Source organism: Cibotium barometz, chromosome 1 (assembly GCF_041138505.1).
Source record: "Cibotium barometz isolate CiBa-2024 chromosome 1, ASM4113850v1, whole genome shotgun sequence".
Taxonomy (NCBI): domain Eukaryota; kingdom Viridiplantae; phylum Streptophyta; class Polypodiopsida; order Cyatheales; family Cibotiaceae; genus Cibotium; species Cibotium barometz.
The window spans coordinates 13150260-13208785 of NC_141046.1; the positions used below are offsets into that span (position 1 = coordinate 13150260).

A 58526-nucleotide genomic window follows, 5' to 3' on the forward strand; every position below is an offset into this window, starting at 1 on the left:
TCCCACATTCAGAGTTAAATTCAATGGGAATTACAATGCATGTGGTAAGTATGGCCATCAATCTAAGGATTGCCTAGTACTTAAGCGTATGTTGGCAAATCAGGCACCACTAGCCTGGTCAAACACACCTCAAGTACCCGCGCTGATGCCAGCACCTCCTGTCGAGCAACCGTCTCACAGCACATAGTTCCAAGGAACCCGAATGTAGTCCAGTCTGTGTCGTTACCACCGCCAGTGCTAGGACCACAACCTCCACATCCAAGGATTACCCCTATAAACTAGATGGGTTGTGAGTCACATAGTGCGTGTGAGGATTATGAAGAGGAGATAGACCCCACTGTTTCATATGGGATTGATACGTTTGAAATGACTCCCCAGTACTACATGGAGGATCATTTTGGGCAAGTCAAGCCTGTATATCAAGCGGCTGCTCTCGCCACAAGAGGGAAAAACCTTAATACCTTGGCAAGGAGACCACCTCTTCAATGCTACGATTGTGGTGGACCGCATCGTGTAGCGGAGTGCCCTAATAGGTTACAGAAGATTGCTACTCAGATGCAACCAAATCAAGGGAGCACATCGGGAATGCCGGTACTTACATGTAATCATGTGGCATAGATCATTTGATTGCTCAATGTCCACATAATCCTAGTGCACCCAAGATTACGCCATTGAATTTGGTTGAGGTCACCAACCAGGCACGAGGAACCACACATGTTGTACCCGCGAATGTAGTTACACGGTCAATGCTTCAAAATCAAAACTACATTCTTGAAGAGAGAGATACTGCATCAATTGCTTGAGCAAAGAAGAAGAAAACGCGACGGAAGAGATCGCTTAATGCCACGAGCTCCAAGCCTAGTTCAAAGACTAACATAGGAACAGGAGACGACCCCGTGTATATGAATGATCCTGAAGATGATTCTGATTCAATAGAAACCATGGGGACCAAAGCCACTACCTTAAGGGAGGAACCCACTCGGGAGCTCAACGAAGGAGAATCAAGCGAATACATGAATCAGGGGAAATAGAAGGAAACTTCCTCGGCCCCACAACCAAGTCAGTTAATGCCCTCTCGGCCACCCAAACTGACTAAGACTCCCCAAGACAAGCCACGTGGGCCAAAAACCCTCAAGAAAAAGATTGGAACTTACCCAAACCCAATTGAGGAGATTGAACAAGTGCAACACTTAAGGGGTTTGGTGGAAGAAACACAAAGAGAACTGGAGTCAGCAGACCCTAGAAGAATCAAAATTCTAGACACACTGTTTCCTACACAAGGTCAGCCTCACAGGAGCCATAAACCGTTAGCTATACCTAGTATCATTCGGGAAGAAAGTGAGGATAGGACATCAGGAAGTGGGCAAACACCCTTCTTACTGGAAAGAATGTTTAGTGAGGGAATGCCTGACCCCATCGAAGAGGAAGTGGGCGATATCTCGAAAAGTACCGTTGAATGTGTCCAAGCTAATGGATTTCATGTCCTCTGAAATCAAAACCACGATCATATCCAAGTTATACGGAGATCCTGAGCTATTCTTAGCTCTTCGGGCATTTCTCAATGGAGAACTGAAGGTGGGGTTACCACAATTTGCAAATATGGATAGACCCGACACGCTTCAAGATGAAGGGGAACATTGGGATCTACAACCCAACCTAGATGAAGACTCGGTCGTTGAAATACCTATTAACAAGTTGGGATAGTACTTTGAAGGGGACGAATCTAATGCAACCCTCCCCATTACTACCAAGGGATTAACTCTAAAGGGAATCCTTGATGGTGGTGCTGGAGTGAGCATTGTGACTAAAAACTGTTGGGAATCTATGGGAAGACCTCACCTCGAAGTCACAAACATAGTGGTTAAGATGGCAAATGGAACTATTGCTAAACCTATTGGGATGTTAAGGGACCTCAAGATCAAGGTTCTGGGATAAAAGGTAAGACATACCTTCATTGTAATGGATTTCTCCAAGCATCCTATGTCATATCAAATGATCTTAGGATGTCCTTTCATCATGAGGGAAGCACAAATGGTGCATGACTGGTCGAAAAACCACGTCTACCTACAATCCCAGGACTCTGTCATTCGAGTTGATCTTGAGAATGGTCGCGCGCATCCTTTAGGAAGCAAGGTTATCATCGATAATCGATCGGATACCACTATTCACTCCGCCCCATTAAGATATTGCTATACATGTAAAAAAGAGACTAATGATGGGAAAGATTCTCCTTATATGGATGTCCTAGCGGGTATGACTGAGTCGGATAACGTGGATTGGGTACACCTAGCAGCAACCATAGACACATGGGAAAATAGAGGCACAAGTTGGGTAACACCTGCTGAGGGGAAAGATATGCCACCGTTAGTGCCAATAAACATGATAAGTGTTATGCACTTGACTCGTGATGGCAATAAAGTGGCAAACTCCACTGACACTGAAAGTAGCAAAGACTCTGACCAATGCAACTCTGAGTCTTCTGAATCTCAAGAAGAAACTGATGGGGGGGGGATGAATCAAATATTCACCCAAGTGTGGAAGCAAGGTGCTCAAGGCCTAGGACGGTGACCTCCTGCAGTTCATCCGAAAGTGGGGGACACAAGTGAAGATCGACCAAGTGAGTCCGAATCTGACAGAAACAAAAATCAAAAACTTGGTAAGAAGAAAACGAGACATAAGCGACAATGCTATCGAGCTAATGTACGAACTGCAATAAACAAAGAGAGATCCACTGCAGAATGGCTTAGTTATATAGGCGCTATTGACGCTCATCGGAAGTTAGCGGATAATTGGGGACAATACCTCCAAAGTGTCATGTGATGTATTCCGCAACCTCATGACGTCGCCCAATTAGAAATCGAAGAGAAACCGAAACTAAGTCATACTGCCAGAAGGCGGCAAAACCAAGAGTTAGCTCAGCAACAAAAGGATGCGGAATTAAAAGAAAAAAACCTGGCACAACAAGAACCGGTAGACTTACACCCCACACCCGAGCATTTCAAACCATTTACCACAGGGGAACATAAAGTGGTCTACACAAACGCCCAACGAACGCCTACCAATGGGAGTAGCGGTGTCTACGATGGCTCGGCAAGGAGAAAGAACTAGCATATCCAGGTGAGGAGTCTAACCCAGTTTTTATTGCTCAAGATCTCACCCAGACGGAGGAAGCTACACTCAAGAAGCTTCTTAAGGAATTCAAAGACATATTTGCTTGGACATATCATGATATGAAGGGTGTTCCACCCTTTGTGGTGCAACACACGATTCCAATGATTAGCTGCTAAACCAGTCCAGCAACGTCCCTACCCAATGAATCCTAAGTACGCAAAGATTGTACAAGAGGAAATTGAAAAACTTGTAAAATGTGGATTCATATACCCTATTGAGCACTCAGAATGGGTTTCTCCGATAGTCATCGTACCAAAGAAGAATGGGAAACTCAGAGTGTGCGTTGATCTCAAAAAGGTTAATGCAGCCACCAGAAGGGATCATTACCCCTTGCCGTATTCTGAACATGTGCTTGAAAGAGTTGCAGGCAAGGAGGCATATAGCTTTTTAGATGGGTACTCGGGTTACAATCAGATCACAATTGCAGTAGAGGACCAAGCTAAAATAGCATTTATCACGGAGTTTGGAGTGTTTGCCTTTCGCGTCATGGCTTTTGGCTTGACCAATGCACCTGCAACATTCCAACGATTGATAAACACAGCCTTTAAGGAATATCTAAGGGACTTTTGTGAAGCCTTCTTAGATGATCTTTGTGTTCATTCCTCTTGGGACGAGCACTTGATGTGTTTACGAAAGATATTTGAAAGGTGTAGATTATATCGCATCTCATTAAATCCTTTCAAATGCCAATTCTCGGTTAAACACGAAGTTATCTTAGGGCATATAGTGTCCAAAAATGGGATTTCCACCGACGAGAGTAAAATCAAGGTCATTCTGGCCCCCACCCACCAACTATAAGGGAGTCCAACGCTTTATGGGCCATGTTGGTTATTATCGAAGGTTTATTCTATTCTTTGCGGAGATAGCTCGACCATTGTATAAGCTTCTCATCGAGTTTATTTGGACCGAAGATTGTGACCGTGCATATGAGCTATTAAAGGTAAGTGCTCCAATCTTGCGAATGCCTAACTTGGATTTAATCTTCCATGTGCATATTGATGCATCAAACTTTGCTATTGGGTGTGTGTTAACTCAACCTGGAGAACACAAACTAGACTACCCCATTAGCTTTGCCAGTCGCGCCAGTTGAACGATGCTGAGATGAACGATGTCACTACGGAGCGAGAAGGGTTGGCAATGATATATGCAGTAAGGAAATTATGTTATTACCTCCTTGCCACCAAGTTTGTTTTCTATGTGGATCATCAAGCATTGTTGTATCTGGTAAACAAACCATGCTCCACAGGAAGAATCACACGATGGCTATTGATTCTTCTTGAGTTTGATTTCACTGTTGTTGTGAGACCTGACAAAAAACATGTCATGGCTGATCATTTGTCTCGCATACCTAATGGTGAGGCTCCTACGGGAGTTGATGATGACTTACCTGACACTTCCCTGTTCATGGTGGAGACAATGCCTGAATGGAGTGAGAAGATTGCTAACTTTTTGGTTAATGGCTTTCCACCCAAGGAGCTTCGTAAAGATCTAGCGCGAAAGCTGATCAAGGAATGCGAACCCTATTGCCTGATAGCCGAGACTCTTTATAAAAGAGGAAAGGATGACGTTCTTAGGCATTGTGCCCGAGAGGATGAGTATCTATACATTTTGCAAGAGGCACATATGGGCGTAGCCGGTGGTCACTTCTCAGGAGACATAACTGTGCGAAAGATCTTACAATCAGGGTATTGGTGGCCCACTATGTTCCAAGATGCATCACTTTTTGTAAAGGGTTGCAATGAATGCCAATGATAGAAGAAACCCCAGCGAAAAGATCAGATGCCCCTACATCCAATCAAAGTAAACCAACCATTTGAAAAGTGGGGTTTAGACTTTGTAGGTCCAATTAGCCCAGCGGCCCGCAACACACAATCTTGCTATATTATTGTGGCCCCACTAACTATATGACCAAATGGGCTGAAGCAAAAGCGACACATAAGGCAGATGCGAGGACAACAGCCAAGTTCCTCTTTGAAAATATAATCACACGCTTCGGTTGTCCTTTTGAACTTGTGAGCGACAATGGTATGCATTTTATAAATGACGTGATTTAGGAGCTCACAACAAATTTCATGATATCCCATCATAAATCTACTCCTTATTATCTACAAGTGAATGACCAAGCCGAGAGTACCAATAAGACTTTAATCTCTATTTTGACAAAAACAGTTGAAGCTCATCGCAGGATTGGGAACTAAAGCTTACGACAACTTTATGGGCCTATCGTACTGTGTACAAAGTGGCTATTAACTGCATACCATTCAAGATGGTATACGGCCAAGAAGTAGTCATGCCGTGGGAATTTATCATTCCTAGTCTTCGTGTTGCTACTCAAGAAGGTTGGGATGGTAATCCCTTAGTAGAGCGTCTGTATATCCTTGAGCGGCTAAACGAAGAAAGACAATTGGCTGTGTGTACAATGCCCTTGTGGAGAAGGATAGAAGGAAAAAATGGTTTGATCGCCACCTGAAAGACAAGGACATCAAGGTTGGGGATAAAGTCCTGATGTATGGAGTGCGTAACGAAAAGAAGAAGCTCAAATATGCTGGTAAGGGACTGTATAGAGTATGTGAAATTACCCCGCAAGGTACCATCCGAGTGGAGACTCTCGACAGAGTTGAAACTATTGGATTCCTTAATGGGAGTAAATTCAAAAGATACTATGACCCCCTGAGCCAAGAGGTGTTACATGCAATCCATCAGAAGAAGGCAGCTAAAGAACAAGCTAAGCTTAAGAAGATACAAGCAAGAATTGAAGCCAGAGAACATCAACAGCATGCTAGGCGCCAACGAGAAGCCAACTTGGGAATTACGCAAGCATTTTTCGAGGAGGCAGAGGAGGATTCACTGGAATTTGACCTGCCTCTAAGATACCCAATTGAGTTACAGAGTCCTTACGGGGAGGTGCTGTATAATGCATTATTGGATACAGGAGCTCAACACAATTTGCTATCATATGGCGTGTGGTGTCAACTTGGAAAACCACCTTTATCCAAGAGTGCTATCCAAGTTAAAGGAATCAACAAGAAGAAAACCCCTGTCTCAGGAATTCTGCACACTCCGGTTGCCTATGACAAGGGGACCGTAATTCAAAGCTTTTTGGTTATGCCTGTTGGTACCATGGAGGGGACTGTAAACTTAGGGCGCAAATGGATGTTAGCCACCAAGTGCAATATTGATTGGGCAACCAGGCGAGTGACAACGCAAGAACCCGCTCTCGGTCTGACCGTTCAAAATTCCGCACCTAAGTCATCAACTCTGGACAAAATGCTAGATAACGAAAAATCACAAAGTCAAGTGGCAAAACCATCTTTGATTGTTTGCCACCCCTCTAACGCTTCAACGCCAAGAGTGGAAACAGGCTGTGTGGTCTCCAAGGCTCTGCTTACTATGCCAAAAAGTACATACAAATGGGTACCAAAAAGTACATACAAATGGGTCCCAAAAGCTTCGTTAACAGCTACCCCCCCTGCTCAATCTCATTCAGATAAGAAGCCTCGTAGAAGGAAAGCAACTCCCCGCCCGAGAAAAGGCAACGTAGCATCACGATGGATTCCGAAAAAATTATTAGTAGCCCAAGGGTACTACGAAGGGAATGACCAGATTTGGGTCCCTAAACATAAGCTGAATCCCTCTACATCACCTGTTGCAAACCAAATGTTGCCACCCCAACGACAATTCAAGACCATGGTAAGGGAAAAGTAACAGAGTGCTCCGCACCACTTCTTCCAGAGTTAATTTGGATTCCCAAATGATATCGATCAATACCACTAGCTCAGGAAGGGGGGAGCCACATGAAGCTTCTAGCTCCTCATGCCAGGCACACGTTGATATAGAAGTTTCTTCATGCTCTACACCTACTCTTGTCAACACCCAACAAGAGACCGATGAGTCTATGTCTCCCTTTGTAAAAGTATCATCGGAAACCATTTCCTCCATTCGTTCATGGGAGCGTACACTACCATCTCTGCAATTTGATGTGGCCCCACGAGGGTCATAAAAAGCTATTTGCCCACATCACCACCTATGACCCGTTGGACAAATTGGTTCCAAGAGGCTGCAACATCATTGCAGAAAATATGATCTACCCAAGGAAAGGGGGAGCATGTACTCACGCTCGACATTCTATTGCTTCCTCCTTAACCTTCTCCCTTGACCATGTAATTGCCAAATTCAAGGGGATGTATATATATATCTTCATACACAAAAAAGAAAAGAAAAGAAAAAAACAAAAAATAGTAAAAAGAGCAAGAGCTATATCTGTATACAATCAGGAACTAGATTGACCTGTCATAAACCTACTGATGCTATATCTGTGTTTGCAGATATGGCAAATGCACGAGCATCACACACTTCATCCACTCCCACCTTTGGTGAGAGGTATCATCTGTACCTTTCTCAGATATTTCACATGTGCTATCCTATAATTAAAACCGAATTGGATCATATAGATGTACTAGCCAAAGAGGAAAATGTTGAGGAATTAGAATGGCTAATACGCCTATTGACCATGACTGACCCCTACTCCGAAGACATATCCCCGATAGCCCAAGACTTTCCTTTTCCACAAGATGACTATCCTCGCATGGTTACATTCTTGATGAGTTTATGTGGATGGAAAAACGAAAACGATATATCTGACGACGATGAATGGATGGATGAAACTCATGGCACTACCGAGGCTGACTTTATTTATTTGGATGATGCGGATAGAGGCTTAGCCTTAGGGCTAGAGCCAGGACTCTACAACATCCTCTTACCATATCCTCAGTAGTAGTGTGGTGACTGGTAGGTAGTAGTGTGGCTGACTTTATTTATTTGAATGATGCGGATAGAGGCTTAGCCTTAGGGCTAGAGCCAAGACTCTACAACATCCTCTTACCATATCCTCAGTAGTAGTGTGGTGACTGGTAGGTAGGTTAGTGTTTTCAAGTTTTTTCTAGTTTGGAGTCCTTAAACGAGTCTTTAATTTTTCACACTGATGTGCCTTTCACGAGGAGTGCTTGTTAGTTGGTTGTACAGGTTGAAACGTTTAAGGTGGGTTCGCTTTCAAGTCCTGAGATAGCCGCAACGTTCATACATAAATATCTAATCAAATTGCGGGCATTTCTCATCGAATCAAGGAGATCTCCAAAATACAAGTGTAATTCTTCCATGCCCATTCTCTTTCATTTTTACTGTTCAATTAATTGCATGAACTATAATGCATGACCACATGGAACTTGTCAAAGCACTATTTAGTTTTTGAAGTTGCCTGATGTGCTGGTGTAAATCATTAATAAGTTTAACCTTATTGGCTATATTCTTGAGAATGCATGAAGTCTTTAGTTAACCTGGAATATGGTTTTCTTAAGTCTAGGGTTATAACCATCTTAATGTTTGAACAACCTGACTGTGTGTGTGTTGACCTCTAGGACATAGCTTTTACCCCTTTGTCGAAAGGATACAAGAACACATTATAGTTCAGGTGCGAAGATCAAAAAAAAAAAAGCCTACAATAAATGGCAATGCAAGTCTATTATGTGCTCTAATGTTGGCCTATCACCTTATTGACACTTGGTAGGCAAGGAGTATTCTACTCCAAACCTATGCCTTGGTTGGTAGGGGGGGATAGCCTTGCCTAAGGTGAACTAATAGATTCCTAGATAATGCTTTGTGAAACATGGTACCAGGATCGATGTTAGTTTTGCCTTAGGGAGGTCGCCATTGTGTGTAAAAATTGTCACGTGCATAAAGAAATAAAGGCAAAAGGCTCCTGTAACTCTGATGTTTCTTGTGTCCCTAGGCTCGTGGTATTAACTTGTTCTTAGAGTAGACACATTGTGGTCATCTGTTTATTTATTAAGCTTGGTTATTTCCTTGACTTAGGCCAGTTATAAACCTTGATTAACCTTTGACACCTTGCTAACTCTTGATTTACTTTCAATAATTTTAAACTCCTATTAATTTGCTACGCTAGCTCATTATTGTGACCCCTTAAACTAAGTTCTCATGGCAATATCCATTGTGGTCTAACATGCTTGACTTTATTACACTCTATATCTTTTGAATTCCAGCATACTTTCACTCTGCTTCCCTGTTTTGCAGACGGGCTCCCACAACAAACCTATCGAGCTTACCATACCATAGATTCCGAGGACGGAATCTACATCAAGAAAGGGGGTATGTTAACCTATGAACGGACATTGAGACGTACTACGTGTTACGTCATGTAATTAATTTAAGTATTCTGAGTCATGGGCCGGGCTTGTCTCGGCACCACATGTAGAGGATAGAGGATTGGGTGATCGCCGATGAGAGGCGCACCTTGAATATCAGCAAGATAAGGGTTAGGATTGGCCGGCCATGTATGGGTGCCTATGTGTGAACGGCTAAGTCATCTATAAGAGTCAAATGTAACCCTAAAACTCTCATTCTCAATGTGTTGAATACAAAGTGTGCTCTTGCCTTATCTTCTCGGTCCCCTTCTCCTGCGTATGTGAGAGAGAGAGAGAGAGAGTGAGAGAGAGAGCGATCGAGCACTGTGTGGCGGCACGACGGCGACGAGGTGGTGGAGCGGCGACGGCGGCTCTTTCTTCACTGCAACGCGAGAATCCTTCACGACGGCGGTTTGAGCGGTGAGTGACACACCTTTGTGCTTTCTGTTTGAGCTTGCTAGTTTCTGGTTGTATGCTTGCAGCCATTCGTGGCTCGCATACAGTATTCTCGGCAAGTCCCCAGCTCCGACTCGTGCGGCATAAGCGCACATCATGCAGCTCCACTCCCGCCGCGAAGATAACTCCTCAATAGGAGTTCATTTGTTGGTGCCTCCCGAAGAGCTTTCAACAAGGGTGCCTCCCGAAGAGCTTTCGACAAGGGTGTAGTAGCCAACACAAAGGGGAAAGAGTAGATGAAGCTCTTACCCTCTTACTGCTTCCTGTGCTTCTCTTGCTTGCCGCTCAGCTCCTTTGCATGAACCAGGCTCTATTACCATGAAAAGATGCAGGGGAGAAGGGATCTTGAGCTCTTGCAAGCACACACACATACTCACACAAACCCTAGAAGAGACCACACAAGATGAGAGGTTGAAAATTCTTCTTCTTCTTCTTTACAACAAAAAGGGTTCTCACCAAAGATAAGAAAAATACAACATAAGTACTAAAGGACTATATACATGTGGTCCATAATGTGAACACACTAAGTTAGTAGTTAGATGTGGACTAGTTGGTGTAGTCCAACTATAGAATCTCTGGCAAAGATATGTTGGTGGTGCCAGCTACCAAACCTGCCAGTAATGTAAATGATGAATGGTCATGCAAGCACCTCGTAAGTGTCAGCTCGTGTTGATCTTGATATCTCAACATTTCCTTCTTCATGTTTCCTCTTCTTTGACTACAACTAACATAACAAAAACCTTACACTAAAGATGCAACACAAAGCCCAATCTCTCTAGTACCACCATAAGATATGGGAACCACCCTACCACTCTAAATAATTACCACCATTCATAATAGCCAATATAATAAAGGTAATCATGGTGCAATAATACCCTACCACTCCAAAAACCTTACCACCAAAGATGCAACACAAATCCCAATCTCTAGTACCACCATGAGAAATGCGAACCATACCCTACCTCTCCAAATAATTACCACCATCAATAATAGCCCATACAATAAAGGTAGTGGTGCAAGAAATCACAAAGCAAATACATAGGCCCCGTCTCCCAGCTTCCTTCTTTTCACAGTCCCACTCTACTTAAGAACATGGAGATGAGACCTTGCATCATTAAACATTTCTCTACCAACACTCCACTACTACATACAACCTCGACAAGATTTCATACATCAAGGGGCGAGTCAAAATGTATCTCCAACACATCCCCCTGAAGTGGAATGATCTCTTACCACCAGCTACATTTGACCATCCACACCTCTAGAACCAACACCTTCACCAACCGTGAGATTAGTGACAAGGGATGTGATCACCATTAGGAAGGAGATATGTTAACCACTCCACCCAACATGGCCTCCCTTGTCCTATGTTCACAAGGTGTTTCTCGCCATCTTACCCACATGTATAACAAAGGCCTACCTTTTTGCAAGCTGGCACTAGAATATATGAAGCAGCCTTACCTTATGCTTAATGCTAATAAATGGGAAGTCATACACCGTGTGTATTCTTGCTTTAAGTTTAAGAAGCAAGTGATTTCAATGCATTACATCCAAATTCATGGCATTGGCATGTTTATTACAAACATTGGATAAAGATTCATATGATTTTGGTGCATTTGGAGATATATTTGTTGTCTTGTAAGACTTGGTAAGAGGCACATGAGATCCTTTGGTGAAAAGGCAAATATTGCTTCAATGGAGATATCTATCTTGTCTTGTAAGCCTTGGTAAGAGGCTTGGAGCCAACGGTGTGGAATGCTATAGCATGAGTCCATGCTAAGTCAAATGTATGAAAAACTTGTAATAAGTGGCCTCCATTTCACTATTGCAAGTCTCTATCAATTGCATTTCAAAATTCTTAGAATCTAGCTTGTTGTAAGGAGTACCCTTAGCAAGAGAAGGAAGAAGGGACAAAGGAAGAGAGTTTTCATGAATTCCCTTACCTCGAGACTACTGTGGTAACCAAGGAGGGGGAGAATTAGGTACCGCACGCATTGTAGCTTGGACAAGGATTACAATGAGAAAATGCCTAGCAATGGAATCAAAGGATCACATGTATGGCTAATGTTTGCCAATGGAATGATGTACATAAGGTTATGCTTATGAGATGTATTTGTGGACAAAGGGATCATATGAAATATATCCGAAGATTCTTTGTCAAGTACTTTTGATAGTCAATGGTATTGAAAACACATGCATTTAAATATTTGGCAAGAAAAGTGGTTCATGCAATATTTTGAGGCTAATTTTGGCCAAATCTATAAGTTGGCCAATATTTTGAGGCTAGTTTTGGCCAAATCTATAAGTTGATTCAATCATAAACATGCAAGTTAATACATTTAAAACTAGAATGCTTGGCTAGCCTTATCCTCTTGATTGCTTGCACACCTACACGTTGTCAACGTACTTTGAAAGAACGTGTGTCCTTCCGTTCACATATAAATATCTTGAAGCGCTTGAATGAAGATGGACACTGCAACCCATACCATTTTCGCAACACGTCCTCTTCGTATGCGTGTCTTTCTCAAGTTTATATGAACAACTTATAGAGCTCGAACAAGCATGAACATCAAGCCTATGTTTGATTATATTCGACGACGTGAGGAATCGATGGACATCGACAAAGATCTGAGAGTACATCGCAAGGTAGATAATTCCAAATTCATTACCACATTTGAATCTAAGTTACACGTCATTCATCAAATCATAGGATTTTTATGAGAGTGAAGTTTTTTTTAAAAAAAACTATACATAAAGTATGGTGGAGAGTTGACACAGTCCTCCCCGAAATTTAATAAACATAGGAGAACATGCCCTTCTCCTGTTTCCCAAATAGCACTTTCGATATCAAAAGTGAACCAAAACACCTTCAGTGTTAAAGGCGGCCATTAGTTCTACGTATTGATTCATGATACAAAACTCATTTTCAAATGTGATAATGAATTTATAATTTTCTAATTTGCGAGGTACTTTTGAATCCCCATCAAACATAAGAATAAGCTTCAAGCTTGTCAATTACGGATGTCAATCTAGCATTGCTTCCAAGTGTGCTTTCAAATTCATGTTCATTCGAGCATTACAAATATGTTCTAAAATACACGAAATATGCTACCCAAGCATTCATAAAATAATTTAAAAAAAACAACATTATTTTGCAAGGTTCAAAGCAGGGAGTGCACCTGGTTTTGACAATGATGTGTGTGCGTGCGTGCGTGCGCGCGCGCACGCGAGCGCGCGAGAGAGAGCTTCAAAGAGTATATGCACATAGACAACATAGTCATCATTAATCTCTTCAACGCAACAACATGAATAGGAGACATACACTCTTTATGCTCGAAACAGAGTCGTGAACTGGGCTTTTTTTTAGACAGAGTGCAGAGTGCACAGCAACAAAAGCTATTAAAAACGCGAGTAAAAAAAACCAAGTCAAATCAACCAATCTTAGAACTCCAAGTGGATCAATGTAGGTGTTTGCTTTTCTCCGGGCCCTATTACGCTACCCAAGTATTAACACCCAACCAAACTATTTTTTTAGTGTGCCACGTGAGATGCCCTTGATGCTTGCTTTCACGCAAGCATCTTGGGCTACCCAAGGTAACAACATCAAATCAATTAATTTTAATGGAAGCCATTGTACTTGCTTGTGATACCAAGAAATCAACCTCCAAGCTCACAAAATAGAAACTAACAAGAGCGTAACTTTGAAAGCACTGATTGCAAAAAAACGTACAACCTATATACAATAGACTTGCAACAATTTTGTTTTTACTTGTAGATTTTATTTTCTCAATTTTTTTAAAAAATATTTTAGTTATATTTTAGCTTAAAAGTATTTGCAAACTTTTAGCAAAAACCTTCAAATTTTTAAGGCTCCAAGTTTGCTGATTTGGTGCAAAAAGTGTTTGCTACAGAGAGGTCATAATGCTTTTGGTAATAATCATTTTACTCAATTGGCATAACCTGAAAAAGAGAAAGAAGAAAGAAATGTACAGGTCATTAGGAGACTTATCAATAGCCGCCAACCTCCATATGGTGGAAATCCAAAGACTCAATTACTCCCTTTGGCATTGTACTTCCACTCCAACAAAATTAGAAAAGAATATGAAAGAGGGAAAGAGAAGCAATTACGCGAAACCTCTCAAGAGATAGACCCAATCCTTACTCACATACACATGAACAAGAAGCAAGCACAAGAGGACTCAAGACTCAATTAAGTGGCTTACATACATAGCCTCATAGTTTACATTTGGCTATCCACCGGAAGTCCGAGGTGCATTATTCCAAATCTAATACTTCTAGACTATATAGATTACAAGATAATTATTTCTAGGCCAATGAGGTGATAGCTCAAGTGGTGAACGTGTTTGCCTGGGACCAAGAGGTCTTGGGTTCAAAACCCCCCTTGGTGCTTCCTTGGCAGCATCGCCTATGGGCAGATTATTAAGCGCCGAACGGGCGGTGACAAATTGGTAACTACAAAAGGATCCCGAACGGGCGGTGACAAATTGGTAACTACAAAAGGATCTTGGGCCTAAGGCTAGTCACGAAAAAAAAAAAAAGATACTTCCAGAATATATACATTACAACATAATTGTCCGCTTTGTTGGAGATTATAAGCTCATGTATGTTCTCCAGTCAACTACTTCAAGCTGATGATGCTTGCTTTTACTCACAAATACTATAAGGCTGAACCTCAAAGCTTCTCCCACCTTGTTCACACCTGCTGCCTAGCCTACCTGTTCATACACACCCATGGGCGCACGCTTCAAACACGTCCTAACTGCCCACTACTAGAGGACCGCGTCCCTACCTGTGTCCTTGTGTGAAATCTCTAACGGGAGCTGAGAACTGGGCTATACTTATGCATTGCAAGCAACAATGCGGTTTCTCAAAACCATCAAAGGAGCCCACAGAGCGTTGACCTGCCAGTAAGGGATCTGGACTCCGAGGCACACAGCATGGTTGTATCCCTTCCAATCCAAAAAGATCATAAGAAAGCCATGGGGGCACAATGTAAAATAGCGTGATGTAAATAGAAGGTTGTGATACTGTGATGAAGAACATCCATACCACCACTCAAAAGAAACACACGTCCAAGAAGGATGGCTGGTAAAGTTTGCCTAGTGATTTGAGCAGCAGCAAGGATTTTTTAAAATGGAACCAAATTGCAGTCACGAGGGCTGCTGGTTATATGCATTTTCTTCTATAAATGCCTTGGATAATCCATGTTAAATGATTTAGTTTACATGCTCACAACATGCATGTAAGGTCTTTATTTGGGCAGCCCAAGAACTATTATTGAAAGCAAGGAAAATTGAGCACTTCGGTGCTCAAATCTACTGAAAAGGTCTTTATTTGGGCAGCCCAAGAACTATTATTGAAAGCAAGGAAAATTGAGCACTTTGGTGCTCAAATCTACTGAAATCACAGACATTCAACATTCAAGCTGTCCTCCACTGCAATCAGCTGAATACTAACTCCAATTCTTAAGCCTCCATCCGCCCCCCTTTGTGTGCTTTTAGATCATGGCTGAAGAAGCTTTAGCCGTTCTATTGCTTCAAGGATGTCCTCCCTATGTCCGAATGTACTGATCCTCAAGAACCCATCGCCTGAAGGCCCAAATAAGGCTCCTGGAGAAGTAAGAATGTGGGCCTTCTCTAGCCATTCATTGAAGACCTCATCAGAGCTCTGTCCCGGAAACTCCACCCAGAGATAAGGAGAATTCCGGCCTCCACATACTTTGAGGCCAAGTGAAGCAAAAGCCTCCATAAGGATCCTTGCGTTCTCTTTATAAAACTCAATTCTCTTCATTGCTTCCTGTAAAAAGACAAGGCACAAAACAACTTTGGCTTTGTATCAATTTGCTTTTGCCAAGATCCTTGTAAACGCTCTACTTCTGCATCATGCATACACTTTTTATGACATTAAACAACCTGAAATCACTTGCATGCGTGCAAAAATGCAAGCACACAAGTTTATAATTGTCACTATCAAATATCTCACCTTTAGACCTTCATCAGTCAGACAAGAAAGACCACCCGCCTGCGCAATGTTTGAGGCGCCGGCCGTGTACGTGAGCAATGCAACTTGGTGAAAGTCCTTTATAACGGGGTGCCCGTTAGCAAAGAGAAGTGATTCAGGAACAATAGCCCATCCCAAACGAACCCCTGTGAAACCCGCTAACTTGGAAAAGGAACCAACCTCTATGGCCACCTGAATCATGACAATAACACCCTTAAAGAGTTCAAATAGTCTCATTTCAAAGCACACGCACACACACGCACACACACACACGCGCGCGCACACATACACGTGTACATGCAAAGTGATATACATTGACACACACCTCTCTTGCTCCAGGGATTTCATAGATTGATCTGGGACAGTCATCTGTTATAAAAGCAGAATAAACCGCATCATAGAGTATTATAGACCCATTTGTTTTTGCAAAAGCAACCAGATCCTCCAATTGTTGCCTTGTGGCTGCTACTCCTGTTGGGTTGTTTGGGGAGCAGATATACATCAAATCTGTGCGTGGCATGGATGATAAATCTGGAAAGAAATTCCTCTCAGGATCACTCTTCATGTAAACGACTCTACCATCATTTTGTGAGAATGAGCCAAATAGATTGCACATCTGGGCTATAACCTGAAACAAAAGTCAATGTAGACACATAGGCATAAGTAGCAGATCAGAATAAAATCTCCTTATAGTCATAATCAAGCTGTAGGAACTTACTGGATACGATGGATCCTGTACTGCCACAGTTACTTCTGGACCGAATAACATCTGCAAACCAATGAGACTTGTCAAGGCACCAAATAAAACATCACCAATGTGACCGACCCTTGCTGGCAACTTTCCACCTTTAATATCATTCTGCTTTTTAATAACATACCTGTATCTAAGTAGAAGGCTTGCTTATTTGAATTTCCAAAGGATAAACGTCTCCCAATATTCATCTCCTCATGGATGAGAAGAGCAATCAATTCTTAAAAATCAGGAAAATTCTCTCGAACTCCAATGGAGGTCTGAAACTGGCTGTATTCTTTGCCAAGACCATTCAAGGTCACGGACACCATATCATCATCATCTACTGGTGATCCAATAGAAGCAAGGGCATCTGCAAGCTCTTTAACCTTCACTGAATAATCATTTATACTCGGTTTTCCTCTGGTGACATTTTGCAACTCCTTTAACTGCATCTTCCAAGCTTGGGTATTTGTATTGTACATCTTCACCAACGTGTCCCAAGCCTCCTCAGGCATTTGTGCATCCTCTATACGCACAATCATAGAATCTGTCACTCTGACAAGCAACCAATACAGCACCTTTCGGCTTTTTCATGCCATGCTTTATATGCCTACACTTGCTAAGTCGTCGAATTTTCTTCAGCAATCTCTAGCTCCTTTTCATCACCTGTGATGAACTCCCAATATCCTTTTCTCATAAAGAAATTGACCATCATGAACTTCCATGCTTGGAAGTTATTCTTATCTAGCTTCTTACTCACAATCTATGATAGACTGTTACACATCTTTACTTGCAAAGCAACTTTACAAACAGTGCTTGCAAAAAGCTTATGCAATCGCAGCAAATCTACAACCTTCTACATCGGTACTGTAAACTTGTTATAATGCCGTTGTATGTGAACCAGTCACAAAAACATACATCCGCAAACACCTGCAATACTTAGATTCTCTACACAGACTGTCCTACAACCAATTTTTTGCTGCAACTTTGAACCAAACCAGAAATTGGACATATACACTCAAAATCGACGCTTCACAAAGTGTCTACAGAAAACTTGCAGAGCTAAAACGGGACCTGAAACGCACCTGAATCGTGCCGAAACACGCAAAAAATTCAGTTATCTATACTAACTGCACACAATATGGTCTTCTTCCTTCACCCAAGAGAATGTCTCAATTTAGGACAATGACTTTCCTATCGGCTTGTAGCTCTCACAGCTACCTAAGGTGTTGCTCCAAAATCAAGAGGAAAGAGATAGAAATATCCTTACTCGTGTTGTACCGCTTCCTTGCTTGCCTTGTTCTTGCCTCTTAGAAAAGAGATGGAAATATCCTTACTCATGGTGTACCACTTCCTTGCTTACCTTGTTCTTGCCTCTTGCTTGCCTCCTTAGCTCTCACACAAACCGGAGTCCAATACCACAAAGAAATGCGAGGAAGAGAGAGAGCTTGAGTTCCTTGAAACACACACACAAGAGATAGCAAGACACAAGAGAGAGATGGTTGGCTGAATTTTCTTCTATCTTCTTCTCTTCTTTACAACCATTAACATAAAGAGATAAGAGTACATACTATAAGGAAAAGTACTCTCGTACTATAACATACAATGGCATGTCGTCCACTAGTGGCATATCAACCATAATCTCACCAACCATGCCAGTGGTATAAGTGCGGAAACTATCACCCACGTGGGTCATCAATGTCTGCAGCACTAGTTGAGCTCGATATCTCAACACAGCTTACGAGACATGTAAGCAACTCGATAACCATTATGTTGTAAGACAGCTCCAATGGCGACGCTACTCGCATCGGTGATTACCTAAAATGGATCATCCCATAAGGCAAGTGCTAAACAAGGAACCTCTACTAAAGCAACCTTAAAGCCTGGCTAAGAATACAAGTATGTCATCCAAAGAAATGGACACACTTTCTAATCAAATCCCTAAAAATAAGCATCATCATGCACTTCAATGTCGCCAAGGCATTTGTCTGGCCAAAGAGCATGACCACAAACTCGTAGTGGGCCCGTTCAGTGTGGAATGTCGTCTTGGAGATGTCTCCATCGACAACCCGTACCTAATAGTATCCACATCTTAGGTCAAGCTTCAAAAACACCTTGGCTCGATTCAACCTCTCTAACATATAATCAATCCAAGTTATCGGAAACTTACCCTTGACTGTCAGCTTGCTCAAAGCACGATAATCCACACAAAGTCTGGAAGATCAATCCTTCGGTGCTACAAAAGGAGACACTAGAATGCATGAAACTGTCTTGCAACAATTCTTGGAGTTGGCGGTCCAACTCTAATTCCATAGCCTTGCTCAAGCAATACGGAAACTTGCTCACTAGTTCTCCCAGCCTGGAAGGAGATCTATCCTCTAATCCTCCAATCTAGATGGGGAAGCCTGCAAGGGAAATTGTCCCAAAGAAAAATCTTGTGAAACTGATCATGCGGGGCCTGGTACTTCTCGGAAGTGTTGGTAACTGTCTAGGTGGTCTGACCATATATCACCGCACAATGTGCATCTTTTCGCATTTCTTGTTTAGCCTATATGTGGCTTATGAGAGGAAAGTTAGGTATCCCTGGCTCACAATTGATGATTACAAGAGCCTTGGGCACATTCCGGAGAGTCTAAAAAGTGTGCCATTCCCAGTAAATATTTGGGTGGAGCTTGTGAAACCAACAAATCCCTAGGATTATGTCTGCTCCTACAACAGAGAAAACCATGAAATCCCAAATGAATTCTCTGCCTTGAATGACTTATTTAGCACTACGAGCCTCAAACTTGATACCTCTGGTCATACATGTGCTAAATCTCTCTACGTGCTTGTCTACAGGAGTCAATGGGAAATGGACCTTCCGAGCAGCCTGTCCTGTAATCACATCCACTATACTGCCGCTACTGTCAAACAAGACAATGAATCTCTAGACACCTATGTAGCCAAGGTCTTGAGCAACTCATTGCGCTCATGCTCCGGATCATGGATACCCTTCTGCTTATTTTCAAGCTCCCAACTGACAATGGGGCCAACCGTGGAACTAGGAGCTAAATAACTAGAGGCATCCTAGGGGGGGTGTGGGAGTCTCGCTCACCATTGAAGCTGTCAAGGCTAGTGTTGCAGTCTGGGCAGGAGGTTTCTTAGGACATGCCCTAGAAGTATGCCCTATTGTATGACAATAGAAGCATCACTACTCCTTTTCACACTAGGTTTGCTTGTCTTGGTTGAGCTTACCACCGATCTTGCCTACCTCAGATTTTTGGTCTAGATTAAGTTTAGGCGCGTTGGTCGAGTTCTTGGAGCCACGCGCTCGTGTGCTCTGTCATGGGGAAGACACGATTGATTATGGCCCTTGCCACTTGCAGTCGCTGCCTTGTGAAATGCGGGCTGGGAAGTCTCGGCTTTCCACCGACGTACTTCATTTCAGCACATTGCGCAAGCACCAGTATCCGTTCGAAGGTCGGTGATTCAAACATACGCACATCCCATTGCCTCTGCATGTCTAAACCATAAAGGAACTCCCCTCTCTCGTCCTCCTCAGATTTGCTCAAGTGTAAAGCCACGCGAGTGACTTTGTTGACAAAATCGAGAACTAGTTGTGGGTTGTGGGAAAAATCTCCGAACTCCTCCTCAAGCCGCTCAAGGTAATGAGACAGTAACTACTACTCAAGATAATGAGACAGTAAAAACCGCTTCTTGAGGCCAGTGAGACGAACTCGTCCCATTCATAGGAGACAACAACTCTAAAATGGGGATTGGCCTAGGCCCAATGAGTCCACCAAGAAATGGCCTCACCCTTAATGTAGCAACTAGCTAACACTACTTTATCCACATCCGATTTTCTACCCGCAGCAAAATAAGCTTCAAATTGATGAATCCAAGAATACAAAGCAGTGGGGTCGAGTTTACCATTATACTTACTGAAGTTCGCCTTCTCATGAAGTTGAGTTGGCTGCAAGTAGCTCCCGTATCTGCAACTCAAGTGGACAATGAGCATGCTGCATTAATCCCTCAGCGGAGGTAGTAGAGGTACAAATTAGGGAAGGGATCTGGGTGACAACTAGCAAGAGGAGGGAAGCAGAAATGGGGAAGAGGTAATCGCTTCTCTGGATCATAGCTCTCTGCTCAAGCTATTGATCTCCATGTTGCTTCATGTAACATGCATAAGCTTCGTGGTCGAATCGGTAACTTCAATGCTCAAAATTCAGCTATCATTCACGACAAAAATAACGCACAATGCTGAAGTAGATGTGCAAGAGAGAGAGAGAGAGAGAGAGAGAGAGAGAGAGAGAGAGAGAGAGAGAAATGAAATGAAATGATATATTAACGTCTCTAAGAGGCCATAATGGCCTATGAGACCAAAACTGAGAGTACATCTGAAGTTGGTGTCTCATCAAAGAGAACAACTAAATGAGACTAAAAAGTACAATAAACTGATTGTCTTACAGTTATAAAAATAGAATTGTAAGACTCCGAGATGATACTGAGTAGAAAATACTGGAAAATGTATATCAGGTAGATCCATGTATGCTCATCAGTTGAATTGTTGCCCTCTCCTTAGATCAAGTATCTCCACCATGGGGCTGTCTAGAATTGAGAGGTCGTAGAAGCAAGGTAGGCACCTCCGATGCCGAGCAATAATGGCTCTGATCTAGCGATGGTGAGGATGCCGTGGTCGGGATCCTGGTGGGTGTGGCCGACGAGCACGACATAAGATGACTGCTCTATTAGTGGTGACTCCTTGGGAGCGTGGTCGGTGCCCTGATGGCCCAATGGAGAAGGTATCAGGAGGTGTGTGGGCTAGGTTGCTGGTGCTGGTGCCGAAGAAATCTGTCACTGTCCTCTACATCATGGCTCGGTCCTATCTGCCAAGAGGGTCTCTCTGTGTCTCCTGAGCTCAAGTAGGAACAATCCCAGGCATCTCTGATCCTCAAACTCCATGACCCTGCGTAACGGCCCAAAACCCTCTCAAGCTCAAGAGAGGCAGAAGAGGAGACAGTATTGGGTCTCAAATACCCTCTGTAGGACTCCCACCATGAATGGTGTATTTGCTTTATTAGAATGATGCAAATCAGAAAATAAAGACTGAATCTTGACCTGCAATGTTCACCTTGGTTGGAGCACTCCCCTTGGCTGTCCTGGCCCATTGAACGCGGCAACCCTTTGTGAAAACTGAGATAAACTACTGAATTCCCAGTGTTGAGTTTATATGCTCCCTCCTAGTGCTCGTCGGCCAGTTCTGTTTTTTTCCCACGGCCTGTTTTCAGCAAATTATGCTTTTAATAATTCACTTTCACACCATAAAGGCTGGCCGCCTGGCGTTTTGTTGTTTGCTAGGCCCTGGCCGCATTGTGGACTGCCTTGTCTACTGCAGGCAGCCACCGTGGCCTGGCCGGCTGGCTGGCCAAGGCCATCAAACTGATCGACAGGCAGCCCAGGCCCCTAGGCCTGGCCGCCTTGCTGTCAGGCCACCTTGGGGTTGGCCGACAGCCCATTGGCCCTTCCTTGGGCCTCCTAGCCCTCTCTACGGTGGACTCAAAGACCTCCTCATGAAAAATGCAAGGAGTTTTACCTCCTTTTTTGGGGGAGCCAAAAGGGCTTCCCCCTCTTCTATATGCAACCTAAATGCCTCTATAGACGTCTGGCACCCGCTCACAAACCAGATACTCAGATCATCTAACATCATTCCAGAAGGAGACTCACAGTACCAACTGGCATTGTTTCATGTGCAGGACAATGCACATCTCACCTCAGACGCATAGAGTAGAACCTTGGCTACCTCGTCCTAGATTAGGCTCACATGGGACCAATGTCTTGCACCTTGTTCAGATATGTCTACGTGGCATCCAAGGGCGGGGTGCACGTGGCACTTCATGAGATTCACGAAATTATATCATCCGGTCTCCAATGAGAGCAGTGCTCCCTGATGTCGCTGCTATAGAAGTGATAATCTCTTCCTAGATCTGTTATTCTCTCTCATCGTTAGAAGTGTAATTGTAGCATGACTACTATGCGGAAGTGTGCTTAATGATGATTAACGCAAAGAAATAAAGATTAACGCTAATCACATGCTCATGACATAGAGAAGTAGAGAGAAGGAGAAGAGAGACTCTTTACCAAACCTACTCCTACTATGTATTACTGGATGAATGAGTAATTACAATGATTGTCATAGATCCAATGTAGATCTAGACTATGAATATTATGAATGAACTTATGCTTACTGTCCTCCATTGTGCGGGATTTGCATATCTTTGGCAGAGATACATCTGGTGCTTGACATTACTCCTAGTGCTTGGCACCTCTTTTTGTGCTTGGCACATAGGGCGGAAACCCTTGGTGTCAATTCCTTGTTTGATTTGTATTCATACTTGTTGTACTTGGAGAATTAGGTCAGCAGTGATCTTGTACATGGAAGCAGACTCCTTTTGGTAATAAAATACCTGGGAGGGGGAGGGGAGCGATTGGCCTATCATTCCGGCCCCTAGTGTGGTGCACAATTATATTTCAATTATTTGTGGTTGTGCCTAGTGTTCAATCTTGTTTACTGTTAATTGATTCCTTGTTACACGCCCCCCTCGTTACACATTCTATTCCAAATTGTCAATGTCTACACTCATTGCTCCTCATCAAGAGATGGGAGTACGAGTAAGTGAAAGGATCAAATCATAAACTTGCTACATTGGTCTCTCCCAAACATAAAACATGGCAATCACTACACAAGTGAGTAAATCTTTTTCTGTTGGTGTTTCTCACAAGCTAGAATCAACAGTTACAAAGTTAAGTTCATAGTCTATATGGTTGGAAGAGGATGCTAGGAAGTGTTAGAATTTGTACATCTCTGTGCATTTGGGCTTTCCCTGTTTTATGCGATTTTATCTATTTTCTCCTATTTTAGGAAGTCATGAGCAGTCGGTCAGCTCCCTCACTTCACTATAAAAGGGGCTTCTCATATTCACTTGTCAGTCAACCAATCCAAGCACAAGTTCAACACTTTCTTTGCTGGCTATTGCCATTGTAAAGCTTCATGCTATTATAAAAGGTGATCTTGTCCACAAGCTCTCTATCTCCTTTGCTGCTTCCCTCTCTTGTTTTGTCTACCCTTCTGCATGTGCATACTCCAACACGGTATCAGAGCAGTAGCATCAGGGCAGCCCGGGGAGTGAAAACGCAGATGAAGAAGAGCACCAGGAGCAAAAAAACGCATCTATGTTCAAAAAACGCAGCCACTGTTTGGATCTCCAAAAAACATAGCAGCCAGAGGAAAACGCAGACACTAAGTGGTGAGGAAAATGCAGCCGCCTGGAAAATTGCACGAAACGCAGCCGTCTTCTGCATATGCAGCAAAAAACGCAAGGAAACTCGCCGCCGCCACCTTGAAGTGCCGGTCACCTAAGCGACCAATACCATGATAAAGTTACACAATGCAAAAGCATACGCTGCTCGCTGAATCTACGCCTCATCCCTGCCTGCGCGAACTGCACACCAGCGCCCCCCCCCCCCCCCCCCCCCCCCCCCCCCGCCTGTTGTAGTTCCTGCGCCCCTCCCCCTTGTTGCTCTGCCCACCGCCCGTCTCTCCTCCCCCCCTTCGCCTGCTTCGCTGCTGCGCCCCATCCCTCGCTGCTGCGCTCCCTCCTCGCCTTCTCGCCCCCTCCCTCCTCGCCTCCTCGTCTTCTCGCCCCATCCCCTGCTTCGCGCCCATCTCTCCTCTGCTTCGCCCTGACCCCCCTCCGCCAGCATTCTCCTCCCCGCCTCATTCGCGCAGCTATCTCCTCCCCGCCTCATTCGCTCTCCTCCCCGCCTCACTCGCTCTATCTCCTCCCCGCCTCATTCGCTCTCCTCCCCGCCTCCTTCGCGCAGCTGCCGCCCCCCCTCCCTCTCGTGCTGTTTTCCGCCCCCCAGGGGGTTTTGCTTTTCTTTTTTCCTCCGGTCCGCCGCCTCTCTGTGTGCAGCCCGTTTCTTGCAGGATTTCCGCTTTCGCCTCGCCTACGCCTAAGCTTCAGACTCTGATGGAGACTCCTCCCGCCTCGCCTCAGAGGGACTCATCCGCAGCCCCCTCGCCCGCCCCCGAGGACACCCCCATCAGGCTTTCTCTTTCGCCGGAAGAGGAAGCGAGCCTCACCGCAGAGGTGGAACGCCTTCAGGCCCATTCCACCATCTGCCGTATAGTCGGCACTCGCCCCAGCAGAGGGGAGATCCGGGATCTTCTCCAGGCCCGCCTTCTTGCAGATGTGGGCAAGATCCTGGACGTACAGCTTCTGGGCCGGGGACATTATCAGATCGAGTTCGAGACCGCCCAGAGTGTGGCCAAGGTCCTTGCCATGAGTCCCCTTGACATCAGGGGTGCTCGGGCTTTCTTCAGACCTTGGCAGCATGGCTTTGATCCAGCAGCGGCTGAGCAGGGAGAGCGCCTTTTTCATGTTACAGTTTGCTTCCCTGGACTCCGCCGGGAGTATCTTCCGCTTCTCTCTCGGCTAGGAGCATTGGTGGGCTCGGTACTCGAGACTGGCCCCACAGCAGCTTCAGTGGTGGCCAGAGCAGCTGGGCTACCCTCCGCCAGAGTTCTGGTGTCTGACATCTCCTCCCTTCCTAAGGTCATTCAGCTACCTAGGATAGGGGGGGGATGGATTGATCAGAGAGTGGAGTTCTCGGGGCTCCCGAACCAGTGTTTCATATGCAGGCAGGTCGGCCATCTGGCCAAGGCCTGCCCTCGCAGGAGACCTCGACCCTCACCACAGCAGAGCAGGCCCCTGATGGCCCGCCCACAGATGCGGCACGGCAGGCTGCCTCCGGGACACCTGCCCAGGCCACAGAGACCTCGGAGTGGCAGCCTGGACAGGGGCGCCGCCGAGGGAGACAGTCACAGCAGCACGCACAAAGACCGCTGCAGCAGCAGCCACAGTCTCAGTGTCACCAATTGGCCGACCATTTGGTCCATTCCTAGTTTTTGCGTCTCGTTCACTTGAGGCCAGGCCGGTGTCTCGTGTGAAGAGGCCAGTATTTTGCTGACATGGACGGGAGCCAGACTGGTGCCACCCGTGTGTTAGCAGGATGGTGTCATATGGACGGGAGCCAGACCAGTGCCACCCGTGTATGACCTGGACTGTGTTCGACCCATGGGACTGTCACGCCATGGAAGAGCCAGTATTCGTGCCGTGTTTTACCTATGGGACTGTCACACCTAGGGAAACTCGTGCCTGGAACTGTGTCTTACCTATGGGACTGTCACTCCATAGGAAGACCAGGATTTTATGTTTTTATGTCGTGCCAGTTTTGTGCCGACAGATATTTTGTACATGTTCCATGAACGGGAGATATGTCCATGTTACTATTTGCACATGCACACATGCTTGAAACTGTTTTCGCATGACATGTATTTGTGTGTTTGCCTGCTTGACGTGTTACTTACTGAGCGGGGACGCCTACCAGTGAGTCGTGAAGTCTGCTCTGTATTCTGACGAGTTTCAGTGCATGTGAACAGGTGGTAAGTATATGGTACATGTTGTTTTAATATTTTATTCTAACCCCTTTGTTTTATAAGGTTAGGTGTCCACATTTAATTAAAAGTGGGCACCTCCTTTGGGCACCCACTTAGGGGCCAAGGTGGGGAGCCCCACTTTAAGTGAGTGTGGGGGTGGGCAAGGGCACCTACCCAAACTCCCCCACCTTCATGCAAGCGTGGAGTTAAACTCCACATGAATTTTATTAAAAGAAATCTCTCTCTCAAGCGTGGGGATCCATCGCTTCTATCTGGCGATTTGTTCATCACCCGATTCTCCTTCCACGCGAAGAGAAAGAAAGCGTCACCTACGTTTCTGCTCCTACAGCTACCAGGCGCATGCTTTTCTCCATCTCTGCTGGCTGCGCCTGACTCCCACAGGCGGCTGCTCACTTTCCATCCAAGCGACTGCCTCAACATCTCCACAGGCGGCTGCTTCATCTTCCCTCTGTACTGCTGCGCATACCCTTAGCCAACGGCTGCCACCTGCAATTCAGTCCTGCTACAGCCGGCTGTCTGGCCATATTCCCTTCTGGTCATAGCCAGGCGACTGTATACTGCAGCCAGGCCATTACAACAGCACAGAGGCGATTGTATCTACTCAGTGTGCTGCCTCTGCTCCTACAGGCGACAGAATCACTGCTGGCTGCACTACTTGTTCCTTTTTGCAGGCCATCGTGGGTCACCTCTCCAGCTAGCATCGCATCTTTTCTTCAGCAGGTGGCTGTTCACAAAGTGTGTGTGCTCTCCCGCAAATGATGTGCTACAGGCCGGTGGCTGCAAGCTGCTTTCTCTTCTCCATATAGCCTGGCAACCATACAAGCTGTGTGTCTCTCTTACACAGGAAGCTCCTTCTCAACCTCCTCGTCAGGCTGTTGTGGCTACAACTTGATATCCCACTCAAGTAGCTACACATACGAGTACCTCGGGAATTGGACTACAATCTGCAATCTACAAGTAAGTGATTTTCAGATTTGAGTAAAGTATTATATGTTTAAATCTGATAAGGGATTCATCCCTCTACGGCCACACCCGTTCGGTGCCGGGTTGTCCAAGCTGTATTGGCGAACCTCGGTCCAAAGGTGCTGAGATCGGGAGAGCCAGGCGTTAGTACGAGAGCGCCTGTTTGTGCGTGGTCTCGGAACACCAGTGAGGCGCTCTCTGCGGAGTCCAGTGAAAGCACAGGACCGTAGTGATTGGGCCACACTAGTGGTCGTTCTGCTTCGAGTCTCTACATCGAAATTCGAGCCTATTTGTTTGGTACTGTTTTCATATGTACATGGACATTATCTGGTTCTCAGAACCCATGGAGCATTGTATTCATTAAATACTCCCAATAAATATATCATATATTGAGGGGGGGGTCGGCCCGTTCCGGCCCCAGTGCTGGTGTCCATCTTTCCATTTCTGTTCATTTAAATTTCAAGTTGTTTTAAAGTTGTCCATTTCAAATTTGTGGTTTTAAAGTTGTGCTATTAAGCGTGTGGGTGTCCAACGGAGTCCTTCCCACTTGACGGGATCGGTTTCATTGGTATCAGAGCACGGTTGTTTCCCTCTTCCTAGTGGGGAAACAAACCTGTGTACTGGACATCCCGCTTTTAGCAAACTTTGAACACAATGGACAGCCAAGGCAACCCTTTGGAAGTACCTAATTCGAGGGGTCCCTCTAGTGCCTCTCGTGGGTCTGATGCCCTGCGTGGTAGACACAAGCCCCTTGAAAGGGTTCTGGATAGTGAATCCAAGGGTCAACTGTCTCCAGGGAAGACAGTTATGCTTGAACAAGACCCTGATGTTATGAGGGCTGAAATGGAACATATGAGAAAACTTTTGCAGGCTCAAGAGCAAGAATTAAAGTTTTTACATGAAGATCCCCATCTGCAAAGTGCTGTTGAAGCCAGGAAGGCTGATGCTATCGTTAATGTAACCTTTGAATCAATGGCTCGTGAAGTGGGCAAGAAACCAAGGGAGTTGGCACTTGCCTATCTCCTTCGCAAAGGTGATATCAAAGAGGGGGATGACGGAGAGCTAAAATTCAGAAATCCACCTCGTTTGAAGTATGGAGATCCCGCATCCCAGAGGCTGAAATCTTTTATGCAAAAGGAAGAGGTGACTGTCACCTCTCGTCATGCATCCTCTCCCCAAGGCACTAAGCCTGATAGATTTATGTATGCCAGTGCTCATGGAGGGCATGAGAGTCACATGCATGCCAGACATGTATCTCATGGTGACAGGTCTACTTCCAGAAAAATTTTGCCTTCTGAGTTGTCTCATGGAGAGACCATGCCATATGCAGGTAAGTCACATGCATCTGAGCTTCAAGTTCGTGGAGCACATGCCACCGTGCCCCATAAAGCTTCTATGACGGCCCATGGAGCCCATGCAGACAGGGCTACCCCGTTGGATAAGGGGAAAAGAAAAAGAGAAGATCATGAGCCTCATGCCAGGAAGCTCAAGGAGTTCAAAGCAGGTGATAAATCTGTCAAATTTGATGTCTTTCATGGTGAACATGATGCTTCTAAGGTGTTAGCGTTTGTGGCACAGTTCGACATTGCTTTTAGCGATGAGGACTTTACAGAAAAGTCGAAGGTGCGCCATGCTAGCATGTTTCTGAAAGGGACTGCTGCCCATTGGTGGATCACCGAAAAGATCACCAAGGATCCCATCTCTACTTGGAAGGAATTCAAAGATAGATTTTATGCTCAGTTCTTGCCACCCAATGCAGAGCAAACTCTCACTCAAAAGTGGGATAGGTTGGAGCAAAAAGATAATGAGAGTGTGCAACAGTATGTTAACAAATTTTGGAAAGTGTTGCTGGAAGTGACTCCCTTCATGCTAATCACCGAGGATGAAAGAAAGAGGAAGTTTCGTTCTGGATTGCAACCTGCATATAGATCGGGTATTGAATTGCACCCAAAACATACGTTGCAACAACTCTCAGCTTCTACCCTTGCTACGGAGCAATTGGTGCTCAAGATCAAGCAGGATCAAGGAGGTTCCAAGGCGAAGGACAAGGCTGCCCCAAATCAGCAAAAGGGCGGACAGCCATCTAAAAAGAACTTCCGGGAGTCCTACAAGGGTGGTAAAGCTGAAAATTACGCATCTAAAGAACAGGGCCCAAGAAAGAACAAATTTGGATTAACCCCGGAGCAAAGAGAGCAATATGCTAAGGATGGAAAATGCTTTTCTTGTGGTAGCAAAGACCACATGTTCCGACAATGCCCAGATCGTAAACCAAAGCACGAGGACAAGCACACCAAAGCAAATGTTCATGCAGTTCCTGATGTGCAAGGTAATACAGGTCATGATGCAAAAGAGCGTATGGTTTGCAAGGCTTGGGGGCAAATCAAGGATCAGCCCGCACTATTCATGTTTGATGACTGTGCAACTGACAATTTCATCTCTATGCAAATGGCAGCTGCATTGGGTATTGAGGTTGAAAACATGGGACCTCAGATTGAAGCCGAAGCTGCATTTATTGGTAAAGAGGTGCAGGTTACCCCCTTGATAGGGAAGTTGCATATCCATATACAGGGCTATCTTGATAATGAGCATTTCCTAGTTGCTCCTCTGAATGGATGTGATGTATTGTTGGGCAAGCCATGGCATCATAGGCTTGAGCCCCGCAAAGACTACAAGTCCAATATGATTTCTTTTATGCATAAAGGCCGCATGCATTTTATTGATGCTGGCAAAGAAGGGGATTCTATCCCACTTGTATCACACATCCAAATTAATAAAGCAATGAAAAAGAGTCTTTCAACGTACTTGGTTTTTGTGCGTGATAGTCTTGTGCCAAATCATCAAAATATGGATGCTATGTCTAATGATAGGCTGAATTTTCTTAATGCATTCAAAGACTGTTTTGCTGATTCGTTGCCAGGTGAATTACCTCCCCAAAGGCCCGAAGATCACCGCATAGATCTTGTGCCAGGTAGTTCTCCTCCTAACAAACCCGCATACCGAGTGAGTGCTGCACAGCAAGAAGAAATTATGAAGCAGGTAAACGAGCTTTTAGAGAAAGGTTTGGTTCAGCCCAGTTCCTCACCTTACTGCTCTCCTGTGCTTTTTGTTCAAAAGAAGTACGGATCATTCCGTATGTGTGTAGACTATAGAGCTTTGAACAAGCTTACCATCAAGAACAGATTTCCTATTCCACGTATTGATGATATCTTGGATAAGCTTGATGGTTCAGCTTGCTTTAGCAGACTTGATTTGAAGAGTGGTTATCACCAGATACGCGTGGTGCCACAAGATGTCCATAAGACTGCATTCAGGACAACCTTCGGATTATATGAATTCTTGGTAATGCCTTTTGGTCTCACCAATGCTCCTGCTACTTTTAATCGTATGATGGATAGGATATTCCGATCCCATCGCAAGTTTACAGGAGTCTTCTTTGATGATATCTTGGTTTTCTCCAAGAATGAGCAGGAACACAGAACTCATTTGGTCACAGTGTTCGAAGAGTTGCGGAAGCATAAACTTTTCGTCAATGCCAAGAAAAGTGAGTTTTTCCTTTCAGAGATTCATTATCTGGGACATATTGTATCCAAGGATGGAGTTACAATGGATCCTGCAAAGATAGAAACTATTCGGAATTGGCCTGAATTGCAAAATGTACATCAAGTACGTAGTTTTCTGGGATTATGTTCATATTACAGGCGTTTCATAAGGCATTTCGCCATGATTGCCACTCCTCTACATGATCTCACGAAGAAGAAAACTGCTTTCAAATGGACTTCAAAGGAACAGCATGCTTTCTTGCAGCTCAAGCATGCGATCATATGTGGTCCGGTATTGATTGTTCCTGACTTGCACAAGTCATTCGTGGTTGAATGTGATGCTTGTGGTGATTGCATAGGAGCTGTCCTAAATCAAGAAGGGCATGCAGTTGCATACGAGAGCCGTCGTTTGCATGATGCTGAGCTTCATATGGATATCTATGAGAAAGAGCTCTTAGCTGTAATTCACGCCTTAAAGATTTGGAAACATTATCTTCTTGGGGCTGAATTTGTAGTCAAGACAGATCATCAAAGCTTGAGATACTTTCTATCTTAAACTAAGCTTTCAGAGAAGCAGATGAGAATGGCAAATTTTCTTTCCATGTTTCATTTTCAGATTGTGCATACTCCAGGAAAGAAAAATGTGGTGGCCGATGCACTATCTAGGAGACCTTATATTGCTGCAGTCTCAGTGGCCTCTCATGGAGATCTATCTGCTATGAGAGATTTGTATCATTTGGATGCTGATTTTTGCCATATATGGACTGATTTGATGGCTGGTCATTCACATGCCTCTTATGTTATCAACGAGGGTTATCTCATGAAGGATAATTGCCTATGTGTGGTGAAGGATTTGCGTCCAAAGGTTATGGACGAATGTCACGCTCCACCATATGCTGGTCATCGAGGTATTATGCCTACTACTCGCATGATTCAGAGGTACTTCTTTTGGCCAAGCATGCGTAAAGACATTGAGGCTTATGTGCGTGCATGTATTACTTGCCAAAAGGTGAAATTTGATAGGCAAAAGCCTCCAGGTTTGCTTCAGCCATTGCCTATTCCCTCGCAACCTTGGGAAAGTATCACGATGCATTTTATTATGGATTTGCCTAGATCCCAGCATGGGAATGATGCTATTTGGACTATTGTGGACAGGTTTAGCAAGCAAGCTCACTTCTTGCCCGTCAAGAAAACCATTAAAGCTGATCATATGGTAAAGCTTTTTCTTGCTAATATTTTCAAGCATCATGGTATGCCTAAATCCATTGTTGGGGATAGAGATCCCAGGACTACAAGCCTATTTTGGAGGGCTTTGTTTGATAATATGGGTACTAAGCTTGAGTTTTCATCAGCTTATCATCCCCAAACGGATGGCCAAAGTGAAGCTGCAAATTCAGCAGTGTTGGATTTATTGAAATGTTATGTGGCAGATCAAAAGAGTGCATGGGAGAAGTATCTTCCACTTGTTGAGTTTGCCTACAACAATACAATCCATGCTTCCACAGGAAAGGCTCCGTTTGAGATTATTTATGGCAGAGTGGTCTTGCCACCTATCCTTCGAACAAAGGATGAGATTTTTGCAGCTGATGAATATGTTCGTGACTTGGATGTTGCCTTTGGTCAGGTGCGGACAGCCATTGCAAGATCTCAGGATAAGCATAAAAAGGCTGCTGACAAGCATAGAAGGGACATAGAAGTCAAAGAAGGTGATTGGGTATTGCTGAAATTTGAGAAGGCTAGGCTTCGGAAGAGGCCAGGACGAGAAGGATCATATCCTAAGCTTTCTCCTCGCTATTATGGACCCTTCAAGGTGATTCAGAAGATCAATGAAGTGTCCTACAGGCTTGCTTTACCTAGTCATTGGAAGATTCACAATGCTTTTCATGTGAGTCTATTTCGGAAATATGTGGGGCCAGATCCTGATGAGCCTGTCACAGAAGATCCGCCAGAAATTGAAGAGCTTGAGGAGATCCTCCAGCCAGAACAGATTGTTTTTCACAAGGAGAGAAAGCTACCTGCAGGAAAGCTTTCCAGGAGATACCTTGTGAAGTTTAAGAATTATTTGCCTATTGATGCCAAATGGGTAAATGAGGATTATTTTGCAGATTATCCGCAATTGTTGCAGGCATATCTTGAGGCTTTTAAGTTGAGGTCAACTCTTTAGAAGCCCGGGGGGATGTCACCAATTGGCCGACCATTTGGTCCATTCCTAGTTTTTGCGTCTCGTTCACTTGAGGCCAGGCCGGTGTCTCGTGTGAAGAGGCCAGTATTTTGCTGACATGGACGGGAGCCAGACTGGTGCCACCCGTGTGTTAGCAGGATGGTGTCGTATGGACGGGAGCCAGACCAGTGCCACCCGTGTATGACCTGGACTGTGTTCGACCCATGGGACTGTCACGCCATGGAAGAGCCAGTATTCGTGCCGTGTTTTACCTATGGGACTGTCACACCTAGGGAAACTCGTGCCTGGAACTGTGTCTTACCTATGGGACTGTCACTCCATAGGAAGACCAGGATTTTATGTTTTTATGTCGTGCCAGTTTTGTGCCGACAGATATTTTGTACATGTTCCATGAACGGGAGATATGTCCATGTTACTATTTGCACATGCACACATGATTTGCATGCTTGAAACTGTTTTCGCATGACATGTATTTGTGTGTTTGCCTGCTTGACGTGTTACTTACTGAGCGGGGACGCCTGCCAGTGAGTCGTGAAGTCTGCTCTGTATTCTGACGAGTTTCAGTGCATGTGAACAGGTGGTAAGTATATGGTACATGTTGTTTTAATATTTTATTCTAACCCCTTTGTTTTATAAGGTTAGGTGTCCACATTTAATTAAAAGTGGGCACCTCCTTTGGGCACCCACTTAGGGGCCAAGGTGGGGAGCCCCACTTTAAGTGAGTGTGGGGGTGGGCAAGGGCACCTACCCAAACTCCCCCACCTTCATGCAAGCGTGGAGTTAAACTCCACATGAATTTTATTAAAAGAAATCTCTCTCTCAAGCGTGGGGATCCATCGCTTCTATCTGGCGATTTGTTCATCACCCGATTCTCCTTCCACGCGAAGAGAAAGAAAGCGTCACCTACGTTTCTGCTCCTACAGCTACCAGGCGCATGCTTTTCTCCATCTCTGCTGGCTGCGCCTGACTCCCACAGGCGGCTGCTCACTTTCCATCCAAGCGACTGCCTCAACATCTCCACAGGCGGCTGCTTCATCTTCCCTCTGTACTGCTGCGCATACCCTTAGCCAACGGCTGCCACCTGCAATTCAGTCCTGCTACAGCCGGCTGTCTGGCCATATTCCCTTCTGGTCATAGCCAGGCGACTGTATACTGCAGCCAGGCCATTACAACAGCACAGAGGCGATTGTATCTACTCAGTGTGCTGCCTCTGCTCCTACAGGCGACAGAATCACTGCTGGCTGCACTACTTGTTCCTTTTTGCAGGCCATCGTGGGTCACCTCTCCAGCTAGCATCGCATCTTTTCTTCAGCAGGTGGCTGTTCACAAAGTGTGTGTGCTCTCCCGCAAATGATGTGCTACAGGCCGGTGGCTGCAAGCTGCTTTCTCTTCTCCATATAGCCTGGCAACCATACAAGCTGTGTGTCTCTCTTACACAGGAAGCTCCTTCTCAACCTCCTCGTCAGGCTGTTGTGGCTACAACTTGATATCCCACTCAAGTAGCTACACATACGAGTACCTCGGGAATTGGACTACAATCTGCAATCTACAAGTAAGTGATTTTCAGATTTGAGTAAAGTATTATATGTTTAAATCTGATAAGGGATTCATCCCTCTACGGCCACACCCGTTCGGTGCCGGGTTGTCCAAGCTGTATTGGCGAACCTCGGTCCAAAGGTGCTGAGATCGGGAGAGCCAGGCGTTAGTACGAGAGCGCCTGTTTGTGCGTGGTCTCGGAACACCAGTGAGGCGCTCTCTGCGGAGTCCAGTGAAAGCACAGGACCGTAGTGATTGGGCCACACTAGTGGTCGTTCTGCTTCGAGTCTCTACATCGAAATTCGAGCCTATTTGTTTGGTACTGTTTTCATATGTACATGGACATTATTTGGTTCTCAGAACCCATGGAGCATTGTATTCATTAAATACTCCCAATAAATATATCATATATTGAGGGGGGGGTCGGCCCGTTCCGGCCCCAGTGCTGGTGTCCATCTTTCCATTTCTGTTCATTTAAATTTCAAGTTGTTTTAAAGTTGTCCATTTCAAATTTGCGGTTTTAAAGTTGTGCTATTAAGCGTGTGGGTGTCCAACGGAGTCCTTCCCACTTGACGGGATCGGTTTCACTCAGCCTCACTGGGTTCCCGTGAGGAACAGCTTTGCTCCCCTCCAGGAGGAGACCCCTGCAGCGACTGAGGACCAGGAGATGCCAACACCCCCTCCTTCACCCCCCCCCCACCCCCACCCCCATCCCCTCCCACTGCCTCGCTTCCACCTTCGCCTCCGCCCGCTCCGGTCTCGGCAGCGGCTCCCTCTCCGCCCCCCTCGCCCCCCCCTCCTCCTCCCCCACCCGCCTCGCCTTCCCGGGAGACCCTGGCAGTCCCCTGGCGCTCGCCCGCAGTCCGGAGGGCGCTGAGCACCGACCTCGCTCAAGCACCACAGAGGAGACCCACCATGCCGATGCGGGCTTCACGGATATCATCTATCCGCAGTCGGCTGAGTCGCCTCGGTGTTAGACAGCGATCGGAGGCTTTCGGTTACGCCTTCACTCGGCTTTTTGGAGCAGAGGGCCCCCATGAGCCAGCTCCCATCCGCGTTCATGTAGTGATACCTCCGGCCCGCGGGGAGGAGGCACTTGATTCAGCAGTGGCCTTCTCGTTCCCTCTCTGTGGCCCTTGCGACCGGGAGTGGACTCTAGAGCTCGCTATTAGCACTTTGAAGACTCAGGCAGTTGAGTTTTCTCATCATGTGAGCGACGTGGAGGTGACAGATGTGATAGGCCGGCTCTGGGAGTTGGCTCATTTTTTCTTGGATCCCGGGAGTGTGGATGCCTCAGGGATTCGTCATTTGGTCGTGCGTATAGTTGCAGACTTAGCACGCGACCCTGGATATGTATGTATACACGAGGTTGCTATGTCAGAGCGAGAGGCAGTAGCCATGGGCCACAGCCACTGGCGCCTGATCCGGGATTCTTGCAGTACACCGGGTGGGCAGATTCGCAGCCGCTCGGATGGGGACTACTCTCCATCCAAGCCGCTTGCGAAGGCCCGCCGCACGGCTGAGACAGCATCTACCTCAGCAGGTCATCCATGAGGATCATCTCATGGAATGTACAGGACCTGGGCGGAGCACATTTTATACGCTATCGAGGTTGCTTGAGGCAGGAGCTTCAGAGATGCCTGGTTGGTGGCAGCATTGATATTTTGATGATGCAGGAGCACCACTTGGGTGAGAGTAGGATCCGGAGATATGGTTCGGTGATGCCTGGTAGATGGGATACCTTTTGGTCTGCAGGGTTTGGTCCTTTGGGTGGACAGGGAGGAGTTTGCATGGTCATTGCAGATGTATGGCGGCAGGCCATTGTGGATCGAGGGATCATTGTGCCTGGTAGAGCACAGTATGTCATTCTGAGGATGCATGATGAGCTATTGGGCGTGCTCAACGTCTATGCGCCTAATCATGCTAGTGCCAGAGCAGAGTTCTGGACCCAGGTTACGGATGCATTGCCAGAGGCCGCACATTGGTGTGTCGGAGGAGACTTCAACATGCTTGAGGACCCGGCCGATAGGGTGGGAGGCAGTCATGTTACAGTGCACGGCACGGAGCTTGCAGCTTGGGACCGATTTTGCATGACACTGAGGATCACTGATGCATGGCAGCATGGGGCCTTCTCCCGTTCTCAGGACAGTCTTAGTTTCTCTCAGTTGGATCGCCGACAGGGAGGGACTAATCTATCACGGATTGATCGCTTTTATGTGGGCGACTGGTTAGGGGAGCGAGGGGGCTCCGTCGGTATTCTCGTTGGCACCTCATTTTCAGATCATGCACCAGTTATCCTGACTTGGGAGGAGAGGACACGGGAGCCCAGCTTGCAGTTGAGGATCCCAGAGAGGGTACTTACAGATCCTAGTCTCGCTGAGGACATTGAGAGGATCTGGCATGATAGTCAGTGCTCTGACATGGATGCAGCAGGCCAGTGTGCCCAGGGACTCATCGAGCTTAGCTCTTTTCTGCACGCGGCAGCTTTGACACGGCTGGGAGAGATTCGCGAGAGGGAGCATCGGCTGAAACGCAGCATTGCCTCATTACAGCGCCTCCAGGAGCAGCAGCCGGCATGTGAGTGGTTGGCGTCCCAGCTGAGCCAGGCACGCCAGGAGGTTAGAGAGGCAGAAGAGCAGAGACATGAGTTTTACTATCGTCGTCAGGCCTCTCAGTGGACGCAGCTTGGTGATAGAGTGACTGGTGAGTTTTTTGAGATCACTGGACCCCGCCATGCTCGGGCAGGAGTCCGCCAGCTTGGTAGACCGGATGGTTCGGTAGCTACTGAGCCCGGGGAGATCAGAGCCATTGCCACTGCATTTTATAGAGACCTGCTTTCAACGGAGCCAGCCACTGAGGGCAGAGATGCTTGCAGACAAACTGTGTGGGCCCATGTGCAGAGGAGGGTCACAGATCGTATGCGTTCAGTTCTTGGTGCGCCTCTTTCAGAGATTGAGCTTGCCGAGGCCTTGAGGGTCCTGCCACGACATAGTTGCCCAGGGGAGGACGGACTGACGCCGGCCTTTTTTATGCGCTATTGGGACCTTTTGGGGCCAGGCCTCCGCAGGGGCTTTCAGCATGTTTTGGACACTGGGGTGATGCCGCAGAGCTTTTCAGAGGGCTTGATTTATCTTATCTCCAAGGGGGAGGGAGTATCAAATGATATTCGGCATTGGAGGCCTATTACGATCCTCAATACTGTCTACAAGGTCTTAGCAAAGGCCTTGAGTTTGAGGATCCAGCCCTTCCTGGGGGAGTTGATTCATGCTACTCAGACAGGATTTGTCAAGGAGCGCAGTATCCTTGACAACATCTTTACTTTCTGGGAGGCGACGGCCAGAGCTAGATTTCTTGGCGAGGACTTGGTCGTGATGCTTCTCGATTTTGAGAAGGCATACGATAGAGTTGATTGGGGTTTCTTAGAGGGCACTATGCTTCGCCTGGGCTTTGAGCCAGGATGGATCAGAGGGGTGGCGGCTCTGTATTCCACAGCTCGCAGCCAGGTGTTGATTGCAGGAGGACGGGGGCCGAGTTTTGAGCTGACCAGATCAGTCCGTCAGGGGTGTCCCCTCGCCCCCTTTCTTTTTCTCTTCTTTGCGGAGGCTATGAGCATGTATTTGACGGCAGAGGAGGTTGGTTTGAGAGGACTTCAGCTCCCAGTCCGGGGGGAGGACTTGCTTGATGCTGAGTTTGCAAACGACACGGGCTTATTTTTGCATGGCCAAGAGGCCAATCTCCTTCGGGCAGAGCAGTCGCTCCAGGTTTTTAGTGCAGCTTCGGGAGCATTGATCAATTGGCGCAAGACAGTGGCCTTTTGGATCAGTAGTGCTCCCACTCCGGCATGGAGCCCGGACCCCGGTTTTAGATGGATTCCTCCAGGCACAGCAGTGCGGTATTTGGGATGCCAGATTGGCCTAGATTTGTCACCTGAGCAGCAGATTGCCCCGCTTCTTCTGAGCATTCGGAAGAAGCTTTTGTATTGGAGTACAGCTCGACTATCCTTGGCTGGGAGGGTGGTGGTGGCAAATCAGGTGCTGTTAGCGACCATGTGGTACATTACGTCTTGCTGGATCTTCTCGAGCTCTTGCATCAGCCAGGTACAGAGGCTGATCAGGAACTTTCTGTGGTCTGGGCGGGACGGTCAGCCAGCTCGGGCAAAGGTTGCATGGGCAGTTATTACACTTCTGCTGGCTCAGGGAGGTTTGGGCATTATAGATCCAGTCGATCAGAGCAGAGCCTTATTGGGGAAGCTTATTGTTCGGGGGCTGCTTCCAGGCGCAGAGCCTTGGAAAGAGCTCCTCTTGCAGCGGCTGCAGGCTCGGGCGCCCCCAGCAGGAGGCACTTGGGCACCAGAGGTTCGCTGGATCTTCATAGAGATGAGGAGGACAGGCCTCAGTAGAGGATGGGAGGACAGATTTGCTTTGAGTATCCTGAGAGCTTGGGAGCTGCTGAGACCGGGGCTCTCTCAGCGACCTCCTTCTTGTGTTGAGGAGCGGGCCAGATAGCCGCTCACCTGGAGCCCAGCGGTTCGCACAGAGCAGGGTCATATGCTGGGTTCTCGGCCTCGTTTAGCCTAGGGGCCTCTAGCGGCAGGCCCAGCTCGTAGTTTTGGAGACTGGCAGGCCTTCTGCAGTCTCCCAGAGGAGATCCAGGTGGAGAGGCTAAGTCACTTCAGAGGGGGGTTGATTATGAGAGATGATATTCAGGAGGCACTCACAGAGGAGTGGTTCACGCCTCTCAAGCCAGTGACCCCACGGTGGATGGGAGCCTTTACACAGTTGGAGATCCTGATTGCTGTCAGAGCTTGCACTGAGGATGGCAGTTGCCTCTACTATGAGATTCAGGATGAGGGCAGACTCCAGCGAGTGGAGGTGGAGTCACCTTTGGTTGCAGAGTGCACCTTTCAGAGGATTAGGGTAGTGGCCGCCGCTTCTCGGAAGTAGCATATAGACCCCGATCCTGCTGATGTGCTCCCGGATTGGCGCATATGGGCATATGCAGCGCGCCCCTTGGCCCGGCTACAGTGGGACCCCGGGGAGTACGAGTGGCACGATCCTTATGCATCCCTCGAGGCCACAGAGATTACCTTTTTCCAGTATACTGTTCGGCTGGGGCGGCTTATTTTGACGGCGAGGAGGACGGTCTCTCCAGCGGCAGCGGGGCATTGGCGGCTACTACAGGGGCTCTCACAGGAGTTCCTGGAGGATTTTTGGGCTCGGCTCTGGGCTAGTCGACAGGCCCGTAGGATCTCGACTTTTCAGTGGCTGGTCGCCCACAGGGGCTCAGCAGTTGGCACTTGGCTTGTTTACAGCGGTCTTCCGGCGGCCTGCGTCCGATGCGGCCACCCTATGGAGACACAGAGACACTGCCTTTGGGATTGCCCTTAGGCGCAGCAGATCTGGCTGCGGATGCTGCGTATTCTGGCTCCCCTCTCTCCAGAGGGTATGTTTACGTGGGGTGCCGCTGCTTGGTCGACTTCTTCAGGACCTGCTATGGGCTATGAGACGGAGCAGGGCAGTCAGGCCATCAGATTTATTAGGGGCCAGCCTCGCCTGGTTCCGGCACCGGATTTCTCGTCCGCCAGCTGGACACAGGAGCGGGATTTACGATGGGAGCTCCTCAGCAGCCTCACCATCTGGTTCACCTGGAGGGCCCGGTGCTTTACGGCCTTTGAGGGGAGATAGGAGCCACTAGCAGAGACTGTACGAGGGATTTGGCAAGAGTTGATCCACACCCTGCGAGGACAGTACGACCGCATCCAGGGAGACTCGGATGAGGCGATCTTGCGGCGCCAGGCCTTTCACACCACTTGGCGTTGTGGCCCCTTCTACACCTTACACACGAGATCCCCCCGTTGGCACTACAGGCCACCTGTTTGGCTCTTCCCCCCCCCTATTGTTTGATTTAGCCTCTCAGTCCTTTGTACTGATGCTTGTATTTTGCAGTACCTAGGGAGAGTCTCCCGGGCTGCCATGCTGTATTCACTGCTCTGTTTCTCTTATGAGCAGGAGAGATCTGTTGTAGCCCTACGGGCGTTTTTATTATATAACTAATGAAAGGATCCTTTCTCGGAAAAAAAAAAAAAAGCAAAACATAGGAGAGAGGGAGAGCAAAGTACACAAAGAGAGACATCAGACAATGAACATCATGTTATGTAGCAAGAGGCTTTTACAATGGATTATGGCAATACCAACCAACAGATGTTGTAGAACTAATGACTGAATTGTTGGATGACAAGTGAGAGGAGAGGAGGCCTTTATATAAGGAAGGGTGAAGCTAGCCAACTGCCCCTATGGAGCTGGCTGACAGCAACAAATAACCCCCACGACTAGGAAATCCTCACGAGACTAGCATAAATACATGAGATAAATGTCCAACCTAATACAAGGTCAAGATCCCACTCAACACATGAGATGCGCAAATTCTAACACGCCCTCTACAACTCATAGTGTGCAAAAGTCGGAAGAAGAAAACTAATGAAGAAGATGCGACCATGGACACCCCAATACCGGCCGGATACTAAATGCACTGCGGAAGATGCACCTGCCAACTTGTCTCTTCATCAAAAACAAAATGCCACCCTAAACAGTTCCTAGTGGACTTCGCAGCCTGCATTTGGGGATACAAAAGGGCGCTTGTTGCATGCGTGGAAGTCTTGCTATACTGATCTACAGCCCTAAGCCTAATTAAGAACAAGATGCTGAATAAACATGATTAAGACAAAGGAGAGAGATTGGTGTTAAGGTTTTTCTTGTATTTAATATGGTACAAAAAGGTGGCTGAATGTATGTACATAACTTGGGCTCTTGGTCAGCCCCATAGGGGTGACCTCTAGCCCTACATGACTTCTACCGATGACTTCTACTGATGACTTCTACTGATGAAGAACTGCTTGAGATGATTGACTTATGACTTTAGGTATTTATATATGCTTGGAGTGCTGGATGGCCAGCAGTGGGTGCTGTCGGCCAGGTTTGGACATGCCTTATTTTGATTTTAATGCATAAAATGCTGCACATACTGTACTGCCTGCCCACCATGGTTGGCCTTCACACCGGTCTCTGCTGGCTGCCGACAGCGTGTCTGCAGTTAGCTGACAGAGGTCCCATGCCTCCATGGTGATGATGATGATATTGATTCTGCTGATAATGATGATGATGAGTTGATGCTGCTGATGATCTGCTGATGCTAATGATGCTGATGGTAATTCTGCTACTCTTGCTACTGCTGAAGATGCCCTAAATGCTGACTAAATAAGGGATTCCACTGTTCATGCTAAGGATTTCCTCCAGTATATTACTGCAAGGAAACTTCGACCTGGGGTGAACCTTGGAGGCACTCTTGTGGCCATGCACGCAAGCCTCAAGGCTCCATTCCAAAATCTCTTCACAGAGGAACTTTTGCAGCTTTATGCACCCATATAACACGTGATCGGAAAATGAGAAAACCATTCTCATGGAATGCATGCATGAGGTCACCACAGGAATGCTAGTTGGGAACATGGAAGAACATACACTGGCCATGTGAGGATGGAAAACCTATCCAAACCTTTAAGAATGTGGGATGTTTGACAATTGTCACTCACAAGAGGTCTAGAAGGTGACGATGGTATGAGGAGAGAAGCAGAAGCAGGGGTGTAACCACAAGAACTCCAGAAGGCCTGCAGAAGGCCATCCCATCTACTAATGCACATAATGAGAAACCCCCTAGCGGCACAATCACTGCTCTTTCTAATGGGGCATTGACAGCACGCCACCTTGTTTCCTGAACTTGATGGTGCTTCCTGCACAAACAGCTCAGATTATGGTCTCCTAGCCAGTTGACTGACCCCTTGCTTGTGTCAGTGGAGATAACCTAGCTGCAAGTGTTGGTTATAGTAGAGCTAGTCACTCGCACATGTAATGTGCAGCAAAACCTAGGCAACAATTAATCACCTGAGTCATCCAGATACCCCTTTTCTTACAACAGAACCCATGTGGACTGCCACATTCAGCTGTACCACTACCCAAGTAGCCTCAGAGGGAATAACATGTAATCTTGGTTGTTGAGATGTCAAGCTCAACATGAGCTGACACTCACAAGACGCCTGCATGACCGTTCGACATTTACATCACTGGCGGGTTTGGTAGCTGGCACCGATATATCTTCGCCAGAGATTCTACAGCTGGACTATACCGACTAGTCCACACCTACCCACTCCACTTAGTGTGTTCACATTATGGACCGCTTGTATATACTCTATTATGTGTGTTAGTCACTTTATCTTCTTAGTAAACCTCTTTTGTTGTGTGAAAAAGAAGAAAAAGAATTTTCAACCTCTTGTTCTCTTCTAAGGTTTGTGTGAGTGTGTGTGCTTGCAAGAGCTCAAGCTCTCTTCTCCCAAGCATCTTTTCATGGTATTAGAGCCTAGTTCATGCTAAGGACTAAGCGGTAAGCAAGAGAAGCACAGGAAGCGATACGAGGGTAAGAGCTTCATCTTCTCTTCCCCCTTTGAGTTGGCTACTATACCCTTGGCGGGAGCTCTTCAGGAGGCACCGGCAAATGAACTCCGATTGAGGAGCTTTCTTCGCGGGAGTAGAGCTACAGGGCAACTATATTGTCTGTTGGACAGAAAGTTTTCAAACCGAAAACACATTTCGGACACGTCTGGACCTCCGTTTTTCAGTTCACGGGCACTACAGGTAAGTTTTGATTCTCTGCAGAACTCTGTTTTTGAAACTGCAGGAAGGGCGATTGGTTGTACAGACACTATGTACTGCAAAGTAGTCTTAAAGTTGCCATTGGATGTATGTATGCAAATTAAGGTCACTGGTTGTGACAGTTTAGGTGCAGTATAGTACCGCTGCAGAGAATACAACAGTTTGTGCAGATCAAACAAGAGTGTTGTTTTTGGTAAATTTTTGTTGCAGACAAGATGTCAAATGATGGAATAAACCAGATTGTTGCATAGAAACTTGACAAGAACAACTTCCATGCTTGGAGGTTTAGATTGACAAATTTCCTAATGGAAAAAGGTTACTGGGACTACATTGAAGGTGAACATGAGGAGGCACCAGAGATACCGGTGATTAATCCAACTGCTGCACATGTAAAATAATTCAAAGATTGGAATCAAGGAGCAAGGAAAGTCATGTATTGGTTTTCTATCAGCATACAAGACACTATGATTGAGCATATACAAGATGCAAAGTCACCTACGGAGGCATGGGACACCTTGGTGAAGCTGTATGAAACTAACACCAAAGCACGAAAGATTCAGTTGAAGAATGAGCTTCATATTGTGGAGAAGAAAAATATGTCTGTGAATGATTATGCCTTGAAGATCAAGGGTATTGTGGAATCCCTTGCATCTATCGATGTTTCTGTTGATGATGATGATAAGATGGAAGTGTGTCTACGTGGTCTCGGGCCACAATACAAGATTTTCAAGACGTCTATTCAGACCCGGGAGAATATTCCCAACTTCACAGATTTGGTGTCAATGCTGATCATTGAAGAGAAGAATTTGGGTGAAGATTAACAATCTTCACAAAATAAAAACAGTTCAGAGCAGCAGGCCTTCTACACAAGTGCAAGTAGAGGACGAGGTAGAGGTCGTGGACATAGCCAAGGTGGTGGCCGAACTAGTAATCAGAATTATGGTCATCACAGCAGCAACAGTCCCAGGATTCGCAACAACAACACACAAAAAAAAAGGCCAATTTAGAGGCAGGGGGAGTCAACGAGATCGTGGTAATTGACAAAGGCAATATAATGATACACAAGGCTATTTTTACTGTGGTAAGCATGGACATGTGCAGGCAGATTGCTATAAGAAACAGAGTGACATGCGAAATGAAAAAGTGTAGCAAAACAACTATGCATCCTCTAGCAAAAATAATGAGAATAATGAGAGGTTGTTTGTTATGCAACATGTAGTTAATGTTGTGTCTGAAAATGATGTAGCAGCATGTAAGAATGATGTATGGTACGTTGATGCAGGTACTTCGAACCACATGACAAATCATGGTGAGTGGTTCAAGGAAATGAAGAGTCTTGAAAGACCAGGTCTTGTTGAAACAGGGGAAATGTATCATTGTCTATGCAGGATAGTAAGGTGAAGTACCTTACAGATGTACTTCATGTTCCAAACATTACAAATAATCTAGTTTCAGTTTGCCAGATGATTGAGCAGGGTTTGCAAGTCCGGTTTAACCCTGATGGCTGTTATGTAAAAGACTTTAAAGATAAGTGTAGGTTGGTTGCAAAAGGCAACAGAGTGAACAGAATGTTTACATTGAATATAAATATGTCTGAAGTGAGTGTTGCAATGTTTGCAAATGGTTCAGAAGTTGTTGCAGATATAGACATTTGGCATAAGAGAATTGGGCATGTAAATGTGCAAAAAATGAAGTCTATGCAGACTAAAGAAATTGTGACAAAGCTGCCAAAGTTTTAAGGTTGAAGATATACAGACAGTATGTAAAGCATGTCAATTCGAAAGCAAACAAAGCATGTATTTTCACATAACAGAAATGTGAGCAAAAATGTACTAGATATTGTGCATTCGTGTGAATGGGGTCCTACAAAGACTCTATCCATGGGTGACTGCAGGTACTACGTAACATTCATTAATGACCACACAAGGAAAGTATGGGTGTATTTCATGAAAGAGAAGAGTGAAGTATTCACTCATTTTTTAAATTTTAGAGCGATGGCTGAAAAACAGACAAGAAAGCATGTGAAGTGCCTAAGGTCAAATGGAGAGAGAGAATACTTCTCCAATGAGTTCTCTGAATTCTTACGAAAGAATGGCATTCAGAGACAGTTTACATATAGATACACTCCGTAACAAAATGGAGTTGCTGAGCGAAAAAACAGGCACATTGCAAAGATAGCACGACGAGCATTGATGGCAGAGAAGAATATGCCGCATAGCTATTGGACTGAGGCTGTGTCTACAGCAGTTTATATCATGATGTAACGCCAGAGGAGAAGTTTACTGGCAAGAAACCTGATTTGTCTCACTTGAAAGTTTTTGGATGTATTACATATGTGCATGTGCCAGATGAGTTACGTACTAAGCTAGATTCAAAGGCAGAAAAATGTGTGTTCATTGCGTATTCCCTTGAGCAAAAGAGATGTAGATACTATAATCCTGCTACACGTGAATTGAGGGTAAGCAGGGATGTTGTATTTGATGAGATGACTAGCTAGTATGCTGCTGAAAAAGATGTTGTTGGGACTGATGTAAGTGGAAACATGGTTGCACATAATGCAAGTCAGTAATCACAGTCATTGAGTGGACCAGGAGAGTTCTCATCTAGCGGTTCTGTTGATAGGCCATGGAGAGGCAGACTGCGTCATAATACCAGTCCTGGAAATGTAGTTGGTACATCACATAAAGGCAAAGAGAAAGTGGTTAAGCCCCTTGGTATGCCTGATATTTCTGCAGTGCATTCTCTCTTATTGATGGAGAGTCTAGTGGCTCGAAGATGAGCCTTGATGAGGAGCTTGGGATTCCAACAAAATGAGGACACCTGGTGTGAAGAAGGCTATGGAAGCCATCAATGCAAAGTTACGAAAATCTGAAAGAGTCAAAAATCCTCTGCAGAGGTTAACTTATGATGGTTATGTGGCACATCACTATGCTTATATGGCAAAAGTTGTGCAGGTTGTAGAACCCACATGTTTTGATGAGGCTATTCGAAATGTGTGTTGGGAGAAAGCTATGGATGAGGAGATAGATGCATTGTATGAAAATGAGACTTGGGATTTAGTTCTATTACCTGAAGGCAAGAAAGCTATTGGTTGTAAGTGGATGTATAAGGTGAAACATAACAGTGATGGTAGCATAAGCAAGTACAAGGCTAGATTGGTAGCCAAAGGATATACGCAAACACATGGGATTGATTATGAGGAGACATTTGTCTCGGTTGTAAAGATGGCAACTGTGAGAGCTGTGATTGCGGTGGCTGCATCTAAAGGCTGATTTTTACATCAGATGGATATAAAAAATGTGTTCTTGCATAGTGACTTGCAAGAAGAAGTATATATGAATCAGCCACCTGGTTTTAAGGATACAAGTCACCCAAAGTATGTATGCAAGCTTCGCCTTGTATGGACTGAAGCAAGCTCCACGAGCATGGCATGACAAGATTGCTTAGTATCTTGTCACTATTGGTTTTCATATTGATGGTACATTCAGATCACTCTTTGTATGTGCGCAAGAGTGATAAGGGTATTTTGATCATCACCATCTATGTAAATGATCTTATTGTTGGGGGTGACAACTTTGATGAGATTGAGCATGTGAAAAGTCTTCTCAAAAGGAAGATTGAGATGAAGGATTTGGGAGATCTGGCACAAAGGGTTATTTTCTTCTTGGAATTGATCACCCAGTTGATAAGTTGCTGATTTTCTTCTTGGAGTTGATCACACAGAATTGACACTTATCAGGGACTGTAGAGCATGTGAAATTGATCATACAGAGTTGACACTTATCAGGAACCCACCCGCAGTAGAGCATATGAAGTTGTGGTGTCATCTTGGACGCACTGTACCTAGGTGTGCATGGCAGCCCATCAAAGGAAATAATATGTAATCTTGATGCTACCTATGAGAAGGTCACCAGGCCACAAAGGGTGATTTTCTTCTTGGAGTTGATCACACGGTTCTTCTTGATGTTGATCACGCAGAGTTGACACTTAGCAGGGACCCACCCACTGTAAAGCATTTTGATCACATAGAGTTGACACTTATCAGGGACCAGCATGTAAAGTTGTGGTGTCATCCTGGACACACTGTACCTAGGTGTGCATGGCAGCACATCAAGTGATGCAAAAGATAACCTGCCCCATCACTTCTAGCTGCAGGCAGGGCACAGGCTAGAGCTTCATTGACTAGGGTTCCATGGCCTGGGCGATGGAGACGGGACCAGCCAGCACTTCCAAGGTTCCCACTTTGAAAGCTTGCCCTTCTACTGAAACAGTGGTAGAAACACCCCATGGAGATAATCATATACCTTGGGACAGCCAAAAGACAAAAGGTTGCATCCTTTAAAGTTCACAAAACCACACAGGAAACATCTTATGGAATATATCTCTCAGCAGCAAACCTGAAGACGTGCAAAGCAACCTTTTGCTCCGTCTGAGACAAAGACCTCTGGTGCCTTAACTCCAAGTCCTTTGTACAGCACCTCCGCAATCCTATTTCGCAAAGACTACGTAGAAGGGTGGTTTAGCATCCAAAAGTGAGATCTTGCTAAGATTAGGACAGAACCACACTTAAAACTTACCTCTATTCCCTGATGAGGACCATATCCAGAGAAACCTTCAGGAGTAGACAAGCCACGAGCATACTGCAATAAAGCGTCAATTTCAGTGTAATGGCAGAAGCTATTACTCCAACGGCTCCTGAATTAAGTCATTAAAGTGTACCTGCTCCATGGCTGACGTAATGACTTCAGGAATGGGCTCTGTTGCATCTCCTATGGCAAGATTTATAACCTTTGCATTGGGATGTGCCGCATGGTGTGCTACAAGTTGTGTGCGTACCTAGAGCCACATAAAGCATTGTAGCAATTAAATACACACATAACATATGTATATCTATAGGTCTAATTAAAAGCAGCCTTAAAAAGCATTCCCAAAATGGACTAACTCGCCTTTTGAAAAAACAATTCAGATTCGCACTGTGCTAAGTTGGCATTACGTTGAACAGCTGTCACAAAGCCTGCACAGCAATAAACTTGAAAAGCTTAACATTTTTACAGAGGATGAGAAATTTCATAGACACATCACTTTATGTAAAATTAGCATACAATGAGACAGAACTACAAGACATACCCTTTTCCATGACACTAACACCTCTCGTGTTGACTGCTGAAAGCACGTTGTCCCTACATGGAGAGAAGTTGATATCAAAAGCAATGTAATTAGGAACTCTAAAAAGAGTGTGATTCAGTGCAGCTTCTAATGTAGGTCCTTCCCTGTACCTCGTGCGTTGGCAATTGTAGAATACTCGCAGACATTGCTTTTTCATTTACCAGTTTCTCACCACCATTTATCCACGGTTTCAAGCATTACATACCTAACGCTAACCAAATGGTTAGTGGGGCCTAGTCTGGGTTTAGGGGACCCTGAGGATTAGTGTAGTAGGCTGTGATTACTTGGGTTAAGGTTTAGGGGACCCTGAGGATTAGTGTAGTAGGCTGTGATTACTTGGGTTAAGGTTTATTAGTGTTATCCCATAAGTTATAGCTGTTTATGAGTCAACGGCTATTTATAGGTTGGCTGAGGCTATATAAGTGGAGTGAACCTATTGTGTGGACTACCGTAATCTTTTGTATCCTACGGTCTACCTAAGTAAGTGGTCAGATGACGGAAAGCCTGTGCCTAGGCTTGGGACATCCTTAGCCCAAGGGGGGTGGTCTACGGACACGGACCTACAGTCAAGAGGTGAACTAGCCTACAACTCTATTTTGTACTAATCTTGTTGCATGTGTTTAGGGAAACCTTGGGAGGATCTTACAGTTCGTATTAGAGCAAACCTAAACATGGGAAGCAGAAAAAGCAAATTTTGCATGTCTCACGCATGGCATGCTCGTGTTTGTGTTGCATAGCCGTGGTAGAGTTGGATGCATGAGTCAAGCATGTCATGTTTAGGTATCCGGGCTGCAGTCATGTTAGGCAAGGCATACGTAAGTTCTACCCATGTAATAGGCGGGGCACACACACATGCAGCCCCACACGTGCAGCAGACCAAGCTGTATTGAACGGCCTGCTGACATGGTAGCTGTACCAGCCTCTAGCCCGTGCAGGCAGGGCAAAGCAACGTGCTTTTCAAGGTAGGGCCAGATTCAGAAGGAGCCCATGCACAAGGCAACCACACATGCAGGACTAAACGTCAGAAAAAGGCACTGTTTTTCGCAAAAACGTTTTTATAACAAGGTTCGTGTTTTTTTGGCAAAAACGTATGTGCTCAGAAGATAAGTGGGCTAAAAGGGAGGGGGTTTGCTTTTAAAGCAAAAAAAACATAATTTAAAAAAACCCTGTTTTTGGAGAAAAACGTTTTTTTTATAACAAGCAGTTGTGTGTATTTTATTAATTTTTTACATGCAAGGGTGGATCTCTTATGAGAAAACATGCAAGGGTGGATCTCTTATGAGAAAACATGGGACATCAAATAAGGGCGGGTTCGTTTTATGGGCATAAACGATGGGGCCATTTTTACAAACACGCATCGGGATTTTAATTTTTAAAAAGCTACCCCTCTTTTTTGGAAAAAGCATATATAGTCTTTCTGGAATTTAAAGAGGGGGTCTCTTTTGGTTATTTTGACGCACACACTAGGGCATGTTTCAGCCTAAGGTTTTACTCTTTCCATCATGCTTTTCTTTTGCCCATCGGCAAGGGACGGGAGATATACAAGCTAGACAGCACATGCTTTCTTAGGACTTGCGGGACAGAGGTTTATTTGATTTTTTCTAGGTCTTTTCTTTTGGATTACCTTCCTTAATGATCTTTATCATCATGTGGGGCACTACGAGGAGCAACATGCTAAGGTTATACCCGAGTTTGAAGGGACTGTAGCCATTTATATGGTAGTGATGTGTAGACGTAGGCTAATAATGGGCCGGGGCACTTTTCCCTCTTTAGCAGGTTTTTTCCTCCGCGCATGTGTACACTCTTATAAGTGTGTGTAAGTGACCTTATCATGTCACTTCACTTCTTGTACTTCACTAATTCTCATCAATCTACTCTGAGTGTTGTGCTTCTCTCTTTCTCTCCTTGCTTGTTGCTACCTTGGTGTCCACTCCTATTGGTGTTAGAGCAGGTTCTCTTGGCCCTCAACCCCTCATCATCTCCTCCTCGAGCTGCTCTTTTGATTGTCTCGGATTACGCTATCCTCTTAGGTGGACAAGGTATATATTTACCTAGATGAATCCAGGAACATGCCCAAATTCACCTTTTAGGAATGTGCATGTTATATACTCATGGTAGTCAACCCACAAGACTATATAACTATCAACTCCATTATGCAGTGTTGTTAACACCCGGGCACACACATCTATGGCAGGAGAGCAATTCAGCACCTTTTCCACCCTCTACTAGCCTTCAATTTGCACCAACGGCACCTTTTGGACTGAATCGACATATTCAAGGGACATTTTTTTATTTTTATTTTTTTCCAAGAAAGAGACTTCTATTAAGTATGAAAAAAGCATACAACAATCACGGCTATAAGCCGGAATAGAATAGAATCACCACAATATGTAAGGTGATCTCAACCACTGAGGAGCATCATGATGCCATGAGGAAAAGAAAATGCCGTGGTCCCACTCCTGCATAAATACAACGCGCTTTGCCTACGCGGAACGAGAGGACCCTCGAATACGAGCCCAAGTAGCCATGAGAGTATGCATTGAGACTCAAAAATCTGGACACCCTTAATAGCCTCCGTGCATCTAGCTCTCCAAATCTGCCATGCTCTAATATTGGCAACAATCTCCTAACTGGTGTCAATCCTCTGTTTGGGGGGTACCAATGATGACCGATCTCAATGCCAATGCACTCTTCCAATGGAATGTAGGAAGGCTGCAAACTAAGGCTGAGAGAAGGGCTGCTTTGAGACTGTTCTAGGCTGAGTTTATGCACTATGAATGAACAATGTTACGTTTACCTTCACCGAGATGGCTGTGAATGCTGAAAACTGCACAATGGCTGAAAACGCAAGGGCTCGTGCGCCTCTTTCCTTGGACTGAATTCGAGCTGCGTTTCGATGATGAATACTCTATATAATCAAGCGATAATGCTCCAATATGTTGTGGACTGAATCTATAACTATTTGGCCCTTCTAGCTCTATTTCACATGATGAAACCCATGGCCGGACACCAGACAAGTGGAAGAAGACGGGGACAAGGTCCATAAGGTTTGATTAAGAAAAAGCACCATTCTTGGTCAAAAAGCAAGTAAAAGCAAAAAGTCAAACAGGATTGACCGCAAGCCAAGGACACCATTGGAAAGAGGAGAGACTGAGCTAGACCAAAAAGCTAAAAGGCGCTTTCTCAAAAAGTAGCTCTAAGGCCTTAAAGCCAGAAAAGCAAAGCACCAAAAGTTAAGTAAATATTTTATTAATAAAAGTAAAAAAAACAAAAGCAAAGGCAAAAAGGAAAAAGCAAAGCATAAAAAGGCAAAGCAAAAGCATGGACAAGCTTTTGGCAAAAAGCAGAGCTCTTTTCAAGTATAAAAAGGCTTGAACCTCTCTTGTAGCATCATGAAGGAGATCGTGGGGTGTGTGTGGGCATCATTATGATCATGGAGAGCTTCTTCTTCGCCACAATGTGCTTTTCATATGTACGGTTAGCCCTAGACTTGTATGGGCATATGCATGGGCGATATGGACACATGTACGGAGCTGTACGGATAGAAATTTCAGCAACCCTAAAATTGCTCCAAAAACCCTAAAAACTATATTTTTAACGCCCAAAAATCATTAAAACAAGCTTTATATCAATTTTCTTGCCAGAAAGAGCTTTTCCATGGTTTTCTTCATCGACAAGGTTGTAAGAGTTGTGGAAATTATTCATGGGATAAGCGAGTGGATTTAGAACTTGGACATGAACATGGAACTTGGACATAGAGCGTGGACATGAAACATAGAGCCTAGACATGGAGCTTGGATTTTGGACTTGGATCTAGATTTGGATCTGGACTTGGACTTGGATTTGGACTTGGACTTGGATTCATTGGACTTGGATTTGGATATTAGATTTGGTACTAGCCCGGTGAGAGATACTTGTGGGTCATCCCCGTGGTGTACTCGACATCAGAGATCTTGTGCCTCGACATCAACATCGACTTGGACATCCTACATCGGCACATCTATTTGTTTTGTATTCATTGATTGTATTGATCCTAGCTAGTGTGCCCGTGGATTGTTCCTAAATAAATTCCTGAAAGGGAGCGGGGCCTGTTCCCCGCTCAATGTGGTGTACTGTGCAAGTCCCTATTCCCTTCTCTCTCTCCCCTCTCTCTATATATATTTTTATCTCTTGGACACATGGTTGAGTCTGTCACGGCACGCCCCGCTGGGCTTACAGAATCGCATATGTGATGAACATGAGATGGAATAGAAAGGACTAGGCCATGCTATTTATATGCACAAGTGGCTGGTCGGCTAGCCGATTGTAGCATTTTATGCTACACGACTTGTTTATGATGAAAATAATGGTAATAATGCTTAAATAATGTGAAAAAAATGCTAGAAGATATGATAAAAACTACTTAATAATATCCTAAGGCTTCTACTAACTCTACATGCATGAATGATTCTCTCCAAGTGGGTTAAGGGACTTGATTGACTGCCTGACTGACACTCTAAGGCTGAGGAATGACCTACGTAGCTCGTGCCTAACATATCCTGGCCTAGGATTACAATGGGGTCACGGCATACAACAATATCAAGGTTCTATTGTTGTACAGCGGAGCACTGATGATGAGCCATCTTGTTACCATGCACTACAGTGCAGAGTGAATGTGATACGAGACCCTTCTTCAGGTCAAGGGCAAAGGCAAATGGAAGTCCAAGGATTCCACCAACAACAAAGTTGACTCTAAACCTGCTAACAATCCTGCTCATAAGAATCTTACTTGCCATTATTGTGGTCACAAAGGTCACATTCAACCTGACTGTCGCAAGAAGAAGAGAGAAGGTGGTTCTGCAAAGAAGCCCACCAATCAAACCTCTCCATCTACCAACCAATCAAAGAAGCCCACCAATCAAACCTCTCCATCTACCAACCAATCCCAAAAATCCTCTTCCACCAAGGAGACTGTCTTCATCAACATCAAGGAGCTTCCTGCCGCTAACTCACTTGTTCCTGCCACCTCACATCTTCTTACAGATTGGGTGGTTGACATTGGGTGCACTACTCACATGACAATGGGTGGCTGCTAGTGGGTGCATCATTGCATGTCACCATTTGGTCCCTTCACCAGTCTTGATCAATGTTTTACACAGAGCAGAACCAAGGTGAGAATGGAAATTTTTCACAAAAGAAAGCTGAAGCATTTATTAGTAAAGTTTGGCCTGAAAGATGGCTACAGAGCATGAGCAGCAAGGGATTTTATTCATCAAAGTGACTTATAATGTTTATAAGTCAGTGTTTTCACACATCATTAATAAAGGGCTGGACATATTATTATTTTGGGCATGAACAAGTGGACAAAAAGAGACGCCTAGCTAAAACTTGGGAAGCAAGTTTGGGAAAAGCATAGAAGAAGCTATTTTTGACAGCCAAGCCCGAGACTGAGTGGGGATTGTTATGGGATAGGTTCTGGACAGTGTTTGCGCTGATATGGGATTAAGAATATGAATAAGATAGGAAATTGGGACTAGGAAGAAAAAGAGATGAGAGAAAAAGAGGTGAAATGAAGAGGAGGAGAAGATTGCAACTATGAAAAAGGGGAAAAGGAGAGGAAGTGGAAGAAGGGACAAAGGGGAAGAAGAGAGGAAGGAAGGAGAGGAAGAGGAGAATAAGGAAGGAGAAGGAGAGGGCCCACGGGCACTCAAGTTGCTACTACAAAAGGATCTACTCAACGGGGGGGATTTTTGAAAAAAACAAATATTCTTTAATTTTCGAAACATCACTAGCCAAGAGGTTTTGAACGTCGAAACGCTTTTTTGTGACTATGATCCACAATCAGCTTTGTACCTGTGTGTTAAGGTTCTATACATAGGTCTTGCATGTAGCATTATTTTGCATGCAAGTTAAGTGTTGCATCTAGGTTAAGCCTGGGGAACCATGTGCCCCTTCAATGTGTTCCCAACACGGACAAGCAACCAATGGAGAGCCTTGAAGACATGAAAAAGAGGCATTGGCGAGAGTTGTAGATTGGGTAGGAGGAGTTATGGCGAAAGCAAGAGGAGCTTCAAGAATGGTTTTGTCGGATGGATGAAGTTATCGTACCCCAGTATAAACGGATACAAGAGGAACAAGAAGTCCAGGAAAGTGAGGAATGACAACACGAAGAACATGAAGCAAAGCTTTGGGAAGAGCTAAGGAGAGCCCATATCATCAAGATGGTGACAGAGTGTTAATGTACACGCATGGGTACATACCACAATAGACATTGATCCAAGTGAGGGAAAGCTTCCAAGGCATGAGGATCTCCTAGGTGATGCTACCACATTAGACGTTGATCCAAGACGAGGATCTCCTAGGTGATGCTATCATAGATGGAGAGATTCCAAAAGAAAGTTTCATTGCTGAGTTGCCAATGCCTGAAATCGAATGTGAACCCAAACCCAAACCCAAACCAAAGAGCCAACGGTAGATCTCTCTATCCAGACAGGACAATGAGGTCAACCTATCAGTTGCCTACAGCTTCTGAAGAGGCTTCCCGAGTCCAATAAGGAGGATGAGACTACATCTCTTGTTGAAGATCCAGTATAACTGGACAAGAGAGCTTTGAGATTGAGCCAGTGAATGTGGAGCAGAGCCTACACATTGGCCGGAACAGAAGTGGAAGAAAAGTGGAGCAAAAAAGCATGATTTGCCCCAATGCTCACATTTCACAAGAGAGGATGTCACATGCATCACCTATTTAGGGAGATGTCAAGAGTGTGCACGGTGAGGGTGTACCTTAGGTACCCCTAGATTTGCCCCAGTGCTCACATTTCACAAGAGAGGATGTCACATGCATCACCTATTTAAGGAGATGTCAAGAGTGTGCACGGTGAGGGTGTACCTTAGGTACCCCTAGATTGTCTTCCTTTACACCAAAAGGTTGGTTGCATTGGCAGGCACAACCAGCTGCCAACGTCAACCAAGGATTTCGTTTACATGCTGGTGGGCCTGGATTTTCAAAGCTGTAACCCGTTGTAAGCTGGTTGAAGTAGCCTATGTGTTGACTCGTTGAGCTCATAACTTGGTAGTTTTTTAAATTTCCCCCCTCAGCCCACCAGATGACAACCATCTGATATGGAAACTTAGGTTGCTAGTTTAGAGCCAATCCAAAATTTTCTGACAACCACCTAGAAAAGAGGGTTTGTAGTCAACTCTCAAACAAGAGCCTGTGCTTGGATGTGGGTGCGACTGCCCAAGGGGAGGTCTTGGTCCCCCTTCTTCTCCTTCCGATTCATACTCTAAATACGACACTGATACATGAAGGAGGCTGTCAAATCAAGCCCAATAAGATCAAAATGCTACAGCAAGCTGATCTTTAAGCTAAAACAGCGGACGTGAGCACACATGGAACCAGCAAGAGATCAACAAGAGCACCTCTTTATCCTCTCCACCACAATAAATGACTGGAACAATCCACTTTAATAAAACATCTTAGTGGCTTCTTAATTACTAAGCAAATTCACCTAAACGCAGCACAAAGCAAGCTCTTTGCCCCCGAAAAAGAACGGTGGGGCATGTAAATGAGGGCACCATGCATGCTAATGGGAGAATTTGAAAGATAAAAAGCGAGAGAAAATGTACTTCAAATATTTGATGGCGTCTCTGCAGAAGAAGATACCTTGTTCTCAAAAGCTTCCTGTTAAAGGGGTGGAGTGGAGGCCAGACTCTCTCTCCCCTTGGGCTCTTTTTTCCATGCCGCCTATTATTATTATTATTTATTCTATTCTATCTCTATAAAAACCTTTTTGCGTATGGTAGAATGGTTGGGTTTCATTATTGGGGCTCTCCAGCTGGTAGAACGTTATGGTGTTGGCTCTTTGTGTGAGCGGATGGATTCTTCCACCTTCCTAACACAAAAACCTTTTTTCAAAACAAGTTGCTCAAAACTATGTCTTGCTTATTGACAACGTGTCCCAAATATTCAACTTTCTTTTGACACGAGAAAGTCTTACTCTTTATTGGCAAACAAACGTTGCAAATAAATGTGGTTCATACTGTTACGGTATGAAATTTACTATATTTTTTATTCTCAATATTTTAGAAAGAATATATGCTTGAGTAATATGTGTGCAGGAAGTCTAATGTGCGAGGAAATTATCTAAAGGTTGCACAAGGTGCAAGTGGTAAATCTATGCACAAGGAGCACTTTAGTTTGATTAATTTATTTAAAGGTTACACGAGGTGCAAATGGTGAGTGTGTGTGTCTTTGTGCCTATCAACGTTTCATATTGGGATTAATTATTGAGGTGTAACAATTAATTGGAACAACTAATATGTTTACGTTTGTGAGATAGGTGAAAATGGGTATGATTGGACAGCTTTTATAAGTGCTTTGATTGAGGAATTTTCAGCTCTAAGCCTTCATAGTACATGATATGTACATGATATGGCTTGATTTGAGGGAAGTTTACCGCCATACACATGTCTTTTTGGCTCCAACATACATGGCTCACGCATGAGCATGCTATTTGACACATGAGTCCTTGATGGTATACTTCATCCATGCAAGTTTGTACATATATATCTAAGGTTTTTAGGACGAAACCTCTTGGGTGGAGATGGTTTGTAACAAAGTAAAAAGAGACTCAAGTCAATTTGGGCCCAAGGCCAAGGGATGAAGGGGATGTGAAAGGGGCCAAGGATTAAGACTAGGTTTGGGTATGCCCATGGACATTAATAAGTGTAGTGTGAAAGGATGGCCTAGTATATAAGTGAATATGAGCCAATGTCATAGGAAACTTTTGATAATCATCAATACACAAGTCAATTACTCTCTCTTCTCTCTAAACCTAGGCTAATCAACCTAATCTAGGCTAATCCAAGGCTAATTAGGATAATCCAAGGCTAATTTAGATGCTCATTTCTTTCATACACCTTTGTGCCTTCCACCATAAACTTTGTTTACGTGCACTTGCAATTTAAATGTCCATGCCCATACACACAAGGGGCGGATAATATATATATATCAAAATCATGGCGTACGGCCATAAAATAACCATGTGAACTAAGAATCCAAGATGGCACAAAATAGAATCCTCTCCACGTACGATCCAATTCATGATCCACATCCTCTAAGCCTTCATAGTCAAACAATTGACAAAATCATGTCTTCCAAACCAAACTTGAAAATGGATCATACATCGCATTATCATGAACCTTCCATGAACCACTCAATGCATCACCCAATGCATGATCATCCAAACCATGGTCATCACGTGTATCATCAACAAATGAGTCGTCATCCCATTCGTCATCAACAAATGAGTAATCATCCAAAATGTCATCAATGACCATGTTCTCACAACCTCGTGGCATCATGTCATGAGCTGAAAATTCCTCAATCAAAGCACTTATAAAAGTTGTCCAATCATACCCATTTTCAGCTTGTGTATCCCCTTTGATCATGGATACATTGGTGACTTGTCAAGAAAGATTCGGCAATAAAGTATCTTCATCTTCTTGCTGCCCAGAAATTACAGCGAGCATGCCCTCCAATTCAACACCCATAATGTGTGCATAAAGGCCCACATAGTGACACTCCATACATTGGTCAAATGTAAAAGTGAACGAAGATCCTCCATTGCTTTTGGTAAAGCCCAAATCTAGCAACATTGAGTGTATAATAGGTCTTCTATCCAGACTCAAAGCAATAGGGAAACCAAGAGTTGGCACCAACAATTCACATAAATTAATCCTCCTTATCTTGACTTCACTTGTAGTAGCTTCACCAGCAAACATTGTGCATTGCCTTTCTCCAATCACTCCTTTTGAAGAGAAGAGTGTTTGACAATGTGGATTATTAATAGACAAGTGTGAAAGGTATCTTTAATTGCACATATGCATTGAAGAAGAACCATACATAGGAATACCTGATCCATATGTATCAACTTGATGCAGATGCATACCAAATGCATTTGCTTGAGTAACCTGGTTTGCTTCTTGTCTTGCTTCTGATGTGCCCGTTCATACTCAAGAGCTTCCTTGTAATTTCCCTTGTTGAGTTTAGTCTTCAGCATCATCTTGCTCAAAAGACTTTTGGAAGGATTCCCAAACTCCAAATTGAATGGTCTTTGGCTCTATAGAGAGGTATTTCAATGCTCTATCCACTTATGTAGTTGCCTTTGACTTGGTCGACCCTATACTATTATCTATTTTGACTTTTTTTTGGAAAATTCAACTTCAACATAAAAGTGACCAAATCTTGATCAAACGGAAACCAATTTTGAAAGTCTATAGCTTGATGGGATGCTTTAAGCAAGACCTACGTATCCATATCAATGCCTCAACCAAATTTAATTGGCAACAATCCTCTATTTTGACCCCTTTGATTAGTCAAC

The 58526-nt window shown here is 45.0% G+C and overlaps 1 protein-coding gene across 2 annotated transcripts; it reads right to left on the bottom strand.

Moving 5' to 3' along the window:
* Window positions 1-14827: 14827 nt before the first annotated feature.
* LOC147641617 (putative LL-diaminopimelate aminotransferase, chloroplastic) lies at window positions 14828-56044 on the bottom strand. Of its 2 annotated transcripts, none has more exons than XM_086794406.1 (10): window positions 55808-56044; window positions 48124-48176; window positions 47943-48010; window positions 47716-47832; window positions 47574-47636; window positions 47394-47498; window positions 16564-16614; window positions 16171-16473; window positions 15828-16037; window positions 14828-15641 (listed from the first exon to the last, which is right to left on the bottom strand). In XM_086794406.1, exons 2-10 carry the CDS (start codon window positions 48131-48133, stop codon window positions 15348-15350), a joined length of 1221 nt encoding a protein of 406 aa, XP_086650532.1. In that variant the 5' UTR covers window positions 48134-48176; window positions 55808-56044; the 3' UTR covers window positions 14828-15347. The 2 variants fall into 2 exon arrangements, with proteins under 2 accessions (XP_086650532.1, XP_086650601.1); XM_086794475.1 differs by having other exon boundaries at window positions 55771-55892.
* Between the last annotated feature and the right edge of the window lie 2482 nt (window positions 56045-58526).

Coding starts and splice junctions, on each gene's coding strand:
- LOC147641617 (XM_086794406.1), bottom strand. Junction 47,499..47,573: donor GTCCTCATCAGGGAATAGAG/GTAAGTTTTAAG, acceptor CCTTCTACGTAG/TCTTTGCGAAATAGGATTGC. Junction 16,474..16,563: donor TACAGGATCCATCGTATCCA/GTAAGTTCCTAC, acceptor CTTTTGTTTCAG/GTTATAGCCCAGATGTGCAA.